Source organism: Arachis hypogaea, chromosome 5 (assembly GCF_003086295.3).
Source record: "Arachis hypogaea cultivar Tifrunner chromosome 5, arahy.Tifrunner.gnm2.J5K5, whole genome shotgun sequence".
Taxonomy (NCBI): Eukaryota; Viridiplantae; Streptophyta; class Magnoliopsida; order Fabales; family Fabaceae; genus Arachis; species Arachis hypogaea.
In genome coordinates, this window is record NC_092040.1 from 39,989,014 (window position 1) to 40,043,694 (window position 54,681).

Genomic DNA, 54,681 nt, shown 5'->3' on the forward strand with positions numbered 1-54,681 from the left:
TCTCGTTATCATTCTTGGTGTGTACTCTATTAAGGTTTAACTCATAACAGAAGAAATATTAAATTTCGGTGAATTGAATTATATCCAATTATGCATTCCAAACTCCCTCTCTATGCACACTCTGCATTGGATGAGATCATTCTTATTTCCGGTTTGAAAATTTTTGTAAATATGGAACCTTTGGACAAGTTTTGTGAGATGAATATAGACTATATTGATCCATGCAAATTAACTCACGATTCTGGCTAGTTTGACTTGGAAACAAGCTAATCTTTTTCCATTTTCTTTCTACTTTTCAGGATGGATGCATAGTTTGCCCAACAACTGATAGCACATTTGATCTAAGAACAGGAGAAATCAAGGAATGGTATCCCAAAAATCCTGTTCTGAGAGTTCTCACGCCTGCTCTCAGGTCACTCTTTGTGTATCCTGTGAAAACAGATGAACAGAATATATATATCAGCATGAGAGGAGGTGTGACATCTGACGCCTCGGCCGAAATTGTCTTCAGTGGGAAGGCTCAACCCGGTTTAACAGCGAGCGATGTCAATGTCGATGAGGTAACAAATAACATTGACATTCTGTTTTTATTGTTAACTTTGGACCCATGCAAATTACATTTTTATCTTACTGCTTCCATGATTTGTGTGTGTGATTATAGGTTAGAATGGTTGTTGACGAGGATTCAGAGGGATTTGGTTTTACTGGTAAAAATGAATTGATAAATGGGAAAGCAGCTGTTATTGGCTTCCTTTTGTTGTTGGATTTTGAGCTATTAACAGGCAAGGGTCTTTTGAAGGGAACAGGCTTCTTGGACTTCATATATTCAGTATCTAATGCTCTCAACTAGATATTGTCATTGTTGTCGTCATCACCGTCACCATTTATGTGCATTTCCAAGACATAGCAACATTATACATTTATAATTATATCCTTTTTTTTGTCATCACAATTTGCTTTGGGACACCCTATATCTCATAGTGTATATCTGCAACCTTTCTTTCTTTTTCTTATTTTTTGTTCCCTCTTAACTCACTTTCTGCCTCAATGTCACTGATTGTACACTACTCATAATTTGTAATTCAAAAGGTGACAAAGTGATTCCAGAGTTTGTGTTTTTTATCCTTATCAACTTTTTCAATAATGGATAATCATGTTCTCTAGAATCTGATTTATATTGCAATTAACAAAATTAAGCAGGCAATATAAAACACAGGAATATGGGTGGTTGAACAAGCAGTCATCAATAGCATAGCAAAGAAGTCACAAATTCACCATGTAGCAAATGTGATATGCCAAAAAGTCATCAATTCCATTACAATATCTATTCTCTAGGATCTAGATTCTAGAAATGTAAAAACCAAGACGTATGAAGTAGTATTGATGACAAATATCGGTTATAACTTATAACGTGCTCGATTCTCCTGTCTTTCTTACGGACTATTGGAACAACTATTAAGCTGGCGAATAATTTTTGGGTTGAGAGAGCAATCATGTATAGATTTTACTTGTTAAAGTCATCTGTGTTAGAAGTTCTTTTTAGTTATTATATAGCTTTTTTAATACAATAAAAGAATTGGAAACTTGAACTCTTTAGTCTACCATTACAAACTTCTTATATTTAATACCTTAACTAGTATTCTTAAGGTACTTATTAGTTAAATTATTTTTAAATGGTTCTGTTTGTTAAGATTACTAATTAAAAACATGTAAAATTTAGTTTTCAATACATTTATCAAAAGAAATTTTGAAAGTTTTTATCAATAATAATTTTAATGACTATAATATTAAAATAAAAAATTTATTAGCTGAATTCTTTTTAAATATATTAATCTTTTAATAAATAAAAAATGAAAGAAATAGTTAATTTAAAAAGAAAGCAGTATCTTATTTATCCATCTTCAACCTGAAGCGTAATCTATACATGAATGCTCTTGGTATTAGACGAAGATGACTTTGTAATTGGTCAATAATTACTAATTGGCAGAACCTTTTACGTTCAAGAATCATACATTTAAAATTTTTGTTTGTTGATTATTGGCTAATTTAATTTTGAGTCTTGGTAACAAGGGTCCTATAAATACTTTCTAAAAATACTATAAATTTTGGCTAATTATTGATAATGTATTTTAATATTTTTATTCAATGCCCTTACTCCTTAGAGCATTTTTAACTATTTTTTAAAATTTTTATTGTCTTTTCAAATTTATTTCATTTTTTTTATGTCCTTCAGCCTAATAAGTCAAATTTATTCCGATTCTTAACTATTTTTATTCCGTACTACCATCAGGCCAAATGCGCAACTGTACTGTTAGAATATAATTAGGATCAATTAGGATAAATTAGTATTATTTAGTATATTTGAATATTTATTATAAGAGATTACGTCTTTATTATTACGATTCTCTTAGTACCTATAAATACCCTTTTATATTGTATCATTTAGATAACTTGAATAGACGACTTGAATATACTCAATAATATACAAATTCTTTCTCCAGTTTAGTCTTTCCTTTCTAACATGGTATCAGAACCATGGTATCCTCCTTGAAGAGGATAGGTTGTTTTCCTTGCGGTAAAATCACCGTAGTTTTTGTTTTTTTTTTCTATGCCATTCTTCTTTCCCTTTTGTCACTCCTTTGATGCTCTTTCACCTCACCGACTAGCCTATAGTTGAATGATCAAACACCATTGTCATCCGCTGCTTACCTATTCTCATGAAGAAATCATATAGTTTTCGCTCTCTTTCGGCAGTTCCGTTTGCATTATCTCGTGACAATTTCGTTTGCGTTCTATCATGTCAGTTCTGTTTGTGTTCTCTCGTGGCAGTTTCATCTGCGTTCTCTCGTGGCAGTTCCGTTTGTGTTCTCTCATGGCAGTTTCGTTTGCGTTTCTTTCCGGCAGTTCCGTCTGCGTTCTCTCGTTGCAGTTTCGTCTGCGTTCTCTCATGGTAGTTCCGTCTGTGTACTCTCGTGGCAGTTCCATCTGCATTTTTTCTCGTGGCAGTTTCGTCTGCGTTTTCTTGTGGTAGTTCCGTGTGTTCCATCTGCACTTCATTAAGACTAGCGGCAGTTCCGTCTGCGCTTCCTTCAGACAAGCGACAGTTCCGTCTGCGCTTCCTTCCGGCAATTTCGTCTGCACCTGTTTTATCAGTTTATGCAATTTTTTTCTCTTTATTTCGTTGTTTTAAATAAGTTTCAAACTCAAGTTGTCACTTGAGTTTGAGGGGGGATGTTAGAATATAATTAGGATCAATTAGGATAAATTAGTATTATTTAGTATATTTGAATATTTATTATAGAAGATTACGTCTTTATTATTACGATTCTCTTAGTACCTATAAATACCCTTTTATATTGTATCATTTAGATAACTTGAATAGACAACTTGAATATACTTAATAATATACAAATTCTTTCTCCAGTTTAGTCTTTCCTTTCTAACATGTACGATGGTAGGTGATGAAGGGGCATCAGCTATTGTCTCACTGTCATTGCTGGACTCCAGGGCCGCGGCGTCCGTCACTGGACTCGGTGTCGTCGTGGATGTGGGCTACTAAGCGGTAGGAGGTGGTGTCGTCGCCGGGAACGGCGGCATGTAGTTGAGGTTAGGGATCATGATGAACGGCTGGTGTAACAACTCTGATTTTCGAGTACGCGAGAATTTTTCTAAAAGTACGGATTTCTCCGGAAGATCAGTAAAGGGAACACCTTTGATGTATCATCAAGCATCTCAATCTTCATTGTCATTATATCATCTTTAAGCTAGAACCTTTTCTGAGGCAAGCTCGATAACACTGTCACGAAGAACCTAGATTTTGAACCGTATCGGTTAGGAGTTTTGATTCTGGTTTCCGTAAATAGTCTCATTTTGACGAAACAGACTTGATTCATGAGAGAAGAGATATGATAGGATAATATTATCATTATATGAGTATTAGAAGCTTCTTGAATGATTTTATAAGGTTACCTGGTTAATTTTAGTTAAAAACAGAAAATCGGTTTAACCGGGTTCACAGTTTACTAGTACAGCTTAGCACCAGCACTCTCTGATGACTTTAGCAATGCTAAGGCCTCATCATACATGTTCTATTCTCATAATAAATATGTTATTAGTGTCATTTTTGCTAGTAGCTCAGAAAAAAAATTTTAGAGATGTTTTTACAAGTGTTCCGATACATCTAGTTTTAGTAGTTATACACCTGAGATATTTTAATATTATTTTAACCCACCTCCAAGCCAACCAATCACAACTCTCCCTACACCCCCAAGGCACTCCAAGGTTGCTCATTTACTCCCTTTGGTCGAAAATAAGAAGAGAGAAAAAGAGAGAAACTTTCATGACACTTTAATATTCAAAGCTTGATTTCTACTGAACTAAAACTCAAATCAAAATTCCAATCCGACCAAAATGATTCTCTCTTCTTTCTCAACATCATATGACTTATAAATGCTGGAATCAAGGTGAGTTGGCTGCACCATCTCCCTTTTGATTCGGTTTCAAGGAAACATGCTTAAACATGTGTTTTCTTGATGTTCTTCCTTAGGAATCATGCTTAACTTGACTTGAGGGCCAAGAAACGTTAATTTCTAGCAACTCTAAAGTGGAAAATCCCTTCCTAACGTGTTGAGTGAGATTTGGTCAGTTGAGAATTTTTTGAATTTAAAGTTGTTCTTGATGTGATTTAGGAGGAAAAAGTGCTTAAGGACCACCTGAAAGTAAACCGAATTAGGAGCAGCAAAACCAGGTAGGGTGTGACGAAATTAATCTTGATTTGGTAACAAGGGTCCAATAATTATTTCTAAAAATACTATAAATTTTGGCTAATTATTGCTAATGTATTTTAATATTTTTATTCAATGCCCTCACTCCTTAGAGCATTTTTTAACAATTTTAAAAAATTTTGTTGTCTTTTAAATTTATTCTGATTTTTTTATTTATGTCTTTCAGTCTAATAAGTAAAAGATTAATCCATTGCAACAGATTTATCATTGACCAATGAATTGCTGTATGTATAAAGTAGAATTTAAATCTTCAATACTTATTTAAATAGATAAATAAATTAACTATTCGATCAATTTATGTTTGTTAAATTTAATCTTATCTAAATACCAGTATTTCTTTGCTTATATATATAATATAAAAGAAAGAAAAAAATATAAATATGGAATTTGAATTTTTATCTTTAAAAAAATTTAGAAAAAATCTACATACTGAGAGTAAGTTCAAAGATGTATCTAGGGATTAGTCCTTTCAAAGTGAATTCTCCCTAGATATCCAATATATGGGTTTCTGATTCTTAATATCAATTTCGGTATCATATAAAAAAATTGAGTAATACTTTTAACATTTTCAAAAAGTAATTAATGAAATAGTTGGAATAGTTATAATAGTTAACAAATGATCGGTAATTTTTACGAAAAACTTTTTCTGTATTTTGAAAAGATTGGGGTTATATATATATATATATATATATATATATATATATATATATATATATTAGAAAAACATCAAACTCCTATTTGGTTGCACCCAAGGCCCATGAAAAAAAAATATCCACAATATATTAAAAAAAATCTAAATTACATAGAAAAAACATTCAGATCACATCAAAATAATTAAATTACATTAAATTTATTTTTATGGTGTTGTGGATTTTTTTTTTATAAAAGAAACATCTGTATCATAAACTCCAATATATTTTTTGCTAAAGGACGAAAAAATGTCCACAATACACAAAAAAATCTAAATTATATTGAAAAATACATTTAAATTATATGAAAAAATATCCAAATCACATCGAAAAAAATTCAAATCAAATTAAATTCATTCTCAAGGGATTGTGCATATTTATTCATTTGTAATTGGATGTTTTTTTCTTTGTAAAAAAAGATTTGCATCATAAATCCCAAAACATTTCTTACAAAGGGACAAAAAAATTCACAATATACCAAATAAAATCCAAATTATATAAAAAAATATCCAAATATAAAAAATTCAAATTATATCGAAAAAATAAATTATATGAAAAAATCCAAATCACATCAAAGAAGAAGAAGACCGACGGCGACGGAAGGTGCGACGTGAGGGTGGGGGCATGGTGTGATGGACGACAACAATGTGAGGGAGGAACGATGGAAAGGAAGAAGGCGACTGCATGCTGGGTGGCTGGCGACAACATCTTCAACAGCACTGTGTGGACGGCGAGGGTGCACAAGAAAAACGCTGAGTACTGTCGGATTTACTGTGGGATTCTTTAAATATATCCGACGACAATCAATTCACTGTAAAAAATAATCAAATGGTATAAATCTCACCAATAAATATTTATCGTCGAATTTATTTCATCCAATGATAACTACCGTCGGATTTTGCACAACAGTCATCCAACAATTTCTTAGCAAAACTAAATTAACGAATTCCAAACACTTAAACAATTCAAAATCTAATGTATTGAATGTAACCTAAATTAATCAAACTAAATTACAAATCCTAAAATAATTCAAATTACAAATCCAAAAATCACAATAGCATGCTTAAATTACCTATGAACCAAGAAAAATCCTAACAAAAAAAATTCTAATTTTATTCTAAATCAACCTAACAGCAAAAAGTAGTTTAACTAAACTAAATTATTACTAAAAAATTAAAATCTAATTAAACCATAATAAATTTAAAACAGAGAAGATTAAATTAAAAATTGACAAAATTCCAAAACCAACCTCAAAGCAAGAAGAGTGGAACAATGGTGGAGGTGGAGGTTGCGGCGGTGGAGGTGGCTCGCCAGAGTGCGCCTCGGTGGAGAAAACGGCGGACGTCGTGGTGGTGGAGGCTTGGCTCGCGGTGGAGAGAGTGTTGAGCATGGAGGTTTTGACTCGCCGAGAATGGTGGAGCGGCGGCGGCGACGACGGACGGGTGCAGAGAACCGACAGCAATGGTGGAGGCAGTAATGAGAGAGAGAGGTTGGAGAGGTAGAGAGATAGGAGGAAATTTGAAATGGGGGAGACGAAAGTTCACGCTATCATTTAGGGTACGTTATCGTCGGATTTTTTTTTACGATAACGTTTTTCATGTGCCCAAAACGCATCGTTTCACTAAACAAGGTTACCATCGGACGGTAGTGGGGAGTGCCATAATTTTCTTTTTTCCCACCACCTGTTACCGTCAACCTTACCGGCGGAACAACAATTTTGACAATAATATTTGACAGTTACGAGTTTATAACCAAATCCAACTGTAAATCCGATGGCAAACTAGCTACTAACGTCAAACGTTAAATCTGACAGTAAATCTGACGGTACTCAACATTTTTCTTGTAGTAGCGACGACGTGCTTGATGGCACAGGCATGGATGCCACTGGTTATTCCCTCACAGATTAACGTCGATAGAATGCTGATCGGTGAGCAACGATGAGGTGGTGGCTGTCTTTCATCGGGAGCTCTCCTGCGATGGATGACAACGTGGTGACTAGGGATGATTGGTGCAAGGACAAGGCACGGCACATAACAGCTGCGATGGAGGATGTGCAGCGAAGAGGCGGCGAGTGGGAGCGCTAGCTGCACACGAGGAAGGGTGACTGATGGTGGCGCATCAGAGATACGACAGCAGCGCAACATGTGGGAGGAGATTGACGGGAGGAAGAGCGTGAGAGAGAGGATGGAAGGTGCATATAGGGAGTGGTTTGTGGCTTTGGGTTAGGGGCTAATTTGGTGTGATTTCACCAGATTTAGAGCCGGGTAAGGGTCTTAAAAATAGACCCGGTCATTATTTCGGGTCGGGTTCGGGTCAAGGCAAATCCGACTTCACCCGGCACATGTATACTCTAAGAAAACTAAAAAAATATATATTTTTTAAATTAATTTCAATATTATGTTATATTAATTATAAGTTTATTGTTTTATTTTTAATCACACTTGTTGTATTAGAAAATAGATCAAAGAAGCATCAAATTAGAATTTATGGACAAACTCAAGTTTAAATATGGATATCAACTTTTCGGTAACAAATTTCTTCTTTATAAATAAGCAAGGTTCTGAAAACTGAACCGGTCATTGAACCGTTCTAGTTACTGGTTCACTGGTTTCTAGGTTCAACCGATTTGACCGTGGTTGAACCGAAAAAACCGTTTTATAATAAAATAATAAATAAAATATAAATAAACACACTAACACATAATTATAGTCTAATATAAATTTTAAAATATCATCCAAATGAAAAAATCAGAATGTTATAATCTTATTCAAATACAAACTCAAAAATCAAATAACAAAAACAACCAACTAAACATAAAATGCCAACATCCAAGTTTATTATCAATCATTAAAATCCGCCATAACTTGCTGCATTTTTGCTACATTAATCCCTCACTTATCTAAACCCTTGTGGCTTACGAGACATGTTTGTGGATATGCCTAACAGAACAACCAGAGGATATTAGAGGCCATGCAAAGCTTCATGTGTTTTCTTTCTTCTTTTTTTTTTTTTCTGTCATGTGAATTTTCTGTTTGTGGAATAAAGTGTGTTAGATATCAAGCTTGTGATTTATCCTTGCTTGCATCATTATAGCTTTATCAAGATGTACCACCACTCTTGCAATAAAATGAAAAGCCTTGTTATGAATTCCAAGAATGAAATGAATTGAGTAGGTTTAACATGACAGGTTTAACATGGCAGGAGTAGGTTTATCATGGCAGGTTTTCATCTTCCACTCAATGAACAATTTATTAAATCAACAATAGCAAAACACAATATAACAATCAAAAGGTCAAGAACAACACCAAAACAATAATTTATCAAATTAACAAGTTAATAAAATCAATTAAAACTGAAAATCAAAATAACAAAAATAATATTCAATCATTTATTCAATCACTATATCACTATATCAGTTCACACTTCACAGTTCACAAAAAAACTATATCACTATATCACCATTTCAGTTCACAGTTGAATTACTTGAATCAGAATTCACATAGCTTCACTATATCGGCCAATCATAAATTCATAGTTCACAGAGCTTCACTATATCAGAATTCACAGAGCTTCACTATATCATAGTTCAATCATAAATTCATAGTTAATTAAAAAAATTACCTACAGAGCATGCAAGAGCCAGTGGTTCGGAGGGGGACAGAAACACTGAGAGACAGAGGCAGAGACACCGCGTGACCTGATAAACCCCTAATGAAAAAAGAGAAAAATAAATGAAAATTAACTAAAAATAACTAATCAACTAACTAACTAACTAATTAGTTAACTAAAATAAATGATTCTAAATGGTGTTTGGGAGTGTTGGATGAGGGGTAGGAGGAGGGAAGAAGAAAGTAGGAGGAAAGAAATGAAAAGAAGAGAAGAAAGGAAATACTTGAAATAAGGGAATCTGCGCGTACGCACGCATGGCGCGCGTGCGCGGACGGTGGTGTAATGGATACGCCGCGAACGCGTACAGGGTGCGTCCGCATCGATGGATTATTCCGAGAGTGGCGCGTGCGCGGCATGTGCGCGTACGCGCGAGTGGGTTTCTGCCAAAGGCACAACATTGACGCAGCGTGGGCATAACTCTCTGGAAAATGTACCAGAAGAGCAGGTGGCACTATCGGCGCGTGCGCACCCAGGGCGCTTGCGCGTCAATCCGCAAGTTGCCAAAAGGGCGCGTACGCGCCAGGTGTGCGTACGCACGAATTGGTTTGTGCCTTAGGCCCAATTTTCGCACAGTTTAGGCCTAACTCTCGGATTTTTGGCTGGGGTGGAATTTGTGCATCCGCGCGTACGCGTACATGGCGCGACCGCATAGGTTCGCGAAAATGCTTGATGTATGCGTACGCGTGGAGTGCGCGTACGCGTGGATGGTGCTCTGTTTTTTTTTTCAAAATTTTTCTATGTTTTTGCACCAATCCAAGCATTCCAAACCTCCAAACAGCTACTAAAACACCATAAAACCTTATTTAACATACTAAACTACCAAATATACTCAACTAACTAAACAAAACAAGAAATTAAACTAGTTCAACCAATATTTACAAAAGAGAAAAAAATGAAAAGAGTTTACCATGGTGGGGTGTCTCCCACCTAGCACGTTTATTTATTGTCCTTAAGTTGGACTTATGGGGAGCTCCTCTCAAGGTGGCTTGTGCTTGAATTCATCTTGGAACATCCACCAATGCTTGAGTCTCCAATAGGCTCCATTCTTCAAAATCAATATCTCCAAGCCTTGATGGAGTTCTACACACACCATGGGCTCCCAAATTTGATTCTCCTTGTGCGATCCGGGATCCCACACTTTGTTTTGACACCCATCTTCAAATTGATCATCATTATTCCATCCGGGTGACATGATCCTAGAATTCTCAAAGACGCTTCCAAATAACTTCCTAGACCCTAGCAATCTAGGGTCTACACCAACTCTTGCTATGAAGCTTTGAACATATCCGGTGAAGGTTCGATTGCTCGACTACATGTTTCCGCCTACAATCATCACTTTTCATGCAAGTTTGTAAAAATATTTAATAACTCAATCCAATTGTGGATTAGACTTGCTAGTCCTTAGCCCTTGTGCATATATGCTTCTTGGGAATTGATTTATTTTGACCAAGAAATTGCATTCATTTAGATAGTTGTATATAGGTAGATTGCATTTAGTTAGTTTCCATTGAATAAATGCCATACCCTTATTTTATTATTAGTTTAAGCATGAGAAAATGCTTAGTTTAAGTGTGGGGAGGTTGATAAACCCCATTTGTAGGGTTTATCTTGTATTAATTTTAGGAGATTTTAACACCTTTTACCCACATTTATTCAATGAATTAGCATGATTTTGTGATTGTCTCCTTATTTGTGCTTAGATGTGAAAACATACTTTTTAGGCCTTTAACTTGATGATTTTAATCTCCCTTTGATTCCACTAGATGCGTTGATCTGTTTGTTAGTGATTTCAGATTGAAAAGGCTAGGAATGGATCAAAGGAGTGAAGAAGAAAGCATGCAAAGTGGAGAAATCATGAAAAGCCAAAGAATTGAACTCGCCCATGGACGCGCGCACGCACCAGGCGCTCACGCGCACCTTGCGAATTACCCCATGGACGCGTACGCGTGCTGTGCGCGTATGCGTCGATGCTGATACTTGATTTTTAAGTGAATTCACACCCAACGAATTTTCAAGGGTTGTGGGGCCCAATCCCAACCAACTTTGGCGCCAAAGATGCTATTTAAAGCCAAGGATTGAAGAGCAAAGGGACTTTTGATCATTTTTACACATTAGGATTAGTTTAGAGTTAGTTTTAGAGAGAGAAGCTCTCTCTTCTCTCTAGGATTAGGATTAGGATTAGGTTTAGTTCTTAGATCTAGGTTTCCATTCATGCTTTCTTCTACTTCTTCTTTTCAATTCCTTGTTGTTACATTCATCTCCCTCTATTCTTTTGTTGTAATTTCCTTTATGTTGTTCTCATACTTTGTTATAGATCTACTATTGTCTCTTCTACTTTCTTCCAATTTCATTCAAGGTAATTCATAATAATTATGTTTCTTTTGATTGTTGTTGTTAATTCCTTTCAATAATTGTTGTTAGATTCTATTCTTGTTATCAATTTGCTTTGCTTTTCTTTTGTACCTTCCAAGTGTTTGATGAAATGCTTGGTTGGGTTATAGTATAGATTTTGTTCCTCTTGGCTTTGGTTGATTAATTAGTGACTCTTGAGTTATATAATTCCTTTGTTGATTGATAATTAGAAGTTGCTAATTGATTTGAATGGCTCTAAAGCTAGTCTTTCCTTTAGGAGTTGATTAGGACTTGAGGAATCAAATTGATTCATCCACTTGACTTTCCTCCATGGTTAGAGGTTAACTAAGTAGTAGCAATGGACAATTCTCATCACAATTGAGGAGGATAACTAGGATAGGATTTCTAGTTCTCATATCTTGCCAAGAGCTTTGTTAGTTGTTAGTTTATTTTCTTTGCCATTTATATTTCTTGTCTAAAATCTTAAAAACCCCAAATATAACTCACAACCAATAACAAGACACTTCATTACAATTCCTAGGGAGAACGACCCGAGGTTTAAATACTTCGGTTTATAAATTTTAGGGGTTTGTTACTTGTGACAAACAATCTTTTGTATGAAAGGATTGTTGCTTGGTTTAGAAACTATACTTTACAACGAGATTTCATTAGTGAAATTCTAAACCATCAAAAATCCAATCATCATGACCAAGGGAGACAGAGACACCGAGAGCACCGCGAGAGACAGAGCATGCAAGACTGGTAGAGCAGACGGTGGCTTCGAAGGTTGCGATAGCTGCTACGCGATGGAGGCTTCGAAGGTTGCACGACGGAGGCTTCGAAGGTTACGATGGCTGCTGCGCGATGGAGGGGAAGTGAGCGAGCAAGAGGTGGTGGCTGTTCGAAGGAACGACGACGGCGGCGGCACAAGGTGGTGGCTGAACGGAGGTGAGCTCAATAAGATTGAGACTTGAGAGGCAGCCCTCCTCCCTGGATTGAGTGTGTGTGAGAGACAGAGATAAGAATGGAGATTGATTAGGGGCTAGGGCTTGCACGATGGAGTAAGATTAGATTAGGAATTGCTGGTTCAGTGAGTGAATCAGTGAAAAACGGCGACGTTTAGTTGTGTTCTCCAAAAATCGGTCGGATCACGGTTCGATTTGACTGACCGGTTCTCGACCGGTTCGTTGATTTGATCACGGTTTTTAAAATTTGCAGTTTTACTTATTATTCGAACCGCTTTTCCTCTCGGTTCATGGTTCGACTAGCCGATTTGAACCGATTTTTAAAAGTTTTAAAAGACACGATTTTTACTGAGTTTAGACTCAATATAATTATGGCTCAAAAATATTTAAGTTTTATCGGATTTAGAATCAAATTAGAGTCTAAAAAATAGATTCGATATATATTTAAAGTCTGATTTGAGTTAGGATAAATATGATTTTATCCGGGTCATGAACACTCTTATTTAGGCTTGTACGATGCTTATATGAAAAGGAGGGCAAAACTAAATTTTTCGAATTTCAAATTTAAGATTAAAAGGGAGTTGAGATATGTGAAGCTTGGACCCGTGTGGGGACCGTGTGGGACTGCAGGCAATGTCCAAATTCCTAAACTCCTAATAAAGCTTCTGATTTGGATGGATCTTAATTTGTAAAATACCGTTAAATATCTAGTAATAGTTTGTGTGCGTGTCACTCTCGAAATAGGGTATATCATGAAGGTTTTTTAAATCTGTTAATTTTTTAATAAACTTAAAAAACAAAAAAACTTTATTTTAATAATGAGGACGTATTATCAGTATGAAAATAATTATTCGGAACAAATAATTAATACTAACAAGTAATAAAATATGGTATTTATACAATTTTTTGTTTACATTTCTTTTGTAAATTTTTATTTTATCGCATAAAAAATAAATTTTTTTATCTCTCTCGCTTCTTATTAATAGCTTTTAATGAAAAGAATAACATAAAAAAATATAAAAATTATAATACACATAGCATTCGTCCATTTCCGTCTAAGTTCGATGATGCACTCTTGAAGTTGAAGTCTTCAACGATGCGTCTTATAATTCTTAAACACAAGTTCTTAAAAGTTGAAGGACTCTTGAAATCATAAACCATCGAATTGCTTAGTTATTTCTAACTAGTATTTTGATTTTTGAGTAGAACCCCTCGTTTTTTTTTTAAAAAAGAAAAACAAAAATTATCTTTTAATAAAGATCAGAAGTAGTATTTAACTCAAGCTTTTAAGTTAATTTTGTGTTTGGTGAGAATGAATGAGCTCTTTATAGTTGAAAATGACGGGCAAATTAAAGAAAGGTATTATATTCCATAATTCCATAATTCCAACATTGATATGCATTGTGGAATAGAAATTAAACAGAAAAAACAAATTTACACTTTTGGGTGGTCAACAAAATCATAAATCAAGTAGTGAATGAAGCTTAGATATTTATTATAAGCTGTGGCTCTAATAAAAGTTTGAATGCCAACTTGCACTACATAGCTTGAACCATTCTCTATTAGCAATTTGCACAAGTGCAAGTGGGGGGAGGTTAAATTAAATGTATTTATGCCTCTCTATGTTTTGAGAAGTTAGGTTTAGATATGTGATGATCCAATGATTGTGACACAACTACCATGCTTTGCTTACTTCCACAACTACCATGCTTTGCTTACTTTTTGACCATCTTTGATATTATGCCGACATCATATAAATTACATTATTCTTAATTGAAAAAAAAAATAAAATCATGGAACATTTTGAACAAGGTTGATCGTGCCGTGTTGCATGTCTTGTACTATCAAGAATTCAAGATATACATAGTGGCAAGTTAGGGTTTCAACGTTGACTTTGAATTGCATAAGATTAATATATCATCCAAATTTATATATTTCTCCAAAAGCCAGTGACGCTGACTTTTTAAATTATGTATGAATATTAATAATTTAATATGAATTAATCACTTGGGCTCATGGCAATTGACCTCCACTTATAACTCGACCCCTTAACAATTGAACATATTTATAAAATTTAAACTATGCGAACTAAATATTTACGAGTTAACTTAAACTCACAAACTAGTTTAAATAAAAAAAATATAATCTATAATTTTATATAAATAAATTATAATTTATATATAAAAAAATACCATTTATATATATTATCTATCTATTAATTATAATTTACATCATTTATTATAATTATATGTATTATATACGTGTGTCAAATTATATATCATTACTATAATGTTAAAGTATAAAATTTATAATATATTCTTAATATAAATAATTATAATAAGTAATTTATTCAAATTTAAATTCGACTCATTTGTTCTGACTAGATTGAACTATGGAGTCTGGAGTAGAATTATGTTGTTAGCTCTCAAATTGAAAAATAAGCTAAAATTCATAGATTGTAGTATTGAAAAACCAGATAGCTCAAATCCACTGTTTGAGGTGTGGGAGAGGTGCAATACATATATCGTTGGTTGACTTAACCTCTCACTAAGTTCAGATATCTACCAAAGTATTTTGTGAAACAATTTAGCCTATAAAATATGGGATGAGCTAAAGCATAGATATTATCAGGGGACAAATTTCGAGTGGATGAATTATATGAGGAAGTGTATGCACTGAGGCAAGGAGACATGAAGTGACGAATTACTATACCAAACTCAAGTCAGTTTGGGAAGAAATCGACAATTTCAGAATCTTGCCACAATGTAACTGTGATAAAAGGTGTTCATGCGCCTTATCTATAACTAGAAAGTAAAGAGAGGAAGATAAGGTGACAAAGTTCCTTCGAGGTTTAAATGAACAACATTCCACCGTTCGATCCCAAATAATGCTCATGGATAGTTTACCAAATCTGAATGTGGTCTTTACTATGATCACATAGCAAGAATGGCAGTTTCTTAGTCCTGACTCTACCTCGGACATTAAGGTTTTGGCTAGCGCTGCTCATCCCTTGAACACTGCATCGCCTTCGCTAGGTAGAGAAAGAAGAAGAGGTAGAGTAGGTAGATTTCAGCCTGGGAGAGGACAAGGTGGCAGAAGTAGGCTGCAATGCACTTTTTGCAACAAGACTGGACATGGTGTTGATACCTGTTATAAGAAACACGGGTTCCCCCCAACTTTAGACAATGATATGAATATTTCAACTCTCAAAACACTGTCACACCAGTCCTCAATTGCATCTCAGCAAATGCAGGTACTGAGTGTATTAATAATGAGCTCAGTACCAGTCAAGGCCAATTGGGAGCGAGTGAAATCACAGGGGCTGGATTAACTCCAAATCAAAGGGAAGCCCTACTAGCTCTACTTAGTAAGCAAGAGGTCACGTTACTTAACAAGAGAATCTGCTGATAGTTAGTTAGAGAAAACTGATTAGAGTAGTTAGATATTTATGCTAATCAGTAGTTAGTTAGCTGTGTATAAATATAGGAAGGTCAGTTATGTAAAAGTGTGATTTATCATTTAATACAAGTTCACATTTTCACTCCTTCTTCTCTCTGATTTTCCTATCCCCTGCATTCTTTCCCCGTTCTCATGCGCAACCTTCAACATGGTGCAGACGATTGAAGAGAGGGTGGCTTGATATTTGATTCACGAGAATCAATCGTGGTTGGAGAGAGATGATGGATCCAGGTTCCTCTTCAAGACTGATTTCTCTTAGTTCAAGTTCTCTTCGAGCATTCTTATTTCTTTTTTTCAAGATTCTTCGATTTTCGATCTCATCTCTTTCTGCAATTTCTTCTTTGATCTCCAATTTCTCCTTCTCCTACAACTTCTTCTCCTCTTTCAAACTCACACTGCAAAGCTTGATGAGAGCCTAATTGCTTCCTAGTTCGACGAGTCATATCAAAGCGATTAGGTGTTCCGACCAACGAGATTGAAAGAGGAAGGTTCAGATCTGTGCACCAGATCCACAATTTCTGTCGTTATGAGCTCCGATTCAAGTTCTAGTAGAGTGCAATTTCTCACCATGAACGCAACTCAGTTTGCTGCATTCTTCAATCAAATTGCCGCGATCCAATCACACATCAGCAGACTATATATGAACTCAAAATTTTGTTCACAAATTCATAAACTCAACTTATTAAACTAATAACAAGTTGAATTCAAATTGACTTATGAATTGGCTTGAATTACTTTCAAATTCTAACTTTATATACAATAAATAGATATAATAGAAATTAGATATGGAGAAAAGAATGATGTTTTGCTTAAATATTGGTGTTTGAGGTGTTTTACAGAGGTGAGGAGGTGTCAGAAACGCAGTCCAACACGCGAGTTAGATGTTGCTCAACACGTAGGTAACGTTTTGACGTGTCAGCCATGCAGCAATACGCAGGTAACGTGTTGCCTACTATCTCCATGCAAGAGGCAACCTTACTCCGGGAGCAAGTGACATTTATGGCTTTAGACCCACCCCTGGTGTATAAAAATGGAGGAAGAGTGGGCTGGGCTGCATATCATTTTTGTTTTCCTTCACTATCACCATACACCATACATTCTCAGCTCATCAAGTCAAGGTGCGTTGATCAGTGGCTCCAAACACGCGAATGCCACTTGTCTTCATCCAAACAGCACGCAGGCTGCCTGTTAATTCCGCTGCGCCACGTGTCATCCATGTAGCAGCAGGCCCGACTTCGGAAATAGCAGTCATTTGTGGTGAGTGTTGAGGGTTGGTTCTGCGGGTGTATTAAAGAGTGGTGGGGCTGGGGTTTCGTTTCATTCCATTGTTGAGAGTGGTCGGGTAATGGAGTGTTGGGGCTTGGGGTTTATTCATTGGGTTTTATGTTTTGAATTAGTTTTAAAGTTGAGAGTGAGATTAGAATATTTAAAATGGTACATAATTATACGTCTCCTAAAGATCATGTTATTAATTATTTGGGACAACCTAATTATATAAGTTTGTTATTTTTAATTAATTTATTAGTATTTACTTGGTTAACATAAGTTTAATAGTTTGTTATTATTTATTTAGATAATATTATTCTAAATGTACTGTTAAATATAAATATAAATAAATAATATAATTAATAATAATTTTTTTTCAAAATTAATCCTATTATTTTTTTCCCTATTCCTTGTGTTGTTAGTATGTATATATTTTTTATTATTGGTTTAATTATTCTGTTAGTTCCTGTAGTTTTACCAAATTTTTAATTAGGTCTCTATACTTTTTTTTCTTTCAATTGGGTTCTTACACTGCTTTAATTTTGTAATTAAGTTTTTTTTAGTATAAAAAATATTAGAGTTAACTAAATATTTCTTCGCAACTTGAAGGTATTTATAATTGAAAACTTAATTAAATCTTTGACCGCATGTATTTTGGTAAAAATATTATGTTAATTTTAACATTTTTAACATAAAAAGGATATTATTACAAATTTAAAAGCAATAAAAGGACCCAATTGAAAGGAAAAAAAGTATAGGGACCTAATTAAAAATTTAGTGAAACTATAGGGACCAACAGTATAATTAAACTTTTATTATTTATTTGAATATGATATTTTATATTTTTAATAATTATTAAAATTAATGAATATTATTCTTTTTATTCTTTATTAGAATATGATTTTTTGTTAATTTTTAAATTAATAAATAAGACACATATTTTTTTTAAAATTTTTGGTATAATATTGTGGTTATTGTTATGTTATGTAAATTTTAATGATTAAATTAAAAAATAATAAAAATTATTTATACATAAAAATTCAAATTTCATGTAATTTTTTATTTTATTTTTTGTTTCAACATATTAGGATTATAAACATATATTTTGCTAGCCAATAATATATAATTATATGTTATTTTATATTTTAATATTATTTTTATTTTATTTTTTGTTGTAATTAATAAAATGATATTATAAATATGAATAATAAGATATTCGAATTTGTTTAATTATTATTTATTTTATTTTCTGTTAAAAGAAGTTATTAATTTATTCTTTAAGTTATTTATTAAATTGATTTTTTTTGTGGCTAAACTTTACCAGGCTAATAAGAATCTTCTGCCCCGTAAGCTTGACTAGCCAGAGACGTGGTATCCAATAGTTAATGAAGCCTTACGAACCACTGAATTCTACCAGCACTCGAGAGTTGGAGTGATCAGAGGACATTCTGCGATGCTAGCTGCTCTTATGCATGGATTGAAATTCTAGAATACCCGATGAAATATCCTAACACCGTCCACCTCTTGACTCCCGTTATACAGGGGTCGTGTTTCTATTTGGATTTGTGAACCAGGCATCTTCTGAAACATTGCCAAGAACTACAATGGAAAATTTTGGTAAGATTCTTCTCATCCACCGAAAACCTTGGCTATCGACTTCTACTTTGCTAGCTAAGCCTTTCGGTAACTAATAGTGTAGTTGAATCTTGCCTGAACTTTTGCAATTATAGATTTGACCTTTATGGATGAGTCGAATTCAACCAATGGCTTCATAGCCTCAGCAGTCGTGGCTAAATCTAACTTGGAGTGATCTTGTGAGATCGTTCCCATGGAACACGTGTACCTCTCGTTGTATCTTCGAATCTCCCAACAGGCTTTCTTCTGTATCAAGTTGGCTCGGATAAGCCAGTCGTACCCACGTTTATAAGTCTTGCACTTTACATAAAACGTCTGTGGCTCGGATTTATAAACAACGTAATCGACTCCTTTGGAGATAGTGTAACTCCGAAGTGCCGCAATGACTGATTTTCTTGAGCCGTATTCCATTCCGATTCTAAACTCCCCATTCTTAGGATCAGCAACACCTATAAGAAAACAAATTTGTCACTCATCGATCCGCTAAAACAAAATCAAGTAAACATACTACCCAAAGCTCACGTACCTATATTTGCATATTCGAAAAACTCTGGTGCATGCATGGCGTCAAGATCCAAGATACATATAAAAGGTGGAACGTCCATCGGTTGACTAACGAAGGCTGGAACCACTAAAGTTTCCGCCACTGCCTCACCTCCCTCAATGTCGTCCTCGTCCTCATCACCGGTTTCGTACGTAGCTTCAAAATCTTCATCGCTATCATCGTTCATTTTCAAACTACGCCTCAGCTCTGTCATCCTGCACATCGTGTCATGTTGAACCTCATCTGCAGCAATATGTTCAAACTCAACGTATAACTCAATCCTCGGGTGTTGCACCTGAGTTTGCTGGTGAATATGAAACATCCGCTGAATACTAGTTTCGTCGATGATTGGCATAACCTCAAACTGTATTAGGCCGCCAATACAACAACCAGACTCCTATAGAGAATGTTGGTCACCATCTTTAAAATATCAGCCTATATGATTTGACAGAACCCGTACTGTAGTTCCATGAATGTTACAGTGCACGGAACCACAAACAAAAACATATTCTCACACGCAAAACTCACATCCTCATACGTATTTTGTACGACCTCTCCGTTATGGTAAACCACTATATTTGCAATGCCCTCCATCGTACCGACTCTGGAGAAAAACACCTCTCTCACAATAAAGCAAAATGGTTACGAATTTCAATTTTTATAGACAGAAAACTCATCTCGCAAACTACGTGTTACAATGCCATCCAACTAGCGTCTGCCACGTGTGCAACACGCTGAATGCGTGTTATTTGCCATGTTATCACGTGTAAAACACATTACCTACGTGTTGAAGAAATGAACGCCACGTGGCAATACATTACCTGCGTGTTGCGTGCGATTGTGACACGTATCCAATACGTTAATTACATGCTGAGTTAACACATTATCTACGAAATATATATTTCTGCAATGTCCAACCACTTGTATATACAACAAAAATAAACCTCCATTTCCAAATAAAACTTACCTCTAAATTACATATTAAAATTCTTTACCCTAGAGATAATGTCAATTTTTAACTAGTATATTACATACTTTGTATGAAACTTATAAAATAATTACTTTGTGGGTCAAAATTTTTAATAGATTAATATATCAATACATAATTAAATAATCACAATTTAGCTCATCGTTTTATTTAATACGCCTCAAATTCTCAAAGTACAATGGTAATACGGTAACTAAAATTAAACTATATATATATATATATATATATATATATATATATATATATATATATATATATATATATATATTAGATTATAATATTATTAATTAACTAATCAATTTCAATTGATTTCCAAAAATATAAAAAATTTAAATATTATTTTTTATATGTAATAATTTATTAATTAATTACAAATTTTTTAATAAAATCGGATCTATAACGATGAATTTTGACGAGTTGAACTAAAATTAATCTTAGAAGGAAAAAAAAATATTAATTAACTGGTGTCATAATATTTGGATTATTTTTTAGACAAGGAAGTCGTGAGGACGACCAGCGAGATGGTAGGGCACGTTTATATTAATAATTTAATATTACTAATTAAGACAATACATTAAACACATTTTCTTATATTATATAATAAATCCATGAAAGATATACCATGAGATTGCGTGACATAAAATTTTGATTTATAACGTCATAGGTGACGTAACATGATATCTATCTCCACTCGCGGCCCATACCTCACCGACCAGGAAAGAGAACACAATGGATTAATCGCAATTTGATATTACTAAAACTCATTACTGAGCGCGCGTGATCTTCACCTGCAAGGCCTCCGAGTCACGAACATGAAAACACAATGAGTTTGGAATTCTCCATTCCCTTTTAGACCATACTGCCACCAAGTCACGACTCACGAGGCCCCATGACTAAAACCTCCTCCTCTCGTTTCAATTTAAATTAGTTTAATGCACCATTAATTTAAAAAATGCTAATTCATATTTTAAAAATAAAAGCATTCACCTTAAAATTTCATGAAACATGTATTAAGAAAATAAAAACTAAAAAATCAGCAACTCCGCTAGGTGATCAACAGTCTGAAGCTAATTACTAATTTTTTTATTTTTTTAGAAAAAAACATAAATTCAAACCATCATAAAAAAATTTAAAATTTAATAAAAAAATCTAAAATATAAAAATTTAAAATTATTTTAAAACTTTTAAAATTTTAAAATTATTTTAAAAATTATTCTAAAAAATTTTAATAAAAAAACTGAAACTAACCAAAAAAATCTAAAAATCTAACAAAAAATAGATATTCAAAATCATTTAAAATTTTTCAAAAGCTAACAAAACAAAATATCCAAAAAATATTGTAAAAAGAACATTCGAAAATTAAGTAAAAAACATCTAAAACTATTAAAATAATCATCTAAAATCCAAAAAGAAAAAACCTCCCAAACATGAATAAAAGAAACATTCAAAACTTAAGAAAAAAAACATTCAAAACATAAAGAAAATAAGCATCTGAAATTTAGTAAAAACAAGCATCCAAAGGTAGTAAAAAGAATTCTCCAAGAAAAAGCAACGTTGCAGATCACAATGTCTGGATGTGGCGGAGCACCACAACGTCCTTCCGCTGCTAGTCGCGATGGCGTGCGGCAATAGCAGCAACCTTTTTTCTCGTTGGTCGTTCCATCGCAAATCATAGTGACATGCAGCAACAACATTGACGTGCAACGATCCTTTGCGACTACACGTGCGGCGATTGGCTTTGGGAGAGAAGGAAGCGGTGTGCAACTGGCGAATAAAAGGGCGCGGCATGCAGCTGTTGGAGAGGGGCACAGTGTGCTGCGGTAGGAGAAAAGAGCGCGTGTGGCTATGGAAGGGAGGAGCGGCGTGCAGCCGTAGGGAGGAGAGAGGAACAAGGGTAATAAAATTGAAAGAGTATGTAAAGATAAAGAACACTTTGTTATTTATTTTTTGATCAACGGTGGTTTGTTTCTTAGTCTTCTAAGAGATTAAAGAGTTGTCTAAAAAGAAACAATAGCCTGTTAAAGGTTGCCGAGTGTTAAGACATCCGGCCCAATTATAGTCACCGAAGGCGAGAAGCTGAATTTCTGATTCTCTTTAAAAAAGAGTCCTTTGCCGGGGTTAGTTTTCAGATATCGTAACACATGCTTGCTAGCTTGAAGATGAGATTCAGTAGGAGATGTCATAAATTGACTTAATTGTTGAGTGGCATACATGATGTTTGGTTGAGTAGTGGTAAGGTAGATAAGACGCCCAACCAAACGATGATACACAGAAGGGTCAAATAGCAGGGGACTTTTGTCTTGATATAGTCTTGTGGTACTATCCATTAGAACAGAGGCAGGTTTAGCACCTAATAAACCAGAATCCTCCAAAAGGTCAAGATAATATTTTCTGAGATAAGCAAATTTCTTTTGCTAATTGAGCTACTTTAATACCCAAAAAATATTTTAATGTGCCCAAGTCTTTAATTCAAAAGTGTTGGTGCAAAATAGACTTAATGGCAGTAAGTTCAGAAATAGAATTACCAGTGAGAACGATATCGTCAACATAGACTAGGAGTATAGAAATTTGAGCACCAGTAAATGTAACAAATAGACCATAATCAGATAAGATCTGCTGATATCCATGAGATAGCAAAAGATGAGGAAGTTTGTCATACCACATACGACTAGATTGTTGTAAACATACAATGACTTTAGTAACTTGCATCATTGATTTGGCCAAGGAGATGTAAATCCGGGTGGCAGAGTCATGTATCTTCAAAAAGATCCCCATGTAAGAAAGCATTATTGACATCTAACTGATGTATGGTCCAATGCTTCATAGAGGCCAATGACAAAACTAATCTGATGGTGGCAGGCTTGACAACAAGAGAGAAGATTTTCAAGAAATCAATACCTTCAGTCTGGGTGAATCCTTTAGCCACAAGGCGAGCCTTATATCGATCAACTGAACCATCAGACTTGCGTTTGATGCGATAGACCCATTTACAGCCAACCGGCTTAACACCTGCAGGACAATCAACAAGACACCAAGTTTTGTTCAACTCAAGAGCATCCAGCTCATCTTTCATAGCACTATGCCAATTAGGGTGTTGATTGACATCCTTAAAGAACTTTGGCTCAACGCAAAATGTAGAGATAAAAAAACCTTTTATGTGAAGATGAAAGAGAAGAAAAAGACATGACTGAAGATAAAAGATACCTACACTTTGAGGGAGATTGATTTGTAAAGGTGAGAGAGGAATTGCACAAGTAATTAGAGAGATATGCTGGAAGTCGATGAGGTCGGTCGGAATGATGACGATGGGGTTGCTAAGGTGGTGAGGAAGGTGACGGGAGATGAGGAGGTGATAGTGGACTAGTGTCTAGTGCGAAAGGAGAGGAGGGTTTGGGTCTCGAAAGAGATTCGATTGTCATGGATTCATGTTGGTTAGGACACGACAGTGAGAAAAGAGATGTTGTTGGAGAAAATGAAGAATTAGATGGAGTTTGGTCAATGGGTATGAGTGAGGGTTCAACTGGAAGAGTTGGTATTTTTGGGTTATGTGTATTGACAGAAAAATTGTTTGATTCAGAATTTGCTATTGGGTTGAAAAAAGAAATTGAGTCATTTCTGTAGACCAAAGAAAAGACTAATTCATAAAATATAATATTTTGAGAAATTTCAATCTTTTTGTCATCCAAAAGATAAATGATACATCCTTTAAAACTATTTTAAAAACCAATGAAAATACCCTTTTTGCCTTTTGATCAAATTTTGATCTATTTGTCATTAGGGTATAAACAAAACATAAACATCTAAAAACTTTAAAGTCATGATAATTTGGTGGATGATTAAATAAAATCTCAAATGGTGTTTGAAAATTAATTACAGATGATGAAACTCTATTAAGCAAATAAACAGCATGTTTAACAGTTTTGACTTTAGAGTTGAATTGTGTTTCAACTAAAGCAATAAAATTTTTTACATGATTTTGTACTTTTTTTTATTTTAACAAAATAACTCATGTAAAGCGACTAAAGTCAGCAACAATAGTTAAGAAATATTTATAATTATAAAGATAAAACTAAATATATATAGAGTATTGTCTACGAAAGATAAAAGCAAAGATAAGATAAGATAAGAAGGTAATATAAAAATAAGATAAGATGATAAATGTTAAAATTGTAACAGAATTTATATATTTTGTTGGGTTGAATTTGTAGATCATAAAATTTTTTTTATTGTTATAAAAGAATGATTTAATAAAGGATTTGTGTGATTGGTTTTTTTTTATAATAAATAAAATTGAGTGTGCGAATGATATTAAGTTATTTTTTTAGATTTTTTTTAGTTGACCATCTCACTAATTAATTCTTATACTTTTTCAAAATTTAGTAATAAGAGTAATCTTAACTATCTCTTAAAACATACTTGAGATGTGATGGTAAATATTTATAATCACTTTTCATTTGTATGAGTTATTAATTCTTAAAGCATAGATTTAATATATGAACGATAGCATATACTTAAGGGAACACGAAGCTAATAAGAAAGAAAAAAAATGTTTGATGCATATCAAAATTACTACCTAGGATGAATATTACTAGTGTTAGCTAGGTTAGCTACTGTGGTTGCCATGCTGTCATTTCTATTGGCTACCAATAACCCAAACTTCGATCTCCATTCTCCAACTTGCAGGACTTTAAGGGAACACGAAGCTAGTAAGAAAGAAAAAAAAAATGTTTGACCCATATCAAAATTTAACTATTAAATTAATTATTATATATGATTTTTAATGTATAATAAATACGTATGAAAATAATTGTACTAATTTAGTATTAGATTAATGTTGTGTATGTTACATTTACCTTGTTATATTTTAATAATATATGGGTTAACTTGATGTTAATTTTTATTTTATATTTTTTTAACTTTAATTAAAAAATAATAAACTTATATAATAATATTGTAAAAAGTAGTTAATAATATATACTTTGACTTTGAAAATATTGACTTTGCAATATTGAATATTAAATGCTTCGTAAATTCTTGCAAGGCCCTTTGACTCTGAAAATCTTCAAAACCTTTATAAAGGACTTTTGTGGTCACAAGGCTTCTCCATGTTCTAAAGACACAAAAACAGAGTCATCATAATCATGAGTCGCAGTTCGTGGTTGCATGCAAATAACTCTGCATCATCATCATCAACCACTAACAATAATAAGAAGCTCAAGGGTGTTAGGCGTCGAAAGTGGGGCAAGTATGTGTCGGAGATTCGTGTTCCGGGCACCCAAGAGCGTCTCTGGTTGGGAACCTACGCCACGCCGGAAGCAGCTGCGGTGGCTCACGACGTCGCCGTTTATTGCCTGAAGAAACCTTCTTCATTGGAGAAGCTTAACTTCCCTGACACCTTGTCTTCTTATCATCACTGTCTTCAGCAGAGAGAGGATTTGTCACCAAGGTCCGTTCAGAAGGTCGCTTCAGATGTTGCCATGGATGTTGATGCGCGCAACATTAATGGGAGATCAACAACGCTCGCTACCACCACCAATACTGTCGCAGTCACAGAAACTAGCAGTGGTAGTTATTGTTCCGAGGTGTTACTTGAAACTGGCGTAGGTATGAACAGTTATGATGTTGGATTTGGAGGAGATTCTTGGTGGCAAGGTTTGGGTGATCGTAATGGTGAAACAGCTTTCCATGAAAGTAGTAGTGAAGATCATCATCATGGTGGTGGACAAGGGGATCCACCATTGAGCATTTCTGTTGAAGATTATCTTTAGTTTCATCTTATGCTCCTTCTTTGTTTTTGATAGGACCTTAGTTATTTGGGATATTACATGTATATCAAAATTAATGATTAAAATTAATCATTGTTATAAAATATATATTAAAATATAAATACATATTAAAAAATTAAATTATACATGTATTTATATATAAATATATTAATAATCAATTTTAATGTACACATAGTATTTTTTTTTTAATTAATTACTAAGAAATAGATTTATCTATCTTATTTAAGATTGGTAGCTCCTCTTTTTATTTTTTTTATTTTTCATTTTAACATGGTTCAAAGTCAAGATAATAAAAAAAAATAAAAATACTATTTGTATATAAAGAATTAATAATTAAATTAGTTGTTATATATATATATATATTTGTGTTATTTTATATATTTTATATTTTAATATATATTTTATATAAATAATTATTTTATTTATTAATTTTTAATATATATATTTAAAAAAATATAATTTAACATTTAAGGTGTATGATTATTTAATATTAATATACTATAACTGGTACATGTCACGTGTATAAATTAGTAGTTAGGTGAAAAAGAAGTTCAAAATAATTAGTAGAAGAAAAGAAAATGTTTGATGTTGTACATGGAGGCTGGAGCTCTTTTTATCAATGCTTCCAATGTTATGAGAAGATTTTGTCTTGTGTAAGGCCTACCTTATCCATTCTGTCAAAGAAGAAAAATGTTTGAATTGGTCAGCATTTGATGAATGAATTCCGTTTCACACGTCACTTGGTAAAACCACTAAAACTCTAGTGGCTCCACCATTCTTTAATTCTCAACCACGAACGCGCATTTAACTATTTAAGTAATTAAGTATTTTTTTGTTATTATGTTTAATCATTAATTCAAATTTTTTAATTTAATAATTTAATAATATTTTTAATTTATATTTTAAATATTAATAATTTTTTATTAAAAATAATAAATTCTACTAATAAATAGTAACTAACACATTTTGACTCAATTTTTTAGTAATGAAAATTATTATTGTGTTATTTCTTTTTATCAAAGATAAAAAGATTCAAATCTACGATTTTTTAGGTGAGTATGGAGACTATCATTTTTAATTCATGAATAAACGGAATTTTTAATTTAATATGGATTTAATTTTTTTAATTACAAAAACCAAATTTTAGGCTCACATTTGAGATTAGACAAAATTTTAATTAAAATTTAAGGATAAAATTTTTGGAATGAGAAGTTTAAATTGTGAGGATACATAAATTAAAAAGTCTAATTTGTAAAGGTTAATTTTTTTATTTCCTTAACAATAATGTCTAGAAGCTTATTTTCATTATGAACACAATAATAAGAGTTGACCTAAAATTCCAAAGATTAATTAAAAAAATGTGATTTAATATATGTAATTTCATCCATTAGTAGTCCACCTTGGATCTGCTTCTGTAATTGTTTACAAGTCAATTTATAATAGGTGAGTTTTATGGTATTTTTGTTATAGTGTTTAAATTACCTTACTTTTGTTTTAAAGTAAAAAATAAATATTTAAAATAAAAAGTAAATCATATAAAATTTATTAAATATTATTTATTTATTTTTTTAATAACTTAAATATAAAATGATAGACACTATAGTATTTACCTTTGTAATAATGGTCTATTGAAACTACTAAACCTACACTTATTCAGAACAGAGTATATTACGTGTTTTGCGGGGAGGCATTTATTATTTATTAGAACGAATTGTTCTAAACAAAATCGAATTGAATAATGATAGTATCCTCTAGCTGGAAAACTGCAAATATTTCTGTCCGGAACTCAGCATTAAATGAATCCTGTACACAATACAATAACATTAAATTGAGCACTTGAATATTTATGTTTTATAACAAGTCATTAATACTTTGCTTAAAAAACAAGTTCAAACAACTAGTAGAAAATAATATAGCTGGGAAGCCAAGCTATTCCGACGGATGGACGTTTGAAGACTTTTGTGTGTGTTTGGTTTGTGGTTGACTGGTTGGCATTAGGAGCGATAATGGGTAGAATAGAGTACGGTTTGAAGTCAATTCTAATCTTATCTGCTAATTAAGTTTTTTATATAAATTCAACCTTACTTTATTCGCGAGTTGAAAATATCCTAACTCTAGCTCTATTCGTTCTCAACTCGCGAGTATTCGATCCTACTCATGGGTTATAAAAAAATGCAAAATTATTATATAGCTTCATGATAATTTAGAATTAACTTTTATGTAAAAAAAATATTAAATTATCAGTTAATGATCTTTTTTTAGTGGTTAAGGATCTTTTACATTTAATGAAAGGTTTTGGTTCAACATCCATTTAAAACATATTTTTATACAAATATATAACATATACATATATAGAGCGCGGGTTGGTCGGATAGAGTTGAGACTCAATCCGCATCCTACCCGACCTATACGAAAACTCAACCCACACCCTACTCTACTCGCTACAGATCGAATTGACAACCCTATCTGATCGAGTGAGGTCGGATTGAGTACCCGCTAATAAAATACATGTTGCCATTCCTAGTTGGCATTTGTCAATGTAAGTTAAAGTTAGCTTTAAATGAATACAATTATATATTTGTATATAGTTAGTATTTGGTTAATTCAACATGCATTAAATTTTATTCTAAATATATTTTTGGTGAAAGTAATAAATTTTTACTTTTTCATATGTGAGAATTACGTTAAAATAGTAATAGGATGTCAATTACCTATTACAACCTTTTATATTAAAAAGTAACATGCTAGTCTTAAGTTTTTACTTTTATTTTAGTAATTTTGTATTTCAATTAATTCTGAATAACATCATCCAAACAAAATTTATTTTTTCATAATTATGTTTGACACAAGATTTTCAAATACAAATTACATTAATATTGATCCAATTTTAATCAAAGTTAATTTTAAAATAGCACATTCATAAATGAAAATACTCATTTGCAAACCTTAATCCAAACACACTTAGTTAATGGACAGATTTTGGCTCAGATGATGATGAAACTTGCACCATTTATTCAAGCACCTGTCATTGGAAAACAATGCATCCACACTGAATATTGATTAGTATGATTTACATTTACAAGCGACTAATCTTGTTCTTAGACAAGCTTCCCATGGCCTTTGCTTTCTCTCTGAGAATGAACTTCTGTGTTTTGCCAGTTGAAGTCTTTGGCAGCTCAGAAAACACCACAGTTCTTGGAGCCATATAATGCGGCAAACGGTTCCTACAGAACTGTATTATCTCCTCTGCTGTGGCACTCTCACCCTCCTTCAGCTTCACAAATGCACATGGTGTCTCTCCCCAATAATCATCCGGTCTCCCAACAACCGCCGCCTCAAGAACTGCCGGATGACTATAAATCACACCCTCCAACTCAATGGTGCTAATGTTTTCTCCACCAGAGATGATAATGTCCTTCGACCGGTCCTTTAGTTCTATGTAGCCGTCAGGATGCTTCACTCCCAAGTCACCACTCCTAAGCCATCCCCCTTTGAATGTATCTTGGGTCGCTTTCAGATCCTTTAGATATCCATTCATCACGGTGTTTCCCCTGAACATCACCTCACCCATTGTTTTTCCGTCGGCCGGCAAACTCTTCATTGTGACTGGATCTTTTATATCAATTTCTTCCATTCCAAGGTGAGTCACTCCTTGGCGGGCCTTCATTTTTGCTTGTATATCTCGGGGAAGGCTATCCCATTCTGGTTTCCAAGAGCAAATTGTCCCCGGACCATAAGTTTCTGTCAAGCCATATGAGTGAGTCACAATGAATCCTAGTTCTTCCATCCTGAAAAGCACATCCGGGGGTGGCGGGGCAGCACCAGTCATCACTGCCACCTTCCTTGGAAGTGGCTTCCGGACTTCACTTGATGAATTTATTATCATATTCAATACTGTTGGTGCTCCCCCAGTGTGTGTCACCTTGTACCTAAAAATGCTGTCAAATATTCCTTTAGCAGTTACATTTCTTAGGCAGACATTCGTGCCGCCCTGAGCAGCAATTCCCCAAGGGAGGCACCATCCATTGCAATGGAACATCGGAACGCACCACAAATATACCGGCATAGACCCCATCTCGTTCAGAAGGACTGTAGCCAGAGAATTGAGATATGCACCTCTATGACTATAGATTACCCCTTTAGGACTTGATGTGGTCCCAGAAGTGTAATTGAGTGAGATTGGATCACATTCATCCTTTGGCCTCCTCACCTCGAATTCAAGACTTCCTTTAGCTATAAGATCCTCATATATCAATGTTCCGGGAGGGGGTGAAATGTTGGCCGTGTCCGGTGAAGCCTGACCACACTCCAAAATTAAGACCAAAAGTGGAAGCTTGGTGTTTGATTTTGCCATGATTTGCAGTGCCCCTTTAGCAATATCAAGAAGTTGGTAGTCCACAAACAAGAGTTTGGCTTCAGAATGTTTCAATAACAATGCAACCATTGCAGAATCATGGCGTGTATTTAGAGTGCAGAGAATTGCCCCTGACATTGGAACACCAAAATGTAGCTCATACATAGCTGGGATATTAGGGGCCAACACAGCAACCTGCTCAATCAAATATTTAATAACTAATAACCATCACCATGGGATTTAACACTTATCTACAAGTGCTTACAAGTTTAAAATTTTACTAGTGAACTCTTTTGAGATGAACTCTCCAATCTGGTTTTGATTAACATGAAGATAACTAACTCCATTAGAAGAAAATCTTCTTCATCTTCTTTTGTAATTTTAATTTGAAAGTTTTACTCGTAAAAAAGGGAGTATCTCTTAATTTTAATTTGGTGAGGTACTATTTTCATCCTATTTTTAACTTCTCGGTCAATTATTTCATTTCTCCTAAAAACAAAAATACTCGGTTTAAATTAGTAGAACCGAATATATGAATAAAACAGAAGCAGCACATGAAGGGTGTGATATGTATACACGAAATTGACGAAGTATGAAAGAAAGTGACAAACCACGTGACCAGGAGAAATAGCGAGGTTGGCGATGGAAGAAGCGAGTCTGAGGCAGCGCTGATGAGTGAGAGACCATGTGTAGGTGACGTCACCGAAGACGACGGAGGTGCTGTCGCGGTACACGACGGCGGAGCGCTCCAAGAAGCTGATCGGAGTCAATGGAACATAGTTGGCGGAGCATCGGATACTGCCCTCCATCGTCAACCTCTCCAGTCTCCTCTTACTTTTTGCAAAGTTGATCTTATCTTATGATATATATAAATATAAATATAAATGGTGTTCAACTGTTAAAGACTAAAGAGCCTTCTTAATTTCCGTAGATATAAATGGTCCACCAAGAGAAGACGCAATGTGTCAGCATCATGAGTCATGTCTTAAAATAGAAAATTTTAGTAAATTTTTTTTAAAATTATCAGGTAGAAAAAGAAAAATCAAACATTTTTACGGATACCATCATAATCAATGTAGCTAACTAGCTAAGTCTTATTTATTATGTGTACGAGGACAAATATCTTCATTTTAAAGGTACTCAATTTTAATTTATCCAGTTACAATTGGTGCAAGAATTATAATCAATAAACTAGAGTGCTACAAAGCAGAGAGAGACGGTGACCAATTTACTCATGTGTTGTCCTTTTTCCTGGCTTGACAAATTGAATTTCATACAAGTTTGCAACCTCCGAATGCGTTTAGTAGCCATCTGAAACATGTCTTCCAGAAATCAATGAGTTGGATTTCTGCTGATAGTTATCACAAGGGAATTAACCATCTTCCGGCACCATAAATAGAGCACCCCTCTTAGTAATCACTAATTTATAATGCAGAGATAGCTTTGATTCCATTCACTATCAGAGTGATATTATATTTCTTAATTGAACTTATTCCTAATAAGGTGGAAGATTAATAGACTATATGTTAATATTCTGAATATCATTCTTGTGCTCACTCCAGCTATAACCAAGATCCTTGCGGACCCTATTGTCACTCATTAGATCCCTGACATCCCTTGCATCCTCCCATCTTCCCAAAGAAGAGTACATGTTTGCTAGAAGCACATAAGATGCCGAATTTAGAAGGTCCAACCAAAAGAGCTTCTGGGCTGCTCTTTTCGCTAAGCTCAAGTTAGTGTGAATGCGACAATGAGTTCAGCACCACTTTCCAAACAACTGGATCATCCTTGCATGGCATGGTATCTAGGATCATTTCTACTTCCTGGAATCGCCCTGCACGAGAGACAATCTATGATGCAAGTGTAATGATCTGACTTTGGCACCACTCCAAATCTTTGCTGCATTGAATTGAATATCTCAACTCCTTCATCAATCAATGCAGAGTGGCTACAACCAGTTAAGACAGCAACAAAAGTAATATCATCTGGTTTTTCACCAGATGTGATCATGTCCTTGTAGTCGGAAACAGCCTCATCACAATATCCATTCTGTGCATAACTGTGTATCATTTCATTCCAGGTAACCGTGTTTTTACCTGGCATCATATCGAAAAAGTATCTGGCTTGATCCACATTCCCACATTTACAATACATTTCTACAAGAGTACTTCCAACAAATATGTCATATCATAACCATCTTTTACGATCTGAGCCTGGCGTCCCTAGGATAACGAAAAGAGTTTCACGCAAGAGCTCACAATGGTAGCAAAGGAAAACTCTGAAGGATAGAAGCTGCATTGGCGCATCTGCTTGAAGAAAGAGAAAGCTTCGTTGTCCAGATAATTTATTGAGAAACCTGCTATCATTGAGTTCCAACAAACAACATCTACTTCAGACAATTTACTGAATATATTCTTTGAAGACTCCATTTTTCCACATTTTGAATACATATTAACAAGACCACTGGAAACATACTCATCCTTGTCAAACCTGAACTTCTGAGAGGCTTCATGGACCTGTTTTCTAGTCTCAAGGAGTCCCAATTCAGCATATGAACTAAGAATAACTGCTAATGTAGTCCGATCAGGATGCTGACATTGGAACTGCAATTTTCTAAACATCTTTAGCGCCTCTTCATGATCTGCATTCTAGCTATAGACTGAGAGTATAGCATTCCATGAACTCAAACTCGGGCATGGCATGCTATCAAATATATCATGCCCGGTTTCAACATCCCCAGACTTAACACATGCTGCTAGCATATTGAATTATTGATACAAGTAACATCATCCGGTTCATATCCACAGCACTGCATTCTCTGGAGATACCCATAGCTTTCTCACCGTTGCATTTGTTGCCATACCCAGCTATCATCACATTCCAAGAAACAACACTATGCCGAATTCATATTGGCGAAAACCTTTTCGGGGCTATCCATGTCCCCTATTTTCGCACATATCCAGCGTTGAGTTGCTTAAATGGATGTCTCCTTCAAATCCCAGTTTAATTGAGAGTGCATGTGTGCACTTGTTTTCCATAACTCTGATTGCATAGACCAATATCCCTTTCATCAAATCCTCCTTTCGCGCACACGCCCAATATGCTGGACAAGGATACAGAATCAACATGAACCCCTTTTTTCAGCATGAGCCTAAATATCTCCAAAGCTTCCTTGACTTTATTCATCTGTGATAATCCAACCATCATTGTAGTAAAGGTAACCTCATTAGGCTCATCAATGTCATCAAAAACACGAATTACATCCCCAGAAAAGGTCGCACCTAACATACATGGACAAAAGGACATTAACTACATAAATGAGACCGTCAAGACCAAGCTTGATCACAACCCCATGATTTTTCCTACCGCATCCTGCATCCAAAAGAGCACCACAAGCACTAAAAACAGTAGTAGAAGTTATATGGGAAGGTTTAACACCTTGTTGCTTAATCAAATCATAGGTATCCAATGCTTGTCGTTCATAGCCAGCACGTAGCATTGTCCTGATCATGGTGTTCAAGGAGATGGTGTTCCTTTCAGGCATTTGCAGGAACAAACGACACGCGTCTTGCAAGTTGCGGTTTTTGCAGTATGCAGCCAAGATGTCATTCTAAGAGAAGATGTTCTTTTGAGGCATTTTCGCGAACACTTGATGTGCAGAGACGATGTCATCGCTGTTGGAGTACAATCGGACGAGGTTCTCGGAGAGAAAAGTGTCGGAGAAAAAGCCCAGTCGGAGGATTCGCAGGTGAAGAACCTTGCCGGGCACCACTGAAGTAGCTTTGCCAAATAAAAACTCTTGCTTTCCATTAAAAACTTGCTTCACTTTGAAGTTTGAACTTCCCAAGTCAGATTATATAATCTATTTTTTAGCAGCACTGAAAATTTTAAAAAGGGCTATCTTTGTTGCAAATCAAACATTTTTTGTAATAAATTTTATTAGCTTTATAATTATTAATTCAACTTAAATGTACACAAAAATACACACACAAAAAATCAACTATTCATATAAAATATATATTAAAAATAAATTAAACAAAATATGTATATTTATACAAATATATAGATAATGACAGATTTGGTGGCAAGTTTCATGAAAAGCTCACCGCATTTTAAGTCTCTCAGGCAGGAAATTCAATTTTGGTGAGATAGTATTCTCAAGATATTTGATTCATATGACAGATGCATTACCAGAGAGATTTATTTTCGTAGTTTCTACATAAAGAGATGATAGGTCTGAGACTACATGACATAATAATAGGTCCACAAAAACAAGCTTCCAACAAGAATTCAAGAATACAAGTTAAACCACAGCTTCCTTGCTTCCTTCATTGCTTGGAGGGGATGGGATCCCTTTGATTGAATCCATTTTAACTCAACTGGCCGCCACCGGAGAAGCTATAGGGAGCGAGGAGGGCGGTTCTCGGGGATGGTGCCTCCAACATGGGCCTTCCCTCAAGGGATCTGCCGGTGCCTACATAGGATGAAGTCCTTTTGGTGCCTTGTGGTGCAATCAAGAGCCTAAATGCCCAGTTTAGAACATTTGGAGCAAACACCCTGTATAGTAGAAACACATCATACCAACTTGGATACTTCACATATGCATCTCCTCTACATGCCCCCGCCACCATCAACCGCGCAAACTCCTCTACCGGTCCGCCTATCACATTCATCTATCATCAATCAACAACAATTCAAGATGAGTAATGATTACAACTCCTAATTCATCCTCTAATTCTCTTTCTCTTTCGCATCTAAATAAATGTGAAATTAGATAAGATGGTAAATGCTAGTGCGCGAGGGCTTACCTCTCTTTCTTCTTTCCACTGCATCTCGGCGCCTTCCTCTAGCATGAACTTGCCACTTGTCATCTCACTTCCAATCCAACCATGAGTTGCTATGGTTACTCCAACTTCATCTCTCAATTCAAATCTGAGAGTCTCATAGAAGTTCACTAATGCTGCCTTTGCAGCCTATTACCACCAAGTAACAAACACAAAATACAGAACGAATCAATTGACAACAAATCATTAAAACACAGAACGTCAATGTCAATTAAATTCATAAATTCTTACAGCATATAAACTCATCCTTGGCAAAGGTAACCAACTCTCAACCGATGCATTGATAATCACGCGACCGTTGGTTCGATGAAGGTAAGGAAGAGCCACAAGTGTTGGATAAATATTCCCCCAGAAATTAATATCCTGAAAAATTAAAGTAACAAATTTTAAGAAAATTTGGAAGTCTTAATTCTGCGAATTGGAAATAAATTCTTATTTTATTTATTACCAAGAGAACAGGGAAAACTGATGTGTCTGTGACTTCCTCAAAGTAGAATGTGTGTCCCAAACTTACTGTATTTACAAGATGATCAACTGCAACATCAACGCCATGGAAACATAAATGAACAAGTTATTGGTTAGAAATGAGTAGTATTACCTAAATCATTTTTCATTAACAATAATGAAAGCTCAATTATAATTAATTTTGTAATAGGAATACATAGATAAGGTATAACACTTAACAAACATTTTTTCTTATTGTGTACTCATTACGTACTTATACTACAAAACCATTACTTCAATTATTGCTAATGGAAAATAATGATAATCTAGGTATCAAGTAGATACATCCATACATACCACGGCCATAGAAATTGATGGTTTCATTGACGAATCGGCGGCACTCATCTTCTTTAACAACATCAGCTGCGACAATCATGACATGCCTTGCGCCCATTCTTCTGGCGTTCTCCGCAATCCCTCTTAATCTGTGCTCTCTTCGTGCCACCAGCACTAAACATGCTCTCCTCAATGCATACTCATATGCTATTTGCTACAAATTCATTATTCCAATTTCCAAATCATTACATAACTGTCACGAAATGGAAGTTCTGATCCTAGGTCATGAAACAAAGAAGAAAGAAAGAGAGTGAACTTGCCTCTCCGATGCCGGAAGAAGCACCGGTGATGATGACGACCTTGCCATCCATGTTGTCACCGTAGACGGTGTTGTAGAGCCACTCGCAAGCATGGAGGAAACAGAGTGCAGGCCATGAGAAAGCCAGCGTGATCAAACTGGCAGGAGGGACAAACAAGTTGAGCACACTGTTTATCAAATCCATGATGATGAGTGACAGAAGAAAGATGATGAATGAAAGAAAGAAGAGAGGAAGCAAGGGAGGAATATAAAGTGGGTAAAATGTGTATGTTGAAACATGCAAATGGAGAGTGTGCTGAGAACACACGTGGATTTGGAGAGAGCTTGTGTTGTGACGGATGGAATTCAATGGTGTGAGTACATCAGACATATCATCATCATCGTCATCATATCACAAATTCTTTTTTTTCTTCTATTCTAGGAAATGCACTGCTGCCGTTTCCCTTCTCACTTCACAAACATCAGGACATATCTGTAATTTAAATATTGTTATATATAAATAATAATTATAATCTATTTCATAATTTGATATATTTATTTAACGTAAAGATTTACGTGTAGTTTCGCCTAAAATTAATAACTAAAAATTATTAAATTATTTATTCACTTCACGTAAAAATAATTGTACATAAATTTTTATTTTGTTTAATATAATTAAAAATAATATTTATCTATTAAAATTAATTATTAAAATTAATTATTAATATATTTATATATAAATATATATAATTTAATTTATTTTTAATATATATTTATATTTTAATATGTATTTTATATTAATAGTTGATTTAGATAATTAATTTTAAGGGTAAAAAAATCATCATAAGCCAATGACATTTACAAGTTACGTATATAAGCCAAACAAAAAATGGTTTCAGTAATGCGCCAGGATCAAATTTTTATATAATTCGAACCTACATGGTTCAAACTGCATATGAGAGTAATTCGAACCAGGACAGTTCGAATTACCAGTTGAATTTGCTTAATAAATCGAACCAAGTTGGTTCGAACTACGATTGCACGTAATTCGAACCAGGGTGGTTCGAATTATGGAGAGAAAGTCCGTCCAAAGTATTTCGAACTGGGCCGGTTCAAATTAAAAAACCATAAGTCGAACCGGTCTGGTTCGAATTATTGGGAGTCAGAGCTCTATATAATCGCTGTAAACGTGAGTTGGTCTCATTAGACGGAGTAAGATAGCTAGTGAGGAGAGTTTTGTGGTTTTGGTTCACCACAGAGGATCCATTAAGAGGAAAACTTGTTCCGGAGTGAAGTTCACAGATAAAGATCCTCTCTGTATTGTCGTTACCCCTCGGACGAGCTATGATGAACTTGTTAGATCTGTACTGATGAAGCTCGGTCTGAAAGATGTGAAGCGGGTGAAGAAGTTTTTCTATCGCATTCCAATCACGGTGCTCCAAGATACCGTGAAGTATGATTGTTTCACGATTAGTAGTGATGAGGACTTGCAGGTAATGTTTCTTTGTCGGCGGCAGTTTCCGGAGGTCAGGACCCAGAGTTGTTGGCAAAGCTGGTTGATGTGGTATCCAGCTCAGGGGGTTCGAACCGGAATACCACCACTTTAGCCACGCCAGCCGGTTCTAGTTCCCGGCCTGCCGTTGCTTCTTCCTCCGTCCCTGTCTACCAGCCAGTGGTCCAAGCTGTCGCCTCCCCGTCTTTTGCTGTTGATCTCAATGGCGGCGTAGGTGACGACGTAGGATCAAGGGAAAATCTGCCGAACGATTTACTCGGCGTTGCACTGCTTGGCGTTGGAGACGGAGTGTTGGGTGACGCAGATGAAGATGACGCCGAGCCGGATATGATTGACGATGACAGCGACGATGATATTGGGGCGAGTGAGCCTGCATTGGCGGTAGGTGGTTCTAGCACTGGCACACAGCAGTATCCACCATATTTTTCCTCCTTGGACTTGGATGCCATGAGGCAGGAGGGGGTTTCTGGGAACTCTGTTGGATTCGGAGCTAGAGATGCGGAAGGGACTGCTGATTTGACAGAGTTCCAGGTTGGTCAGCAATTTCAGGATAAAGATGAGGCCCTTCTAAGTGTGAAGACTTACAGCATCCGGCGAGGGGTACAGTACAAGGTAGTGGAGTCCGATCATCGCCGGTATGTGGGCAAGTGTTCCGAGTTTGGGAATGGGTGCACATGGTTGATTCGACTGAGTCTCCGTAAGCGCAAGGGCATTTGGGAGGTCAAACGGTACAATGGACCTCACACTTGCCTGGCCACATCCATCTCGAGTGACCACAGGAGTTTGGATTACCATGTGATTTCGGCGTTCATTATGCCAATGGTTAGGGCTGATGCATCCGTCAGCATAAAGGTGCTCCTGAACGCCACGGCAGCACACTTTGGATTTAGGCCGACTTACAGGAGGGTCTGGATGGCAAAGCAGAAGGCTATTGCCCTCATCTACGGTGACTGGGATGAGTCATACAACGAGGTGTGGCCAAAGAGGTGTGGCCTCTGTCGCCAACCCGGACACACACGACGTAGTTGCCCACAGCTTGGAGGATCTTCTCAGACAGGGTTCCATTAGTTGGCATGTTGTTAGTGTTAGTAGTAATTATATTCTGTATTTTCCTGTTAGATGTTATGTTTGATCACTGATGTAACTGGTTGAGATTTCTAAATCTTACTGTGATTGTTGCGAGTAGTAATGAATATGTTGTGTTTCACTTTGAGTATTGCTACAAGTCCCGTAAATGCAAAATTTAATAAGTAAATGTAAACATTAAACTGTTACCTGATTCTATGGTCACAAATAGTCACTGTCCCACTAAATAAATTTCAGGGCTCAAAGTACGTTACCATGAACAAATAACATAGGAAAAGAGGCTCTAAAATAACAAGAAAAGTACATATGGCTACCATACATGAAGAAACCTTAAGGAACAAAATACATGAAACGTGAATCATCTAAACAAGTGCGAGCCAGTACCACAGCGACGGGCTACCCGTGCCCGCTGACCCCTGCGGATAAACGGCTCCTCATCCTCGATGTCATCTCCATCGTCATGCGGGGCAGGCTGTGCAGGTGGCGCAACATAGAGGGGTGTTGCAGACGGCCCAGCCACAGACTCTGATGCAGCGGTGAAGGCGGATGCCGGGGTACCTCCGAGACCAAAATGGTCAGCAGCAGTTGAGGATGGAGGCTCGTTTAGATCAACATCTAACGGTGCCTGCGTGCCTGAGGTCTGGCCACCTCTGCGGGGAGTCACATCCCCCTTCATGATGGCAGTGATCTCCTCTAGGAAGCGTGGACTCCCGAAGTCCGCATCAAGCGTATCTGACCCAAGGAAGTCTGACCACTGTGATCCCGGAATAACCCAAGGGGTACCCCCCTGCTGAGGCTGGTCATCCGCTGGCACACCAACGAAGTAATGTCCAAGAGGGCCCGATCCAAGTCCAGCGTCACCTGTGTCAGCCCCGTCACCCATCCCTGTACTATACCACTCACCCCATGACCGGCATGGTGTGTACTAGCACCAGCAGCTGCAACAGCCCCTGCACCATGCTGATCGTCGTCCACACGGTCAGCACCAGGGTGGTCCGCCGCAGCACGCCCCCTAGCCATACCTCCCTGGCGTCGTCGTCCGCCTCTAACGGGACCGGCGTCGTAATCATCGTCCATAGCATGATCAGGCCACCTTCACTCACGCTGACTCCTCCGTGTCCCCACACCCATTCTCCTCTCAAACCGCCGCCTGTCAGGCATGTCCTCAGAACGATCCATGTCAGGAACTTGCCCCGGACCCCGCTGTGAGGCCTCAACTGGAATCAGAACTGCTCTCGGATCCCCCAGGTGCGTCTCTGGAGACAAGAACCTCTTCCCATGCTGACTCCACCACTCCAGGAACTCATGCGACGGTCCGGGGTCGGCTACAACGTCGAACCTCAGCACACTCTCCGCACGAGAGTCCCAAAGGAGATGCCACTTCTGCAAATAAAACGGGAACCATCGATCGCCGCCTCTCCCATTGTTGGACATCAGAAAGTCGATGTCCAGGGCGGGATGCGGACGGGGCTGCACCCCTCCAAACTGCGGAAGAACCCGATCTATTTGATGCCACTCTATAACGGCAAAGTAGATCAGCGCGGTCATAGAGCGCCACAACGCCATATGCCGGGGCTCCAAAACCTCGGGATGGACAACCTGAAGTACGTCAGGGCTACTGTACGGCATCCATATGAACTGCACAAAAGAACTCTCCATGGTCAGGACAGCTGTTGGACCCAACTAGAAAGGTTTGATTATAAAAAGAAACTTATTAAATAGCATACTCACCTCCCTGTCCTGTAACCGGTCTATCCTGAATCTCCACATCTGCACTCTAGGACCCTTCTCGCTCCCGGAAGGGTTGTAACCAGACCATCTGCACCATACACATGTGTTACATCAACTGAAATATGTGTTTAGAGTATGCGATAGACTATTAATGAATACGGAGTTATATATGTTAAATTGAAATAGAGAAGGCTTAGTAGAGTACCTCGAGGCCAATGGCCAGCTGAACGTCTCATACCCTGGAGGCCTAAACCGAGGAAAGCGCCAAAAGATCCAAGACTGAAGTAGCTGAAGTGGGCCCGCTAACTTGATGACATTTCTGTTCGCCACTCGGCACATGCACCGGTACAACCATGCCAGTGCTGCAGAACCCCAGCTGTAGGTACCCATCTCCTCCAGCCTAACTACGTACGGAAGCCATCTGATGTGAATGCGGTTCCCGGACTTGTCCCCAAACAGCTGCGTGCCCAACAACATCATGATGTACGCACGGGCATATCGGCGCACAATCTCCTCATCAGCACCCTCAGGGCACTCACCAAAAGTCTCCTGAAACCAGCTGCAGTTCACTGCGTACTTCTGAACCTGGCTAGGAGGAGGTATCACTCCGAGCAACTCCTGGAACCAGACCCAGGCGGGACGGCCACCCTAGATGTATATATGGAACTCTGATAGGCACCCGCTCATGTAACACTTGTCCACTGGCAAACCCAGCTGGTATGCCACGTCCTGGAGTGTGATCGTGCACTCTCCGAACGGCATGTGAAACGTGTGCGTTTCCGGACGCCATCGCTCCACGAATGCACTGATAAGGGCCTCGTCTAACCGAAACCATCTGTCGTTCAGCCTTGCAAGATGGTATAGACCGGCCATCTGCAAGTATAGAACGTATCTGTCATCGAGTCGCATGCCCTGCTGCCGCCTCATGCTCCTGATGCATCGCTAGGGCTGCGCATGAAATGCACCGCATAGTTAGAACCAGCTTAATAACCAACGACAAGCGTAACCAGCACGATAAATCATCAACGAAACAATGTACTAAATAAAACCGCATAAAAATACATGAAAGCTAACCGCATGTAAAACAAACCCATAGACCGCACAACTAAACCGCTAACATAAAACAGCTTAAGGAGAACCACTAACATAAAACAGTTTACCAAAAACGGTTAACATAAAACAGCTAGCATAAAACAACTAACACAAACCATCAACATAAAACCACTAACGAAAACCACTTACATAAATCACTAACATAAACCGCTTGCATAAACCACTCACAAAAACTGCTAACATAAACCACCAACATAAACCACTAACACAAACCACTAGCTTAAACCACTAACATAAACCACTAGCATAAACTACCAACCCTAAACCAGTTACATAAACCACTAACTTAAACCACTAAGTTAAACCTCTAACATAAACTAACGACATAACCCACTCACATAAACCACCTAGTTAAACCACTAACATAAACCACCATCTAACCCACATGCAAAACCACTAACTCGCAAATACCGCTAGAATCAGAAAAATTTCCGTACTAACCTCGTCGTTGATGACCCCGGCTATATGAGCAACTCCGTCCAAGCGATATAACCGTACCGGATCGTCCCCCATCTGCAGAGTACTCCGTTCAGGTCTTCGTCGGAGAGACTCTGGGTCGTTTTCTCTGAGATTTGGTGGGGTAGGAGGAAGGAAGAATAGTTCGAATGAGGGTGATTCGAACTCCTTATATAGCCGAATCACCACTAATTCAAACCAGGTTGGTTCGAATTATGAAGGAGCCGCGCCAAGAGGAGTTCGAACCAGGTTGGTTCGATTTACGTTCAATGTTTCTCTCCCCCTAATTCGAACCACCCTAGTTCGATTTATTAAGGTTTGTAGTTCGAACCAACCTGGTTCGAATTACATTAAAATAGTGTCTAGCTTATTGCTGAAACGATTTTCGCTTTGGCGTATTTACGTTACACAATTCTTACCTTGGCTTATTAGGATTTTTTACCCTCTAATATATAGTTTTATAGTTATATATATAGTTTTTAAAATATAAAAATTCTATTTAGAGTTATATTTTTAATATATAAATATAAAATATATAATGTAAATTATTTGCATCCAATTCGCTTTTATTTTATTTCTATACTAGATTAGAATCTCTCTTTTTTTAGATTAGAATAAAATGTGGAATAAAATAAATACATTTTTTTAGTAAATTTTTTTATCATTTCTGTATTTTGTTTTTAGTTATTTTATTTAATTTTATCAATTAATACAATATTCAATTTTTCAAAAAATTGTAAGAAAAATATCATTTCTTTTGTTAGAAATTCTAAAAAGTCCATTTTAAAAAAGAGTTATAAAGTAATAAAAAAGATTAAAATCTACACATTGATTTATTTTATATATATATATATATATATATATATAGTATTTTTATGGATACGTAATTTTATTATATTGTATATTACGTGATGTGTAGCAAAAGATAAAAATAAGTGAATGTTGTTTTGTATGTTAGCTTAGTCATCGGAAGCTATGATTGAGGAATTTATATACGCATGAGAAAATGGTTCAAAAGTGTTTTTGAATTGTGTATGGCCATTTTATGTGAAGTATTAACAAAATAGAATTAACCTTCATTTTAAAGAAGGTGAACACAAAATGAGTAAAAAAGTACTGTGAGCGTTAGAAAATTCACTTCAAGAGAGATAATTACGAAATGGAGCAAGTCATGTACCAACGAAATAACCAGTGACTGACACACACGAAATAAAAATTTCAATGGAGCTGAACATGAAATGGGTCAATCTTTATCTCTCTCTTCTCCAATTTTCTCGAATTCTCCTCGTACACATAATCAAAATACTGATAATCAAAATACTGATGGACAAAGGTTAAGAGAGAAATAAAACTTTGAAATAAATAAATATTGGTTGATTATTGACAAAAAAAATTGGTTTTCGATTTTTATTTTATATGTTATTTCTAATTTAATAAATAAAAATTAATTTTAAAAAAGTCTTACAGAAACCATTAAATCGAAACCATTGGCTTTTTTTTGTGACTGAAATAAATTAAACAAAGAAAAACAAAACAAATAAAACAAGAAACTGCTTAAATAGAGGGGCAATCCTGTTTAAGACTACTCTTAAATTCCTCCCAAGGTGAAAGAAGCTCCACATGCGAAAGTTGTAACTTCATCGCCATCTTTGCCATAGTATCTGCCACCGTGTTTGCATCTCTCATAATCAAACGAAAGTCAACACGCCAATTCCAATGCATGATATCTCTTATTTTGAGCACCAATGGATCAATAAACCCAAAACCATCTTGAGTAACAAGATTAAATGCTTCTACACAATCTGTCTCACAAATAACATCTCGTTGACCCACATCCCAAGCTAAGAGATATCCTCTCCAAATAGCAAACAATTCTCCTTGAAGAATACTATTACTCTCAATCATTCCCAAACACCCCCTTTGCCAGCTCCCATTACAATCTCTAATAACATAAGCAAAACCAACACTATCACCCGAACCAAAATAACTAGCATCACAATTAATCTTAAAAGTACCAATGGATGGGAGATTCCAAAAACCATTTAGAGTAGAGAGAAGGGACATACGCTGTAATGAAACCATTGGCTTTGATTGACCATAGGCGTTACGTTCATAAATCTAAATCTTAATTGTTTCGATTTACATGTATATACAAATGGAAGCTATTTGTTTCAATTTAAAACCTGCGTCCAATTTGCATGTAATCCTTATCTGTAAATCAAATTTAATAGATTCTGATGAGTTTGGATAACTCCAAATTAATTTGATGATGATCAAATATTATTAAAATGATCAATTACAAAATTATTAATTTGTATTTTAATTCACATTAGTTGATTAATAATTTTGTGATGTGCAGATTTTATTTTGGGCCGAAAATTACAAAGCCCAATGTGGAGTTAACTTTCAGCCTTTGATATAAAATGTTGTAAAAATATATGTGGCTGAATTATTGCTATGATAGTTGGGCCAAAATTTTTTGTGCAAGCCCAAAAATAATCCTTGAAGCATGACCAACAAAGCATGGTCCGAAATTAAAAGAAGGAAGAAAGCTAGGTTGCATGCTTTTTACGGTTACCCACTCTCATCTATGATGAAATTCAAATTTTATAAAATAGTTTTAATTGCCTTGGTAACATGAAAGAGAAAGTGCAAGTGAAATGATGGCATTTAATTGATTACACGTTACTAGGCATGGGGATTGGGGAATTAACTCAATTTTAATTTCTTTCTTCAATTACATTAAAAGCTTTTTTGCATTCTCTGTCTTCTCTGTCTTCTCTCGTTAGTTTTGGTCATGTCAAGAAGAAGAAGAAGAAGCAAGCCATCAGAAGTTAAGTACAGTAGCAGAAAAGCTAGGTGCAAGCAAGAGGCCATTGTGATGATGGCATTAGCAAAAAGAAGATCTACAGTATGGTGTGGCTGAGATCTTTGTCACTAATGGTAAGATGTGGTAAAGAAGTCTCAAACTCTCCATTCCCAAAAATGGAAGAAATCCAATTCGGTCAGAGAAGAAGATCCCTGGGGTATGGCTCGTCTCTACTTTCTGATCATCCATCACAAGAGGTAGCTACTGTAGCTATGTGGAGAAAGAGGCAGAAGACAGAGCAAATGGAGCTGTCAAGCATCAAGGACTCATCAAGGGCAGGAATTCTTCTTGTGGAGCAAGTCAAGATGGAAAGCCCGGATTGATGAAGCTTGGTGAGAAGGGATGAAGAAAAGGTAATTGTATGTTGGTTTTTGCATTCGGTTCCCTCTCTTCTCTCTTTGTTCAAACCGGTTTGATGTTTGAAGAAGAAGAAGTTGGCTTGGTTCAACCGTTTCAACCTTGGAAGCTTTCCCCTTCTATAATAAGGGTGAACAGTCAAGGCTTGAGGCAAGGAGAAAAGAGTGAAAGCACAGAGTTCTCATAGCTATCCAAGCTAACAGAAGTTTTTCTCCTTCAATGTGTTTCATGTTGTATTTTTCTGTTTAGTTTTGTTTGTCTTAAGTTTCATGAAAAAAAGGTAAACAGTGAGGTTTGTATGAAAAAACTATAGAGCGAAAAAAGGCAGAGAATACAAAATTAAAAGAAAAATCCATAGATGTCCTAGAGGTCATTTGTACATCTATGTTGTGTTTCATGATTCTGTGGGAATCCCCTTACAAGTTGGGTTAGAACTTAGCAGTTGAAAGCTTGGTAGGTGACCAAGTACGGTTTAGGATTGGGGATAGATTCTGGACTTGTCCCGGATAGGAATGGTAGTTCCTAGGGAGAATTGGTGTCTGTAGTCTGCATGATTATAATGAAATTCCATCATTGTTATGATGGAGACTAGATGTAGGTTGCATTGCACTTAGCAGCTGAATCAGGATACTTCTTGGTGTGATTCTCTCTTTCTCTTCTACTCCATTTCTGATTCTATTGCACAGGAGACAAAATTAAAAAATATATCCTCATTGGTTACGAGACAAAAAAATTTCTCTTGACTGGTGACGAGACAAAAAGCAAAAATATCTCCTAAAAGTATTCTAAACAGGCCAAAAGCATTACTCAGCAAAAAGGGGCTAAGATTCAACCCACATTCTCTTAGCCACTGATAACCATCAATTAGTATAAGAGCTTGGTCTCAAAGAGATCAAGCTTCGCAGCTTGAAGAAAAGATCCTGATGGTAGAGAACAGTAGCTCAAATCTGGTGTCCTACAATCTGACAGAAGGGCAGTCAAGCAACAAACCTTCTCTCTTTAATGGAAAGAACTATACTTATTAGAAGGAAGGAATGAAGATTTTTGTGCAAGCAGTAGATTACAGACTCTCGAAGATAATCCTGGAAGGTTCTCAATTTCCAACCACTACAAGTGCTGAAGGAGTGGTCTCTCTCATTGGCGAAGCCAGTTGGACTGAAGAAGACAAAAAAAAGGTGGAGCTCAACGTCAAGGCTATCAACTTGCTCAACTGTGCAATCATCTTCGAGGAATACCGATGGGTATCACGATGCACAACGGCAAAGAAAATCTGGGACAAACTTCAAGTCACTCATGAAGGAACAACCTTAGTCAAGAAGACCAGAATAGACATGCTAAACAGAGAATATGAAATATTCTCAATGAAGGAAGGGGAATCAATAGATGAACTATTTGAACATTTCAACATTATCATCAATGGCTTGGATGCTATGGGAATTACGTATCCTGAATCTGTGCTTGTGAGGTGAATTTTGAGAAGTCTCACAAAAGAGTGAGAAACTAAGGCTATAGTGATATCTGAGAGTAGTGGTCTTGATTCTATGACATATGATGACTTGAGAGAAAATTTACTTGCATTTGAAAACACATATTTGAAAAAAGATTCAAAAAGAAAAGGAATAGCTCTCACATCTGTTTCTAACCCTCTGGATGATGAATCAAGTGATAACTCTTCTGAAAATGAATTTGTTTTGTTTGCAAAAAAATTTAGAAAAATGGTGAAACTAAAGAAAAGAAGCAAAGGAAATAGCTCAAGAAAACAAAAGAAAGACTTCAGCAAAGTGATCTGTTACAACTGTAAAGAAACTGGGCATTTCAAATCCGATTGCCCTAAGTTAAAGAAGGAGGAGAAGCCAAAGAAAGGAAAGAAGAAATGACTGATGGCTTCTTGGGAAGACTTGGAAAATGACTCAGAAGAAGATGAAGAATCATAAACTAAGTCTCAACCGTGCCTTATGGCAAATCACGTTGAACAGGTAGTATTTCATAACCCTGACACTGAAGATCTTCATCTCATGATAGATCATCTTTCTGAAAAAATTAGATGCTTCTTTCTTGAAAACCAAGATCTTGAGTCACAAATGACTATTCTTAAAGCTAAAAATAGTTTTCTAAAAGAAAAATTGAGAGAAGCCGAAACCGCTGTTGATCTTGTTGAAGAAAACAAGCGGTTGAAAGCTGAAATCAAAGGGTGTGAAAAATAGCATTCTGTGGTTGCATATCTAAACTGTTTTGAAGAAAATGAGAAGTTGCTTAAAGAGGTAAAAAGACTCAAAGAAGACCTAGCCACTTTTGCTCAAAGTTCAAAAAATTTAAATCAACTATTAGCTAGTCAAAAACCTCTTTATGATAAAGCTGGGTTGGTGTTTTATAAAACTGCAAAATTTGTTGAGAAACCTTCTCTTACAAACGTGGCTTCATCTTCTAATGATGTAAGGTTTCAAAACCCAACAAGATTTAATAAAACAGCGACTCCAAGATTTTGTAGATTATGCAACTGGAATGGTCACTTTCCCATTCAATGTTTCTTTAGAGAAAGAATGATTGGTGATAAAGTTTGTAAAATTGTTTGTGATTACAATGGATTGGGACAAAGAAGATGGTTTAACGTCAAAGGATCCAAAAATATTTGGATACCTAAGGTCACTTAAGCTTATTTTGTAGGTTTGTCTAGCATCCAAGCGGAAGGACAATATGTGGTACATGGATAGTGGATGTTCTAGGCATATGACCGGAAAGGCAACATTCTTCATTAAGCTTGATGAGTATGATGGAGGGTTTGTCACTTTCGGTGACAATGGAAAAGGAAAAATAGTGGCCATTAGAAAAGTTGGTAAAAGTTTCTCTTCTTTCATAAATGATGTTCTTCTTGTTGATGGTTTGAAACACAATTTACTAAGCGTTAGCCAATTATGTGATCTTGGATATGAAGTTATTTTTAGAAAATTGGTTTGCTTAGTTATTTGTGAAAAATCTGGGGAAATTTTGTTTGAAGCTAAGAGCTACAATAATGTGTATGGATTGACTCTTGAGGATTTGAAAGATCAAAAGGTGACATGTTTTACCTCTCGTGAATCTGAAAATTGGCTTTGGCATAAGAAATTGGATCATGCTAGTATGTACCAAATTTCTAAGCTAGTTAAGAAAAATTTGATTAGAGGAATTCCAAACATTAAATTTGATAAGGATATTACTTGTGATGCTTGTTAATTAGGCAAACAAGTAAAATCCTCTTTTAAACCAAAAGAAGGAATTTCAACCAAGAGGCCATTAGAAATGTTACATATTGATCTTTTTGGACCAACAAGAACTCAAAGTTTAGGAGGTAAACACTATGGATTGGTGGTGGTGGACGATTACTCTAGATTCGGTTGGGTTCTCTTCTTAGCTCATAAGAATGATGCTTTTCTTGCTTTTTCCATTCTTTGCAAAAAGATTCAAAATGAAAAGAATTTGAAAATAGCCCATTTGAGAAGTGATCATGAAAAAGAATTTGAAAATTATGATTTTGAAAAATTTTGTGATGATTTTGGTATTACACATAACTTCTTTTGTCCTAGAACTCCTCAACAAAATGGGGTAGTTGAAAGAAAGAATAGAAGTCTTCAAGAAATGACTAGGGCAATGCTTTGTGAAAATGATGTACCAAAATTTTTGTGGGCTGAAGCTGTAAACAAAGCATGTTATATTTTGAATAAAATTATCATTAGAAAGTGTTTAAAGAAAACCCCTTATGAGCTATGGAAAGGAACCCCTCCTAATCTTAAGTACTTCCATGTTTTTGGATGCAAATGCTTTGTACTTAACAATAAAGAAAATCCGGGTGAATTTGATCCAAAATCCTATGAGAGAATATTTGTTGGATACTCTACCACTAGTAAGGCTTATAGAATTTACCCCAAAGAACATAGAACCATAGAGGAATCCATACACGTATCTTTTTGTGATTCTAATTCAATTCCAAGTGTTGTGGTAGATGATGATGATGCAGGTTGTGAAGATTTTGTCAATCAAGAAGGTAGTGAAGAAAATCCCAAAATCCGTCCCAAGTGAAAAACCTGTCTGCCCAGAAATGTCTCGTCAGAATGGAGAAGATATTTCAGTTTTGTTTCCTGAGCCAGTAAGAGAATTCGGAACAGAACAATCAGTTGAAGCTCATCAAAGCAGAACCTTACCCCCAAGGCCAAGAGAATGGAAGTTTATGAAGGGTTGCCCCCATGATTTTATCATTGGTGATCCTTCCCAAAGCATGACCACTAGATTCCCATGCAAGAAGTAAGTTGATCAAAGCAACGTTGCTTTCTTCTCCCAGTTAGGACCTCTCAATGTAAAGCAAGCCCTAGAATACCCCTCTTGGGTTAAAGCCATAAAAGAGGAGCTTACTCAATTTGAAAAGAATGAGGTTTGGACACTTTACCCAATCTAAATGGTAAGAAGGTAACGGGTACTAAGTGGATTTTTAAAAATAAATTGGTTGAGGATGGTAGTGTTATTCGTAACAAGGCTAGATTAGTGGCCCAAGGTTATGATCAAGAAGAGGGTATAGATTTTGATGTCTTTTGCCCCGGTAACAAGAATGGAAGCAATTAGGTTGCTTCTTGCCTATGTAGCCCATAAGGGGTTTAGAATGTTTCAAATGGATGTTAAATGTGATTTCCTTAATGGCTTTATAGATAGAGAAGTATTTGTGGCACAACCCCCCGGTTTTGAAAATGAAAAATTTTCAAATCATGTTTTCAAACTTTCAAAAGCTCTTTATGGGCTTAGGCAAGCTCCAAGAGCTTGGTATGAAAGGCTTAGTGCCTTCTTGTTGGAAAATAGGTTTCAAAGGGGTACCACCGATACTACTTTATTTATTAAAGAATCTAATGATGATATTCTTCTTGTTCAAGTTTATGTGGATGATATAGTATTTGAATCGACCAATGAATCCTTGTGTGAAGAGTTAGGAAAACTCACGACTACTCATGACTAGTGAGTTTGAAATGAGTTTAATGGGAGAACTAACATTCTTTCTTAGTCTCCAAATTAAATAAACTCCTAGTGGCATTTTTATTCACCAAAGAAAATATGCTAAAGCATTAATCAAGAAATTTGGCCTAAAAAATTCCAAATCTATGGGAACACCAATGCATCCAAATACTAAGCTTGAAAAGGATGATGATGGCAAAGATGTGGATGAAATACGGTATAGAAGAATGATAGGTTCACTCATGTATCTTACCTCCTCTAGACCGGATATTGTTCAAAGTGTGGGTGTATGTTCTAGGTTTCAATCTCACCCAAAGGAATCCCATCTTTCGGCTGTTAAACGAATCATTAGATATATTAAGGGAACATGTGAGTATGGCTTATGGTATCCTAAATCTGATGACTTTTGTGCAGTAGGGTTTTGTGATGGAGATTATGCAGGAGATCGGGTGGATAGAAGGAGCACATCCGGAATGTGTTGCTTCCTTGGAAGCTCACTCAGTAAGTGGTCAAGCAAGAAACAAGCCACAGTAGCTCTATCCACAGCCAAAGTTGAATATATATCCGCCTCTGTATGTTGTTCACAATTAATTTGGTTGAAAACCCAATTGGAGGATTACAAATTAAAGATCAATAGTATACCCTTATTTTGTGATAATATGAGTGCTATAAACATCTCTAAAAATCCTGTTCTGCATTCTAGAACAAAGCACATTGAAATTAAATATCATTTTATTAGAGAACATGTGCAAAAAGGTACTATTGATATTCAATTTGTGAAATCCGAAGAACAACTTGCTGATATATTCACTAAACCCTTGTGTGAAGATAAGTTCTGTTCACTAAGAAACAGTTTGGGAATGTTAGAATTGAATTCTATTGATAAATTGTTATTTTTGATGATTCTGTTTGGTTTTGTCTCATAGGAAGGGAGGAGACAAATTTGAGGACGTAAAGATCATGCCATGATATAGGAGGAGACTGAATTTGATGTTAATGATCTTGGGCCCAACCAATCATTCTTTGACTTTCTCCATGACTCTGGCCCGTTTCGAGTTCCTCATTTTTTAAATAATATTTTTTGGAAAATTTTCATATCATATCTTGTAGGAAGTTCTTGTCAAATTATAATCTTTTCCCCTACCTATTCCCTTGATTCTAGGAACAATTTTTTTTAATTTAAAAACCTTCCTTGTTGATAACCGTATCATTAATGGTCCACTTAACCTCTCTCCACTCAGCATTAAATGCAATTGTAACCTCCCACCACTCTTCAATCCTTTCAGCCATCCTTTCATCTTCTCACTCCATTTTTAACTTTCATATCATGAAGAAGAAAGTGGCTTCTAAAAGGAGTAGCCGCACCCCACATTCTAAAAATCCTCAATTTTCTTCTATTCCTCAAACTCACATTCACATTCACATACATTCTACTTCATCTTCATCCCCTTCTTCCCACTTAACAGAAGCCATGAGAAAAAAATATTATTCATCCAAGGTCTTCATCTCGCAAGAAAACTGGAAAAGAAAAGGAGCCTGTATAGAAGAAGAAGAAGAGTCACAATCCTCTCCACTCCATTCACCACCAAGGAAATCAACTCCGCATGCTTCTGGCCGAAGTTCTCAGCATGCAAAAAGCTATGTTCTCCGCAACACTAGAGAACCGAAAAACTTGGAATCTCTGGATTTCAAAAACAAGTTCAACAAGGGCCATTCTCACTTTGATTCGGGCAGATTCACCTCTTGTGCTGCATATGAGTTTCATAATCAGCTCTGGCTAAGCGTCACTTATGTGCCTCTCACATAGTGAATTTAGAGACACTAACTGCAAAAGGAATCAACTTTGCCACTCTGTTTGATAATGTGAAGTGGACTCCTTTATTCAACATTCAAAAGCCTGTGTATCCATCCCTGGTTCGCGAATTCTATGTGAACATGATGTACCTTGACGGAGTGATTCACTCCTATGTCAAGAGGGTTCACTTATCTCTGAACAGAGAAACCATCAGCGCTGCATTATGATATACTGATGAAGGAGCAACTGCCTACATGTCTGAAAAGTGGGATTCTCAAGTAGGGATCTCCAATCAGATTGGCCTAAATCAAACTTGTGTAAATTTCTCTGTACTGGATGGAACGATTCTGACGCATAAGGCTCTTGGTCATGTAAGAGCGCTACTTTACAGAATCATCAATCATATTTTGATGCCTCAGAGAGGTTCTTACCAAAGAGTAACTGTTTGTGATACATTAGTTCTTTTTGCAATCCTTACTTCTTCTCCTATTTCATTTGCTTACTTAATGGTGCGTCACATGTGGGAATGTATACGCAGTGACAAGAAGGCAAATTTGTCCTATGGCATTTTTCTTCCATGCATGTTTGAACATTTTCATGTTGATTTAACTAATGAGCATGTAGAAAACAAGGTGTCCACCATCAAAGGCAGAGGAGTCTCTGGATCCGTGAAAAGTAACAAAGGAAAATGCTCTGTGCCCTCTGCATCTTCAGAAAGTGATCTTGAAAGTTGTCCTACTGAGCCAACGAAGTTTGCTGAATCCATCAAGGACGTTCTAACTAAATTTTCAAACATGTCAAAACTGATGATACACTCATACAAAGATGCTCGCAAGCAGGCATATGAAAATGAGAAAGCTTGAGCTAAGTGCAATGAAAGAATCGCCCTGCTGCTTAATAGTTTTGAGAAAGATATGGCTGCTACAGATGAGGACGATGAATCCCTTGGCTCAGATTTTAATCTCTCTGATGATTGATATGCTATTAGCCGGCCTTTTGAACTTTGTTTCTGTTTATTTTTTTAGTATTTTGTAACTAATTGTTATCTACATGCTCTTGGATACTCTGAACTATTGTGTTTTAGTAAAAACAAATATTCTGCTATTAGTATGTTATTCTCATTTGTTTTGCAGGTTCCCCCATTGATGACAAAAGGGGGAGGAAAGTTGGGAAAAATTGAAAAACAGGGGCTGAAATCAAATTGATTAATGATTACCCATGTGCGTGTGTTCTAATCTTATTTTTCATGATTTATGATTTATGATCTGATTTCTAGTCTACACTCTGTTGTCTGCATTATCATGATTGGAATTTAGTTATAATCTGATAATTTGTTTTTGCTCTGATATGTTGAATGAACCCTATGAATGCTGGATAATTCTGTCTTATTAAATGCTTTGACAACAAAATTTTTTTGGAACTCTCTGTTTTGAACACATGCTAAGTTTAGTTGCAATGTACTCTGTACTTAGGCATACTTTATGTTTACTATTGAGCAGATAATCATTAGATGATAACAAATCAGGTTGTGATTATCATGTTACTTCTGCTCATAAATCAATCTGTTCAACATGATTTAAAATTTCATATGTTGAATACATTGTGGCTTTAAGCTTGATTATAAAAATGTTACAGGTAATGCTTCCTTTAATAAAATGGCACATATTAAGGGAGAGCTATGTAACAGATAGAAAGGGGGAGGATTCCAAACCTTCAAAGGAAGTACTCTTAATCCTTACTCTTTTTATTTCAATTTTTAATAATGTTTATCATCAAGGGGAGATTGATGAGTTTGGAAAATTCCAAATTAATTTGATGATGATCAAATATTATTAAAATGATCAATTACAAAATTATTAATTTGTATTTTAATTCACATTAGTTGATTAATAATTTTGTGTTGTGCAGATTTTGTTTTGGGCCGAAAATTACAAAGCCCAATGTGGAGTTAACTTTCTGCCTTTGGTATAAAATGTTGTAAAAATATATGTGGCTGAATTATTGCTATGATAGCTGGGCCAGAATTTTTTGTGTAAGCCCAAAAATAATCCTTGAAGCATGACCAACAAAGCATGGTCCGAAATTAAAAGAAGGAAAAAAGCTAGGTTGCATGCTTTCCACGGTTACCCACTCTCATCTATGATGGAATTCAAATTTTATAAATTAGCTTTAATTGCCTTGGTAACGTGAAAGAGAAAGTGCAAGTGAAATGATGGCATTTAATTGCTTACATGTTATTAGGCATGGGGAGTGGGGAATTAACTCAATTTTAATTTTTTTCTTCAATTACATTGAAAGATTTTCTGCATTCTCTCTCTTCTCTCTTTTCTCTCATCAGTTTTGGTCATGTCAAGAAGAAGAAGAAGAAGAAGCAAGC

General features: G+C 35.9%; 6 protein-coding genes across 6 annotated transcripts in view; 2 read left to right on the forward strand and 4 right to left on the reverse strand.

The window, feature by feature from the left end:
* The window catches only part of LOC112801387 (uncharacterized), a 2,273-nt gene extending 1,167 nt beyond the window's left edge, over nucleotides 1-1,106 (forward strand). Inside the window, exons 2-3 of the mRNA XM_025844084.3 lie at nucleotides 300-560; nucleotides 662-1,106. Coding sequence (XP_025699869.1) covers nucleotides 300-560; nucleotides 662-850 — 450 coding nt within the window. The 3' untranslated portion in view covers nucleotides 851-1,106. The remainder of the gene's footprint in view (nucleotides 1-299; nucleotides 561-661) is intronic.
* Nucleotides 1,107-23,100: 21,994 nt separating this feature from the next.
* Nucleotides 23,101-23,424, reverse strand: LOC140184906 (uncharacterized mitochondrial protein AtMg00820-like). Its single transcript, XM_072238105.1, has one exon. The coding sequence runs from the start codon at nucleotides 23,422-23,424 to the stop codon at nucleotides 23,101-23,103; it is 324 nt and encodes a 107-aa protein (XP_072094206.1).
* A 2,013-nt stretch (nucleotides 23,425-25,437) lies between these two features.
* On the forward strand, nucleotides 25,438-26,260 carry LOC112799673 (ethylene-responsive transcription factor ERF015). The gene has a single exon (XM_025841733.2). It carries the CDS (start codon nucleotides 25,493-25,495, stop codon nucleotides 26,117-26,119), a length of 627 nt encoding a protein of 208 aa, XP_025697518.1. The 5' UTR covers nucleotides 25,438-25,492; the 3' UTR covers nucleotides 26,120-26,260.
* A 2,869-nt stretch (nucleotides 26,261-29,129) lies between these two features.
* On the reverse strand, nucleotides 29,130-31,563 carry LOC112801389 (butanoate--CoA ligase AAE1). Its single transcript, XM_025844085.3, has 2 exons — nucleotides 31,103-31,563; nucleotides 29,130-30,686 (listed from the first exon to the last, which is right to left on the reverse strand). The coding sequence occupies exons 1-2, from the start codon at nucleotides 31,298-31,300 to the stop codon at nucleotides 29,214-29,216; spliced, it is 1,671 nt and encodes a 556-aa protein (XP_025699870.1). The 5' UTR covers nucleotides 31,301-31,563; the 3' UTR covers nucleotides 29,130-29,213.
* A 2,909-nt stretch (nucleotides 31,564-34,472) lies between these two features.
* LOC112801390 (11-beta-hydroxysteroid dehydrogenase-like 5) lies at nucleotides 34,473-36,781 on the reverse strand. The gene is made up of 6 exons (NM_001426611.1): nucleotides 36,436-36,781; nucleotides 36,137-36,329; nucleotides 35,784-35,869; nucleotides 35,567-35,698; nucleotides 35,300-35,464; nucleotides 34,473-35,164 (listed from the first exon to the last, which is right to left on the reverse strand). Exons 1-6 carry the CDS (start codon nucleotides 36,616-36,618, stop codon nucleotides 34,862-34,864), a joined length of 1,062 nt encoding a protein of 353 aa, NP_001413540.1. The 5' UTR covers nucleotides 36,619-36,781; the 3' UTR covers nucleotides 34,473-34,861.
* Nucleotides 36,782-40,107: 3,326 nt separating this feature from the next.
* LOC140184907 (serine/threonine-protein phosphatase 7 long form homolog) lies at nucleotides 40,108-41,578 on the reverse strand. Its single transcript, XM_072238106.1, has 4 exons — nucleotides 41,492-41,578; nucleotides 40,949-41,391; nucleotides 40,744-40,831; nucleotides 40,108-40,695 (listed from the first exon to the last, which is right to left on the reverse strand). Exons 1-4 carry the CDS (start codon nucleotides 41,576-41,578, stop codon nucleotides 40,108-40,110), a joined length of 1,206 nt encoding a protein of 401 aa, XP_072094207.1.
* Nucleotides 41,579-54,681: the final 13,103 nt, after the last annotated feature.

What these genes read in the sequence shown, in the direction of transcription:
- LOC140184906 (XM_072238105.1), bottom strand. Translation starts at nt 23,424, where the DNA reads ATGAAAGATGAGCTGGATGCTCTTGAGTTGAACAAAACTTGGTGTCTT.
- LOC112799673 (XM_025841733.2), top strand. Translation starts at nt 25,493, where the DNA reads ATGAGTCGCAGTTCGTGGTTGCATGCAAATAACTCTGCATCATCATCA.
- LOC112801389 (XM_025844085.3), bottom strand. Translation starts at nt 31,300, where the DNA reads ATGGAGGGCAGTATCCGATGCTCCGCCAACTATGTTCCATTGACTCCG. An exon ending in CTATTTCTCCTGGTCACGTG is followed by an intron (nt 30,687 to 31,102) that starts GTTTGTCACTTT and finishes TTGATTGAGCAG; the next exon opens with GTTGCTGTGTTGGCCCCTAA.
- LOC112801390 (NM_001426611.1), bottom strand. Translation starts at nt 36,618, where the DNA reads ATGGATTTGATAAACAGTGTGCTCAACTTGTTTGTCCCTCCTGCCAGT. An exon ending in CTTCTTCCGGCATCGGAGAG is followed by an intron (nt 36,330 to 36,435) that starts GCAAGTTCACTC and finishes ATGAATTTGTAG; the next exon opens with CAAATAGCATATGAGTATGC. An exon ending in CAAGGATGAGTTTATATGCT is followed by an intron (nt 35,465 to 35,566) that starts GTAAGAATTTAT and finishes TGGTGGTAATAG; the next exon opens with GCTGCAAAGGCAGCATTAGT.
- LOC140184907 (XM_072238106.1), bottom strand. Translation starts at nt 41,578, where the DNA reads ATGGTTTCGGTTAGACGAGGCCCTTATCAGTGCATTCGTGGAGCGATG. An exon ending in TTTCACATGCCGTTCGGAGA is followed by an intron (nt 41,392 to 41,491) that starts GTGCACGATCAC and finishes ATATACATCTAG; the next exon opens with GGTGGCCGTCCCGCCTGGGT. An exon ending in ACCGGTTACAGGACAGGGAG is followed by an intron (nt 40,696 to 40,743) that starts GTGAGTATGCTA and finishes AAACCTTTCTAG; the next exon opens with TTGGGTCCAACAGCTGTCCT.